Source organism: Gouania willdenowi, chromosome 14 (assembly GCF_900634775.1).
Source record: "Gouania willdenowi chromosome 14, fGouWil2.1, whole genome shotgun sequence".
NCBI classification, from domain to species: domain Eukaryota; kingdom Metazoa; phylum Chordata; class Actinopteri; order Blenniiformes; family Gobiesocidae; genus Gouania; species Gouania willdenowi.
Window position 1 is genome coordinate 3,307,349 of NC_041057.1, and position 60,948 is coordinate 3,368,296.

General features: G+C 36.4%; 1 protein-coding gene across 2 annotated transcripts; it reads right to left on the minus strand.

The window, feature by feature from the left end:
• Positions 1-12,101: 12,101 nt before the first annotated feature.
• Positions 12,102-45,400, minus strand: LOC114475535 (voltage-gated potassium channel subunit beta-3). 2 transcript variants are annotated; one of them, XM_028466429.1, is made up of 15 exons: positions 45,119-45,400; positions 44,035-44,951; positions 25,343-25,386; positions 24,994-25,031; positions 24,802-24,881; positions 23,044-23,088; positions 21,079-21,123; positions 20,956-20,999; positions 18,912-18,998; positions 18,712-18,797; positions 16,744-16,864; positions 15,068-15,162; positions 14,865-14,985; positions 13,672-13,760; positions 12,102-13,576 (listed from the first exon to the last, which is right to left on the minus strand). In XM_028466429.1, the coding sequence occupies exons 2-15, from the start codon at positions 44,346-44,348 to the stop codon at positions 13,487-13,489; spliced, it is 1,299 nt and encodes a 432-aa protein (XP_028322230.1). In that variant the 5' UTR covers positions 44,349-44,951; positions 45,119-45,400; the 3' UTR covers positions 12,102-13,486. The 2 variants fall into 2 exon arrangements, with proteins under 2 accessions (XP_028322230.1, XP_028322229.1); XM_028466428.1 differs by lacking the exon at positions 45,119-45,400 and having other exon boundaries at positions 44,035-45,031.
• Between the last annotated feature and the right edge of the window lie 15,548 nt (positions 45,401-60,948).

A 60,948-nucleotide genomic window follows, 5' to 3' on the forward strand; every position in this document is an offset into this window, starting at 1 on the left:
GACAATGAAAAATAAAAGGAAAATGGTACAGTATTTTGTAGTTTTTTCCCCCAAAAAATAAAGTAATATTTTTCAATCATTATTTGTCTACAGTCCCATTTTGTAAAATAAATCGTGAGAGAATCATATCGTGAACCCAGTATCGTGAATCGAATCGTATCGGGAGTTGAGTGAATCATTACAACCCTAGGTCCAACAGATACCGCGTCGGGGAGATATTCGCTCCACAAACAAACAAACACGCACGCATACATGCACGCAGACCTTTCTTGCATTGTAGTATAGATGCTGACATGAATGTTGATCATATGACCATCTCCCTCTGATCAAACAAACAAATTTTTTTTTTGGCCCCGCTGTGACAAAAGTTGCCTACCTCTGTCTTAAACCATATAACTGTTGTTCAGTAACGCGCTGTTTCACTAGAGTCGATATTGACCTCAACCTGTTCAATTATCCATCTGGAAAACTGCGGATTCTGTGTCATGCTGTGCATGGAAGCTAAGCTCTGACCACTCAGTTCGAAGGTAAAAAAATATTTTTGTTTTTTAAAAAAAGACAGCCGAATTGTACATAATACTTTAATTTACTTACTCACTCATGTAGTTTGGAGCTTTACGTTTTGTTTTGTGCAGTTTGGTTGTTTTTCTGATTGGTGCTACAATGTCTATGGAGTTTGGTTATCAGCGTCTCAAACGCATACGTATTTATTTATTTAAATATACTAAAACAGAAAGATACACAAATACACATATTGACTCCAAAAAACATACATTACAGAAAAATACACCAAACAAAAAAACATGAAAGTGAGTTAAACAACAACAACAAACACATTTATCATGTTCATATCCCATAGAATTAAACCGGGGAAATCGCACACGCTGTTTTATTTTGCACCCGCAAATAAACCCCTTAATAACACTATAGAGCACAGAGTGTGTACACCTCTTTGTACATCCATTTTAATATTTATTATTTTATTATAGTTACTGGATTCTCATTATATGTTATTGCTATTATTTTTTTATAACCATTACTATTACTACTTTCACTATTAATATTATATCTCTATCTAATTGTACTATTACTGTATTGTTATTGTTATTCTTAAATTATTCTTTTTTTTATTTTATCTTATAGTTACTGGTATTCTCATTGTATTATTATTAATATTGCTATTACCTTATTATTTTATGTTTATTATTGTTTTTATTATTGTATTACAGTTACTGGATTCTCTGCTGTTTTTTTTATTGCCATTATTATTATTATATAATTTTACTACTGTATTAATGTTATTGGCATTATTATAATGATCATTAGATTTTTAAACTCCTTTTTAATTATTAATATTTTATATTATAGTTACTGGTATTCTCATTGTATTATTAGCATTGCTATATTATCATATTTTTTATTATCATTGTATTATTAGCATTGCTATATTATCATATTTTTTTTATCATTGTATTATTAGCATTGCTATATTATCATCATATTACCATATCGTTATTTAATATTTTTTATTGTTTTTTATATTATTGTTACTAGATTCTTATTATATTACTTTGTTATTGCTATTATTACTATTATTATTATTATAACCATTATTATTATTACTATTTTCGCTAATACTATTTTTTGTATATTATCAGGGCTCTACACAAACTTATCCAGTGGTGGCACTGGTGTGACCAACTTTCTCTGTACAGTATAGCCATGCATGCTGATGAATAGTTGACTTAACTGGCGTACTGTAGTTTTGTATGAAGTAAAGATTGACAGTGACTCGAGATATATTTGCTAAATGTTTTAGCGTCAATGTTAAGTTTTTCTGTAACAAGCAGTGGCTGAAGTAATTATAATAATAATAATACTAATGGGTCCACACCACGGCTCCACTATGATTTTGTTCTGCGCAAGGGTGAGTTTTTCTTATATTATTCTATGTGCTAAGAAAGATGCTAGCGGCTACAATGTAAACACACACACACACACGGCTGAAGCACGTTCGTGCACTACACCGGGATGAAAATACTGAACTCACACAGAGCCGTTTAGAGAGTTGGTGTTGCAAATTTAAATTAAAAAAAAAAAAAAACAGCAAACATTTATGCACAAAAAGACAACAGAAAGATACACAAATACACATGGCTCCAAAAAACATACGTTACAGAAAAATACACCATACAAAAAAATATAAAAGTGATGAAGTCATGCACATGACCCATAGAATTAAACCAGGAAAATTGCACCCACATTTTGCACCCGCAAATATACCCCTTATGCTCCCACATGAATACATACTTCCGACAGGCACTGCACTAGTTATTTTAATTACATTTGTATTTTTGACATACATTTTTGGTTAATTACGGTTTTCTTTGTTATTCCTATTTATTTTGTTTCCTCACAGGAGTTAAAAACTAGTATTTTCAGAAAAAAATGATAAATGTATGAATTTTTTTAAAGCAAAATTTTCTAATATGAATGTGGAAAACAGGATTTGGAAAAAAATTAAATGTATTTTATAGGGCCCTATATAGTCCTTCCTAACCTCTTATTTTATCCCCCTGTTCCACATGAGCTTTCATTTAAAACCTGTGTCAAACTCAAGGCCCGAGGGCCAAATCCGGCCCTTTAGAGCATCCAATTTGGCCCGCATGAAAAAAATAAAAATGACAGAAAAAATATTATTTATTGTGTAAATTACCAAATAATCCAGTTGTAGATATCTCATATTTCACCAATTTGATGAAACTCTACAATATTTTTAGGGGCTTTTGTTTTTCTTTTGTTTATGTCACGTGAATTCAGTCATTGTTAATTGCAAATTGTGGAAATAACTCAACTTTTTCACAAGTCTTGCAATTTCCCACATACAATTTCACAAAATTCCTCTAAATTACACAAAAATGGGTAAAATCAAGAATATTCTGAAGTGAATTAAACTGATATTGAAAACTAGGGCACAATGATGATAAAATTGTTATTTTTTTCCCGCCTAAAATCTGTGGCCCACTAGAGGTCAAACTGCTCTGTATTTGGCCCCTGAACTAAAATGAGTTTGACACTCCTGATATAAATGATAAAAGCTTTCATGCAAAAGAATGAGACCTTTTAATTGTAGCTTACACATTGTTTTAAGTTATATTTTAATTTTTTTTTTTTGTTTAATTATGGTTTTCTTTTATTTTTTTATTTCCTCACTGGAGTAAAAAACTAATATTTACTGAAAAAATTTAATCTAGAAAAAATCTAATTGATCCATAGGGCCCTATATGTTCTACATGAGCTGTGATCTAAAAAGATGAAAGCCACTTCCTGCTGCTGTTCCAAAACATCAAAGCCACTTTATCTTCTAAAAGTCTTCAATGTGACTTTGATCATCAGTCTGAGCTGTGATATTCATTGAGGACAGAAGTGTTTTCAGAGACAGTATTTACAACTTAAACAGGTTAGTGGAAATCCAAAGAGGAAGATGGAGGATTCTGTGGAATGTTTTGACAGCGTTGAGAACAGGATCAACTCTTTGAGAGATTTAGTGTCTCAATACATAATGTGTAAGACTGAGGAGGAGAACCAGAAGTCTCCACTGTCTGAGAAGATGAAGAACCTGGAGGAGGAGAACCAGAGGCTGATGGAGGAGAACAAAGAACTGGTAGAAAAAGAGGTCTACCGGTCACTCAGAGCTCAGATGAACACAGACTGGATGAAGCAGGTCTGCTCTCAGCTGGAGATGAAAGAGCAGGAGATCATCTCTTTAACGGCAGCTTTCGAACAAGTCAACGCTGAAGTGGAGCGCCTGGAGAGTGAACGCTGTGACTTCAACAGCATGAAGATAAAGATGACCACAGAGCTGGAGAAAAAAGACGAGGACTTGGTAGCGTTAAAGGAAGAGCACCATAAGGTGAACACTGACATGCAGCACATGGAGCATAAACTGCGTCTGAAGGAGAGCTACCATAAGGACAATGTGGCTCAGATGGAAGCAGAATGGGAGATGATGAAGGAGACTCCGACCACGTACCATGAGAGCACGCTGAGCGACGTCTGCTCACAGTTACAGGCTCTACACAAAGATGTGGAGCTCCATGAGAGGAACGCTGCTGAGGCTACCAAACAGCTCCAGGAAAAGGATGCTACCATCCACGCCATGGAGACCATGTTTGGAGATCTGCAGGAGAAACATCTCAGTCTGACCAAGGACCTGGAGAACCAGCAACTGCAAATTAATCTTCTGGTGAAGGAGAACGCTGAATTGAAGGAGCTCATCCTCATGACAGACAAACAGAAGGCCAAGAAACAGAAGGAGCAGAACAAAGCAGAGAAGAAGAACAAGAAGAAGGATGGAAAACTACGTTTCCCGAGAAAGTTCTTCAGCTGTTTTGCTTGTTGCAAAGTGTGAGAAAGAATGGATCCTTCAAAGTGTGGAAGGTTCCATCTCACTTAGTTTTATTTCATTCTCCTGTTTAATGTGTTTTTCTGTATTTTTTTGTTTAAGTTTAAAAAAACAACTGTAAAAAAATCATTGTCCTTAAAGCAAAACAAGGCAGATGTATTTGTGTCGAGAACTCAATGTGATTTACATGATTTAAAAAGAATAAAAATGATTATGATAATAATAATGCATTGGATTTTATATATTGCTTTTTTCATAGACACTCAAAGTGCTTTACATTGATGTGCATTATTTTTTCACTCCACACACAGTGGTGGTAAGCTACTAATGTAGCCACAGCAGCCCTAGGGCAGAGTGACAGAGGTGAGGCTGCCATGGTGAACCATCGGCTCCTCCCACCACCACCAACACTCACTCACACACTACATTCATACTAGGCAATGTGGGTAAAGTGCCTTGCCCAAGGACACAACGACAATAACTTGACTAGAGCAGGATTTGAAACCCCAACCCTTCAGTTATTAGACGATTATAATAATTATATATACTTAATTGTATCTCACACATCTATACTATAATTCAAGGGAGGTCTGTGTGTGTGTGTGGATGTGAGTGTGTGTGTGGAGCAAATATCTCCCCGACGCGGTGCCAGTTCGACCTGAAATTCGCTCGACGGGTTCCAAATACCCCGAGTGTGTGTATCTGTTATTTTGGAGTAATTTGGTCATTTCCAAATGTTTATTTTAATTTTATTTCACTTCTGGACGGCCCCGAAATGAAACCTATTCAACTTTTGACCTCAGGGTGTGAGGGGGCGCTAGCGCACCATCTGTATCTATTTCCTCACACGAGCAAGAGTCACGTGTGCACACAGCCAAGCAGACACGGACTGTAAACACGAGTGAGAGAGAAGAAGATAGTTTTATACCGGAGAGGAACGTGTTTGCACTGATAAACGAGCAAAGCTCTCAAGTCTCACTTATTGGGCCTGATGTTAGTCACTGATGTTCGTGTGTGTGAGCCACGGCAGACTCCACTTCCTCCTGTGTCATGCTATCGTTAGCTTCTCAAACACGGGAGCTCTCTGAATAGATGATTTGAAACCGCCAGCCACTGGTGAGTCTTCTGCAGACACGTTTCCCATTGTTTAATCTTTTAATGACAACGTGCTAATCCACTACAGAGACATAAAAGGCCTCACACTGTTAACAGGAGCCACATGTTGAGCTACTTAGAGCTACTGATCATTGTTGTGATCACGTCGGTGACAGTAAACGCTTCAGCGTGTGTTTTTATCCCGTGTGGGGGAGGAGTGCAGATATCAAATGTGCTCATCAGACAGCCGGCCATTTCCTTTGCTCTCTGTTGTTTTTCTCACCTTGTCCAACTTGTTTTCTTCACACAAAGGATGAATCATGTAGAAATAAAAAACCTGTTTCTCTACAGAAGTGTCTGAGGCGCCGCAGTAAATATTTCCCAGTGCATATGTTTCATCTGTCACTCTGACGACTCTGGGAAGCCATTAGCATTAAGAAAAGGTAGTTCACACACAGTGATGGAGCCATTACTGTACCATCCGTCTCAATAACACAAGTTCACAGACATTTGACTCAATATATGACAGGAGTCTGATTAATTATCATAGGTAGACATTTAAATGTGGGGAAAAATTAAAAAAACAAGCATTAAAAGCATATTATTAACATATTTTGTTTTGGCCCCTATTTTGACGATTGAATTTGCAGACTAACAAGCAATTTTAGGCAAAATTTGGACAAACTGAGCCTCAAGCTGAGTGTAGGAAGATTTTAAAAAATGTGGCATTCTTGTATGCATTTTATATCAGTCGAGTACGGCCAACAACACATCAACAAAACAAAAAATGGGGGATTATTTTCAAAATAAAATACTCGTCGGATTGACAGAGGTTTCCCTGGTAGAGGAAAACACCGACATTCCGGAGCGTCCAGCTGACCCATTTCAGAACCTAGCCAGCAGATGATTATGTCGGACAAAAAATAGCAAAAAAAAAAATAAAATGTAGGAGTTGATGGATTTAATACGTTTTTACAGTTTTTGATAAAAACAGTGATAGACGTCATAATTTACAAAAGGTTTAAATCAACAAAAGTATTGCAGCTGCATTTTGGTGAAAGTTGTGAATATGTAGCACATGTGGTTGATTTTTGAATATTTTTAACTTTAAATGTTTGTTGTAGCTCCAGCTTTAAGAAGATTGGTCTGTTTTTGCAGCTGAGGAAATCTGGGTTGGGATTGGAACATTATGCAAAATGTGGTGATGATTCACACATGGGAAGTAGGATTTCACCAGCAGAAGGAAAAGAAGAATATGCAGGATAACAATAGGTAGCCCCGCCCCTTAATAAATATTATTTTCTGTGCTGTATCCCTGGTGCAGATAGAGCTTTCTCCTTTTATCAGATCTCATCATGTTACTATTAAATATTTAATGACTCTAATTGCCTTTTTAAGACCGCTCAGGTCGTCTCTAATTATAAAATGTTCGGTATAAAAACATCCTGCGGACGCATTAGCAGGTTGAGGAGACATCAGAGCCCACTGACCAAATATGACAGTCGATCAGCTGTTCCCTTTGAACACATTGAAATAATAATATGCTTTGATCTATGCACAAAATAATCAGTTTATTCCAAATATGGACATCAAAGGGCAGCTTTAATCTGGAGTGAGTTTTGAACAGAACAGCTTTGGAACACAAAGTTCTTTGCAGCTTAAATGATTGTGTCGTGAAATACAAAAAAACATGAAGTGAATTTCAAGGAGTTGTCGTCATAAATCAACATGTGTTGACGTTTCTCTGGGCTCGATTCCAATGTTAGCATGGCGCTAAGTAACGCTCTGCTGCAGCGCTTTCTGCATCACTCACACACACACACACACACACACACACACACACGCACGCACGCACGCACGCACACACACACACACACACACACACACACACACACACACACACACACACACACACACACACACACACACACACACACACACACACACACACACACACACACACACACACACACACACACACACACACACACAATGTCAAGCCGTTTTAACATTTAACTTAGTAGTTGCAATTTTAGTTTTCACTAGAGGGAATTACATTGTAGATATCTGGAAAACAATTTTCACATTAACAAATCACACGTAGGTAGAAATAATATTATGACTAGTTAAAACTATTATTTACAGATATATCAGTAATTTCCTTTTTCACATGTAAGAATAGCAATTACAAATATCTACAATTCAATTTCCACAAACTATTGTAACTATTGAAAATGTATTTTCCCATTTTAAATATCAACTATTGCATTCTGGATATGTTATTTTAACTAGTGGAAAGTCTCTTTTTGATATTTATATATATATATAATTAAATACTGACTAGTTATAAAATAAATTGTAGATATCTAAAATAAAGTTGTTACTCATACAAATTATATTGTACATATCTGAAATTACATTCTTACAAACCCAAGATGACATCTCAGTGATTTAATTCTGACTAATCAAATCTTTATATCTGAAATGTAAGAACAATTGTCGATATCTACAATTAACATTGTGACTTGTGAGAATTGAACTGTCGATATCTGCAATTAATAGTTTTAACTCGTGAGAATAGAATTATAGATATCAATAATTAGAAGTGCAACTAGTCAAAATTATGTTATAGATACGTGGAATTGTAACCTGTCAGATGTGAATTATAGATATCTACACAGGGTTCGCGCCAGCACCCCCGATGTTGTAATTTTGCTCCCCTACGGAACGATGGCGCCCCCTACGTTCAGTTTTTACCAACGTTGGAGGGATTTTCTGTTTTTCCTTTTTTAATCAGTAATCGTAATAATTGTTGCACACTTGGACACAAAAGGGACTTCCAGGCGTGCACGGGTTGTTTTAACGCTCTTTTTAATCTGCATAACCCAGAAACACACATCAACCGCAACGTCTATTTAATACAGGAGATTTGCGGATCTTCCCGCCTTTACCTGAACCCTGAGGACCCCTGTAGCCACTTAGCTGCCCCTGATGCTGCCTGTCTGCATCCTCTGCTTGGTAACTATAATCACCATCCAATATAAACAGTGTTCTTTAGTGTGAGTACCATCTGAATGAAACGTGTTTGGGCCTAAAGAGCTTTATTTGAGGCGGACTGGTTTGGGCCGTATCTTCTTTTTTCAGTCTGATTAAAGCTCTTCTTTGTGAACCCTCCGCGCGTGTTTGTTCCAGTATTACTGCAGATCCAACATAAAACCTCATTTAAATCTGAAAAGTGCGTCTTAGAATCAGTCTGTTGAATAAAATGTTATTTCTTGTCTCTACAGTGTGTGTGAGTATTTATTATTATTCAACAAATAACTTTTAGCTTTAAAGTGATTAAAAAAAAAAAAAAAAACTTTAGCTTTACTTCACTAAATTTGGCCCTCGGACAGTTATACATTTCTAAAGTTTCCACGGTGGTGACGCTCGCTCACGCGCCACAAGATCCCCCTACGCTGTGAAAAATTCCCAGTCAGACCCCTGCTATAAATACAAGTACTGCTACTTATTAAATGTTAAAACGGCTTACCATACACACTTCACACATGTGCTTTCTGAGCTAAAGAAATGGTAACATTCAATAAAAGTGACTTCATCTCTGTTTTTGGTATCTGTTTTGTTAAAATAAGATATGCTAGAACAGGTTATATACTGTATATATGTATATATATTATTTCCAGGTTCGGAAGCTATGCTTAGTTGAACTTCATGGAGTCACAAAGGGAGAGAAAATGTTCAGGGGCTGTTTTAGGAAAACCTTTATGATTCAGAAAGGAAAACCTTCTTTTTCATGTTATGTCACTGCCATACAGGTAGGGTAAGCTATTTACAGTACAATGTGCCAGCTGGAACCAATGTATCAAAATCTCCTCCTCCTCGATGAGTGGGAACACACACACACACACGCGCACACACACACACACACGCACGTATCAGAAAGAATGCAAATCAATAGAAAATTAAAGGGAGGTCCATGAAAAGCACAGTATATAAAATCAGTTTGTGCAGAATGTAAGAAGAAAGGGAACGCACAAAAACACAGAACGTCCAGAGAAATAACCTTTAGACTTTAAGAAAATAAAGAAATAAAGATAAAATACATAATTAGCTCAATCTCCCCCATGTCACAGTAAATAAACGCAGACTTTTCATTCAAAGCTGCTGGAGACAAAGATGTTTTAATCAGATAAAGACAACGTGTCGGCCTCATGAATCGATAAATCCATGATAGTTTGCTTGAAAATAAAAAAAGATTTAAAAGGTTGAAAATGCTGCTTGAAAGTTTCTTTTGATTTCCAATGTAAACACTTGTTTCTTGGAGTCCTGTAAACAGATGCATAGAAGTGTAATTAATTCACAATTATTAGTTTGCCTTTTGACTAAATTTTAACCAAAGATACACCTTAGGCCATTGGGGTCACCTGAAATGTCTATTAATGAATAAAAAAAAATAATAATTACTGAATAAAATCAATAATTGCTATTCTTGTTCAAATTAAAATACCACACACACAATCTCAAACAACTGCGTTCTATACTTTCACTTTCTGTCAATTATATTTCAAATAAAATGTTGTATAAAAATATATGCATTTGCGCGTATGGTCACTTTGTTCACCAATCCTGGCTACTCTGTATTTGTAACACACTATACAACAAACGTCACCAGGGGTCACAACCCAAAAAAGGTTAGGATCCCCTACTTAAAGATTCCATTAAGTTTTGAAGGGATCAATATAGTGATTCTGGCTGAGTTTAAAAGATTGAAAAATTGTCAAAATTCTCTTACCCTAATCTACCAAGCGTTTGTTGATTTAATAAATACCAGTAATACAACATATGCACTTGAAATACAACTCGCTACAACTTTAGAAGGAAGGGCGAAGTTGAACAGAACTCTGCAATGTTGAATTTTAGAGTTTTTTTTTGTCTGTCAAAGCTGAAAATCCACGTTCACACAAGTACGTGGTAGCTGAGGGCATCGATGATGTTTGGCTAGCGCAAAGCAATGTAGCTTTCGTCAGATTAGCGCTTTTTTGGTGAGATTATTTCACTGTCACCACAAGAGGGCAGACTTATAGAAGACAATGTGTAATTTGTGGCAATGCATGGAGGCTTCTGACTTCTACTTTATTTGCGTACCCCACTTTGGGAACCAAGGGTTTACAGGACTCCACCTCCCACAATGCAATGCACCAAACTTTTTCAACACTGTCAACCTCTTGTGGCTTTTTCAACCTTTTTTCAAGTGAATAATATTTCATTTATTGATCCGTGAGGACTTCAGGTCTTTACGTGATAAAAATGATCGTCTCGTCTTTTTGAAATGTACAAGTTCTCCACAGACAGCCAGACTTTTAACGCTGGGTTCCTATTCGTCCGACTCTCGACACCCTTTGAATTCAAGCACAAAGACTTTCTTCTTCATACAAAAGGCGTGGTTAGAAGTGACGCCGGCCTGGTCCGACGCAGGTGATGATGATCCCGTTATCAGGCGTGAGACGAACGCAGCACTGTGCTCCATCAAACTGTCCGACCAAGTAGAATTTTAACAATGGCTTACGAGGGCGCTGCAGAATCTACATAAGCCAGTAAAGCCATGCCACATTGACGCCCTGATAGGGCTGTTCTCTCTTAAAGGGACATGCGCACAGTTTACAAACAGGAGGCGGAGCAGCAGGGTTGGGAAAGTTACTTTTAAAATGTTCTGCCTCTTTTAAATCAAACTGTTACACCCCGTCATTTGTTTCTTTATTCAAAGATTAAATATACACATGGGTAATCCTTAGTGTTGCATTTTTTGTCGATAAAGCACATCATTTGATGTTTTTTTTTTCCTTTGTAACACCAGACTGGATTCAGCTTTTTTTTTTTTTTTAACAGCCAGAAAAAACAACCAAATAATAAAAATCAGCCTACAAGTAACCCATTGTTCCCAACCCTTTTAAAGTTGTGAGCGTGTCAGTCCAGTCACATGCACACTATGAGAAATGTCACGCTAGACACACGAGGAGTACCGACCTTTGGCTTTTCTGACTGCTGCTGGGTAATAAACAGTTTACAGATAACAGGCCTCTGCAACGGCAAGAGGCTCACATGACTATTGCAGTAGTTCTCAACCTTTTCAGCCCACAACCCCCAAAATAAAGCTTCCAGAGAGCAGGGACCCCCACTGTAGCTGAAGGTGGTTGAACACAGACATGAACATTGAAGAACAGTCATGTGGAGACAGGACCATCTATAAGGGGGAATAAAGGGGAGAGATTTTTGGGGTCCATCCATAAAGTCAGTAAAATGATGGTCCATTGTTCTATGGATCTGTGATAACCACATTTATTTATTCATCTGAATAATATCCACTGTTATCCAGGAACGTTTACTATTATTTGCTTCATAGTATATAGTCATCTTAAATCTGTAAATCCTTGTTTTAATCAGAAATAAAATGAGGTAAAAGTGGTAAAAAAGGTGGTGAAATTAGATTTTAAAAACCACAGAAAATGGTTAAAAGTTGAGAAAAAAGTGGTAAAAAAAAAAAGGGTTCAAAGTGTCAATATTGGCCTAAAAGTAGGAACAGTTAGTCTAAACTGGCAAATGGTGGGCATGAAAAATTGTGAATGTGGTTAAATTGGCAAAAATAAGCATGGAATATGGTGAAAAGGGGTTAAAAGTGACAATAATGGGTCAACGTTAAGTGGGAAAAATGGTGGAAAGGGTTATAAGGGGAAACTGTGCTGAAAAGATATTGAAATTTGATGGAGAAGTGTCAGAAATGGGCGTAATGTTGCAAAAATGCATTAAAAGGAACAAAAATATGGCAAGAAAAAATGATGAAAATTTGTTAAAAACTGGTAAGTTTGGTGTAGTTGCAAAAAAAGGGTGAAAATGAGCAAAATGGGCTTAAATTGTTTTAAAAATGTTCTTAGTTTTTTAAAAGGCATCAGGCTCCCAGTGTCTAGCGACCCCAAAAGGGGTCCTGACCCCAAGGTTGAGAACCCCTGGTCTAACGAAAGCTCGGCTTACACGCTAGCGTGTTTTAGCACAGAGGTGTGTGTGTCTTTTTAAATACTTTGATTGAAAGCAGTTCAGTCTGCTTCTACAACAGTTAAACAGTATCTTATGATGCCCCAGCTTTAGCCTCTAGCCTTTAGCCTCGAGCCTTTAGCCTCGAGCCTTTAGCCTCTAGCCTTTAACCTCTAGCCCCTAGCCTTTAGTCTTTAGCCTCTAGTCTTTAGTCTCTAGCCTATAGTCTCTAGTCTTTACCTTCTCACCTTTAGTCTTTAGTCTCTAGTCTTTAGCCTCTAGCCTTTAGGCTCGAGCCTTTAGCCTCTAGCCTTTAACCTCTAGCCTTTAGTCTTTAGCCTCTAGTCTTTAACCTCTAGCCTTTAGCCTCTAGTCTTTAGCCTCTAGCCTTTAGCCTCTAGTCTTTAGCCTCTAGCCTCTAGCCTTTAGCCTCTAGCCTTTAGCCTCTAGCCTTTAGCCTCTAGCCTTTAGCCTCTAGCCTTTAGCCTCTAGTCTTTAACCTCTAGTCTTTAACCTCGAGCCTTTAGCCTCTAGCCTTTAGCCTCTAGTCTTTAGCCTCTAGCCTTTAGCCTCTAGTCTTTAGCCTCTAGCCTTTAGCCTCTAGTCTTTAACCTCTAGCCTCTAGTCTTTAGCCTCGAGCCTTTAGCCTCTAGCCTTTAGCCTCTAGCCTCTAGCCTCTAGCCTTTAGCCTTTAGCCTCTAGCCTTTAGCCTTTAGCCTCTAGTCACGTAAAAAACCAGTCCATGAGCAATCGACAATGAACAACACGTAGCTGCGACGTGTTGAATAGATCTGTCTCCTATTTAAATTATAATACAATGTAGCGCGCAACATGATATGCGCTCATATTGGAAGCATGTTTGTTTTTCTGAGGGCATGCAAGTTGTTGAGTATACGGCGGAGGAGTTTTTGTCTTCATCTCCTTTAGAAATATCTTCTGTCACTGAAAATGGCTTCGTCATCAAGCCCGCGACTCTTTCTTTGAGTGAGGCTTATTTCCCAGCAGGGCGTCCATTTCTGTAATGGTCTGAGGGGTCATTTGGGATAAAATCTGAAAAGATGAAGAGCAAAAAGGCAGTGTTGAATCTGTTTACTTGTAGTTGGATTTTTGATCAAACAAACAAACAGAAGAGCATATTTTTTTACCCGTAGAGCACCCAGGTTCTCCAGTAACTGGTCTGTGTTGGAAACTCCCAGTAACACTGAGCTGACTCCCTCACTGCGCAGACACCACGCTGGAAAAAAGCAGGAAACCAGGATGGAGGGATTTAAGTGAATGTGGAACGTCAACGTTAACTTTTATGTGATATAATGACAAAGTTTTCTAATCAAAATATTACGTCCAGAGATGGACAACTTTTATCACATAAATGTGATTGTATCTGATCTGTGGATCACATGATTAACAATAGAATAATGACCAAGTCTGAGCATTAACAGTAAACAAAAAAAATACACAGAATAATTTCTGTTATTCTCCTACCTTTTTGGTTTCATTTTGTGTTTGTGATTTTCTTTAGTTTTTGTTGTTGTTTTGTCTTTTTCTGTCATTTTTAATATATTTTTGCTGTCATTTTATGGAATTGTGTTGTTTTTTGTGTGTTTTTCTGTCATTCTTGTACATTTTTTGTCATTTTGTGTATGTTTGTTGTTTTTTTGTATATTTTTGTTGTCGTTTTTTTTTATATTTTTCTGACATTCTGTATATCTTGTGTGTATGTTATCTTATTTTGTTTGTTTTTAGTGTCTTTTGGAGCATTTTTGTTGTTGTTTTCCAGTTATTTGCTTGTAGAGACGTCTTGTGTGTTTTTGGAGTCAGTTTATGTAACTTTGTTGTCCTTTTTGTATTTTTTTTTTTTCTGTAATACATGTTTTACTGTAGTAATTATTTGTAGATGTAGTTGCAGTTTTTGTGTATTTCAACTTTTTGTACATTCTGTTTTGTGTCTGTTTTGAATCATTCCGTGCATATTTGCTATTTTTCTGTATAATTTTCAATTATTCTTTTGCATATTTGTAGTCAAGTCATCTGTCATTTTGTATTTTTCTGGGGTCATTTTGTGTTTTTTGTGTGTGTGTTTTTCCTGCAGTCATTTTATGATCTTTTGGAGTCATTTTGTGCTTTTACTTTGAAGGCCGCACAAAATTAGATCAATGGCTGCCTGTGCTACAGGAGGGTGACAGTCAGTTACCAGGGAAAAGAACAATAGATGGACTGATAAACATCCCTCAGTGTTTACATGATGAATCCAACAATTTTTGTAGGTAAATGTAAATCAATCATATCTCAATCCAGTCTTAAACCAACAGAAATAAGCATGACTCAGCAGGAAACCTACCAATGGCCAACTGCGCAGCCGTGCAGCCCAGTCTGTCTGCCAGTAGATGGAGCTCTTTGATTTTAGCGAGCTGCCTGCGGCCTTCCTCGCTGTTCACTCGCTCCTTCAGCCACTGGTATCCCTTCATCAGGAGAAAAATATGTAACGATTCGTTCACACGGTTCACGTTTCAGACTAAAGTGTCACTCAAACGCACCACTGACCTTCATCGCCGCTCTGGAGCACTCAGGCACTCCGTCGCTGTACTTCCCTGTGATTAGTCCACACGCCAGTGGAGACCAAGTCATCGCCCCCACACCTGGAGAGAGAAGCATGAGGCAGGGACAGCTTCTATAGCAGACGTTGACAACTGGTGGCCCGGGGGCCAAATGTGGCCGGTGGTCAAATTGTGCACATTCCCCAAAGCAAATCCCCAAAAATTGTATTTCAAGTTGGACCCCAAAATAATACACAAAATAACTCCCAAAACTCTAAAATCAACAGCAAAAATAGTGTACACCAAAAATAAATAATAAAATACACAAAATTACAACAAAGACACACACACCAACCACTTAAAAAAAACAAAATGACTGACAATACAAAAAACAACACATTACTGAGTAGCTCCAAAGATGCACAAACTGTCAACAAAATAACATAAATGAGAGGAAAATACAGAAAACAACAAAAAATACAGAAAGTGACCCAAAAAAATGCATAAATGGACAACATAAATGCAGAAAAATACACAAACTTACAACAAAAAAATAACAAACACACAAAATGACTAAAAAAAACACATGTATTGACTCCAAAAACTGCCAAAACAAAAAATACCTTAGACAAAGACCAAAACCCTTTTGGCCCCCAAAAATTGTATTTCAAGAAGTTGGAAGGAATATGAAGCCCTAAACATAATACAAAAAATAACTCCCTAAAACCCACAAATCGATCGCAAAATAGACTACACATAAAAATTCTAAAATGCACAAAATGACAACAAAGACAGACATACCAACCATTTAAAGAAACAAAATGACTATGAAACACAAAAAACTACACATTACTGAGTAGCTCCAAAGACACACAAAATGACAAGAAAATACAGAAAACAACAACAAAAATACTGAGAGTGACCCCAAAAAATGCACAAATCACAAACAATACAGAAAAAAACAAAAAATTACAACAAGAACACAAAAGATAACAAAAATACACATTATGCCTCCAAGAACACACAAAAGGACTATAAACGGCCAAAACAACAAAAACACAGACAAAGACAAAAACCCTTTTGGCCCCCAAAACAAATGCCCAATAATTGTATTTCAAGAAGTTGGAAGGAATATAAAATCCTTAACAAAATACACAAAATAACTCCCCAAAACCCAAAAGTCCACAGCAAAAAAATCCTACCATGCAAAAAATGACAACAAAGACAGACATACCAACCATTTAACGAAACAAAATGACTATGAAACACAAAAAACTACACATTACTGATTAGCTCCAAAGACACACAAACTGTCAACAAAATGACAGGAAAATAGAGAAAACAACAAAAATACAAAAAGTGCCTCAAAAAAACACAGAAATCGACAACATATGTGCAGACAAATACACTAATTTACAAGAAGAACACAAAAAATAACAAAAACACATAATGACTAAAAACTGCCAAGACAACAAAACCTCAGACAAAGACAAAAACCCTTCAACCCTGTATTAATGCTCAGATCAGTCATTATTCTAATGCTGATATAAATGTTGATCATGTGGCCCCTCGGATTAGAAACAGTCACATTTTTGTGGCCCCCGCTGTCATAGAGCCGTTCATCTCTGATCTATAGCTACTGTACATCAGATGTTAGTAAACGGAGTCAGAAACAAATCTCACCAATTTTGTGGTAAAGTTCAGGAAGCTGCACTTCCACTTTATCCCTCTGGAAGTAGTGATACTCAGCCTGCTCACACACTGGAGGGATGAGGTTGAACTGTCGAGCCACTGAGTAGGCCTCCTGAATGGAGAGCAGGGTAAATAAAGCACCGTGGGGTTAGTAGGGGGACCACATTTACCTTGTTACGGCAAAATACAACAGGATAAATCAATAAGTTGTTATTGTCCATAAGGTTTAAACAATTATTTTCTCTCTTTATCACAAAAACTTTTTTTTTTTTTTTACTCAAATCAATCACCTTTATTGTGTATTATATCAATATGTTCTTGAAAAATCTTCTTAAAATATTCAATCATTGGAACTATGACATTAAACATCTCCTTCTAGAATTTCAAAAAGAAAGAAAAAAACTCAAGGCTTACGGAACAGTAAATAATCATGAAATAAACACTTTAATAAATAACTGTAAAGTATGCGGTGTCATCGTCCCATGCTGACTTTCTATGGGCTAAGTTTCAAATCCCTCTCTGAACCTCATGGAGGTTTTTATCATCCAGGCGGATCTTCCTGCTGCTATGTTTAAATGAAATGAAATGAAATTGAAATAAAATAAATTCACAGGTATTTGGTCTCTTTCAATCCATCTTGGGCTTTAGTCTCTCTTCTCTTTTCCTCGTGTGTGACGATTTCATCAAAACAAAGCGGTATCTTTATTGATTCCATCACATGTGAGTAAAATTACGTAATTAACCACGTTGGCTGTAAAGAGCAACTCACTAGCTTTCAGAAACTGGAGGAATTTCTCTGCAAATATTAGCGGAGTTACGTTCATTTAAAGGTCCCATGTTACGTTAAATTGACTTTTCTGTGCTTTAAACATCATAAAGTGTTATTATGGCTTCATACACATGTTTAAAGTGTTTTTATCATTGATTCATCAATCGTTAGTTAGAGGGTGATTTACTCCTTTCTTACTGCAGGGTGAGCACAAACACCTCGCTATAATTTGATGACGCGTTCCCACTTTGATGACAAGTTTGACGCGGCACTGAGCTGGAGAAGCCACGCCTCCAGGAAGCTCTCTGCTGTGATTGACATGTAAACAGACACACCCACGAAGGCTGAGCATTTAAGCGTCCTTCACGCAGTGCTATGTATGTATTTTCTACAGTCTATGTATGTACCGGTGAACGCCCCGCCCCCACGCTCTGTCTGGTGTTTATAAAGCAGCATGAGCCCGGCTACGGAGTGGGTGGGAGGAGGGGGGCCGTCCTCTGGTCCTACGTCACCGTGTGGGGAGGAGGAAGTCAGTGTCCCGTTCATAGACACGCCCACTCATGAATATGTATAAGTAGGACGCAAATCAGCCTGTTTGTGTAGAGTTGTTCAGAAAGTGACTTTTCAGAGGCTAAAACTCTGGAAAACAGGCGAGTTTGGGAAAATAAACCTCAAATACTATGTTTTTGTGGTTCTTAGAACAAATGGAGATGGTGAAAAATAGCATGATATGGGACCTTTAAATGAATGCATTCCCCGAGATGGCCGGACAGTCCGGACAAGACGTGAAGAGAAGACATGTCCAGGTAAATCTGGACGTATGGTCACCCTAATGGTTAGACGTTGGCGCAGGGTCCCCACGGTCATGAAGTTCCTGGAAAAGTTATGGAATTTGAAAAACCCGATGTTCCCGTCTTGAAAAGTCATGGAATAGTTTTGGAAATATAGCCTATTTTTGTTTTTTCACTGTTTAAAATATGTTAAACCCCAAAGATGAAATGCTGCATACTTCAGCTGGCGTACGCCAAAACCAGGAAACGCGTACTCTAGCGCTTCAGAACTAAGTCATGGAAATTTGGTTTAATGTTTTGGGAAAGTTTTGAAAAATCATTGTGAGAAAAGGTGTGGAAACCCTGTTGGCATTTACATTAAATAAAGCTGACAGTGTTAGCGTTAGCATTAGCATTCACCATGATCTCCATCGCACTCCAGCGGGACGTTCCCCAGTACATGGCCATACCCTGGTTTATTACAAACGTCATGGCCCGCACGATCTCTGCAAACAACAGGAAAAACACACATTATTACTATAATTATTATCATAATTATGAATATTATTACTTATTGTAATACCAGTCACAAATATATAAATATAAGTGGTGAAACTGACCTTCCATGGGACTGTTGACGTCATTTCTGTTGGCAAACACGATGTCCACATAATCTAACTGGAGTCTAGATAAAGAACCTCTTAAACCTGAGCAACAAAAAGGACATTAATGAAGATTAAACATCAAAAATATAGCAAATCATTCCAATCAGGAGGTGATAAATGACAAACTAAATAATATATAACTTTTTGTTTTGGTCTGTGACTATTATTAAAGCTTTTGGTTAAAAAAAATATTTAAATTTCACTGATTTTCCCGTTCCTTTTTTTTTTTTTAAGGTTTTTTTTCTTAAAAAATGTAAGATACATTTCAGGGAATTTTGCTGAATGTGTCACATAGTTGATCTATTATTGATAAATCTATGGAGTATTCTGTTCACTCACAATCCAGCGTTCATCATATCACTCGTTCTAGTGTTAGTTTAGAATCAAAATTCTAGTCTTTTCACCTAAATTCACAAAGATTTTTTGTAACTAATTTTTTAGGCCCAAGATGAGCAACTTTTATCACATCAAAGTCCACATCATCAACACTCATCTCAGCATTTAGAATCTAATCTAATCTCAACATTATTATGGTCATTTTTGTTCATTTTTTGTATAATTTTGTGTATTTTTGACGTGTTTTTCACTATTTTTTTTTTTTTTTGTCACTATTTCGGGTGCTTTTGTTGTTGTGTGTGTTCTTGGTGTCATTTTGTGTATTTTTGTTGCTTGTGTGTTTTGTCACAATTTTGTACTTTTTTCTCTTATTTTGTGTTTTTGTTGTCTGCAGTTGTTTAGTATTATATGGTCTTTTCTCTCTATTTTGTGTGTTTTTGCAGTCATTTTGGGTTCTTTCGTAGTTGTTTTGTATATTTTTCTCTCATTTTGTGTGTTTCTGTTGTCGTTATTTGATCGATCGAACCTCACGGGTCTGTCGAGTCAGTCTCGGGTTCGGTTGGAGTTCAGACACAGTAAAAATGTGTTTCACAAAATACATTTACAAGATGATTTAGTTTATTAAAAGACGAATTACGATAACATTAAATTGTCATTTTAAATATCAATGAATAAACTTGGTCTAGGCTTTTGTGTGTGTCCAAATAAAATATGTATCTATGTTTTGAAGAAATTATTTATTTTTCTAATTAGGGTTCAGTGAATGCACTGATGGAGATTTGTGGGTTCAGAACCTCCATTAAGGTTAAGAATCACTGATTTAGTATATTCTCGTAGTTTGAGTGGTTTGTTTGTCATTTTGTATACTTTTTGTTGTTATTTTGTGTGTCTTTGGTGTCATTTTGGGTATTTGTCTCTTATTTTACGTGTTTTGTGTATATTTTTCATGTTTTTGTACTTTTTTTCTGTTATTTTCTTGTATTTTTCTGTCATTTTTGGGCTGCACAAATTAAGCCGAGGGCCTCATATGGCCCCCGGGCCGCCAGCTGCCCATGTTTCCTGTGAAATATAATTCTAGCTATTTCCATTAATTATGGCATCATCCTCCTGCCAACAATGGAGAGCCTTAAGGCTTCTTGTCAAACTTCCCACACAGACTCTTTTTTTGCTTCAAGTCATTCATTTATCATTTATAATTTATCCCGTGGGTTTGCTTCAGTGCCAAAATAAACACAATCGCACACACGTTCACAATTACAGGACGTTAAAAAGCCTCTTAATTAAGCCAACATGCATGTTCTTGGACTGTGGTAGGTAAGCTGAAATTAGTACTGAGAGATTATGAAAACTCTACACAAACTTCCCTCTGGGAGTCATTCCCAGATAGAATGGACACAAATGACTCATTAATCTATTTCTTGTTTAGGTTATTGAATTAATTCACCTCGAGCAACTTTATTTACACAGTAACATTAGCGAGGACTGCAATAACTAACACTTTTGACCCCAAATTGGTCTCTAAACTACATGTTTGGCTCTGTGGAAACACCTTTTCCTTTTTACACTCGAGTATTAGAAGAACATCTATTAATACTGGAGCCTAATCCCTAGAATTAGAAGTCTTTATAGTAAAAGACTGGTTAGAAAAACGGTTAAAATGTACCTTCAATAATGTGCTTTCTTGATAGGCCGCGCTCCGTTTCTGCTCTGAAAAGTAAACATAAAAAAAGTTTTTTAGATTTAAGAAGTAGAATAAACATTAAGTAGCTTATAGATGTCCACTTACTGTCCTCCCCAGTAGATTTTTGTCGTAATAACAAAACTGGAACGCCTGGAAAGAACAGATTTACACATTTTGTGAACACACAGTTAAATAAACACAACAGGTTAAAGGTCCCATGTTACACTAAATTGACTTTTCTGTGCTTTAAACATCATAAAGTGCTATTATGGCTTCATACACATGTTTAAAGTGTTTTTATCATTGATTCCTCAATCGTTAGTTAGAGGGTGATTTACTCCTTTGTTACTACAGGGTGAGCCCAAACACCTCGCTACAATTTGATGACGTGTTCCCACTTTGATGACAAATTTGACACAGCACTGAGCTGGAGAAGCCACGCCTCCAGGAAGCTCTCTGCCGTGATTGACATGTGTACTGACACGCCCACAAAGGTGAGCATTTCAGCGTCCTTCGCTCAGTGCTACCTTTGTATTTTCTACAGTCTATGTATGTAGTGGGTGGGAGGAGGGCGGGCTGTACTCTGGCCCTATGTCACCATGCGGGAAGGAGGAAGTCAGTCTCTTGTCTATAGACACGCCCACTCATGAATATTCATATGTAGGCCTCAAATCAGCCTGTTTGTGTAGAGTTGATCAGAAAGTGACTTTTCAGAGGCTAAAACTCTGGAAAACTGGCGAGTTTGAGAAAATAAACCTCAAATACTGTTTTTGGGGTTCTTAGAACAATTGGAGATGGGTGAGAAATAGCTTGATATGGGACCTTTAATAAGGGCAGGTTAGATTGCTGTATTTATTATACTCTTATTAAAGCTTCTGTTAGTGGTTAAGAGTCATTCCATGTCATTTCAATAAGTTTTAAGGACATCCCATGCAAAATTCTGAGTTTTTTACCATTTCTTCCTCAATTTTTCAACAGGCACACTGTAAATTTTTAGTTTGATGATTAATTTTTGAGATATGACCAATTTAGTGAGGGGGGTATGTGTCGATTTTCGTGCGTCCTTATTTTTCTTCCATTTTCAGCTTCTAATATTTCAGGAACTACATCACATAGGAAATTGTAATGTGGTATAGTAATGCAGCTCTACCTACTCTGAGAATATATAAAAATATTTGTTACACATCCTATCTAGTGGACATGACAGACCCTCAAAATTGGAAAACAGAGAGTGTGTGTTTAGGTCTGGAACATGTTTGGGCCTTCGGTAAACAACTTAGCTTATGCCTCAGCAAACTGTAATGTGATCAGCTTAGAGCTATGAACATAGACTGTTCACATCACTATGATTAGTCACATATATGTTTTGGTTCTTGAATGACACGCCCTTGAAATCCAAAAAAACACTTTTCTTTTAACTATTTTCAGTGGCCCATAACTACATGTGAGAATGTAAAAAGAAATAAATCTGATTTCTCTTTTAATTTATAGTAATTAAAAAGAAAAATGTTGCTTTTGAGTGGAATATTTTATAGCACCATGAAGCAAAAACTGTTAGCTGAGGAACACATCCAGGTTAAGGTGTTAATTGTCCAAATCTTTAAGGATAACAAACATTATTTTTACAACACAGGTAAGGACATAGTATTGGTCTCATAAATTAATACATTTTGGATGAAATACAGAACAAAAGAAGTAGTAATTTATCATCACCAGCAGGTTTAATAACATAACTGAGCATCCTTTAGAGTCCTTTTATTGAACAAACCTTCATAATACTTAGGAGGAGGTTCAACTGTAATGATGTGTGTGTTTGGTTTGAATAATTCAGCCCCTGAGTAACGTAACCCAGAACTTCATCTTCACATTAAGCCATTTTTATCCTTTTATGGCCAATCTGAGGTTAAAGCGCTACATATTTGTAAAATGATGAATTCCCTTTGAGATCGTTCCATGCTGCACTTTTTTTTTCCTCCAAAAAGCACTACAGTGGATTTTTTGTGAAGGAGATTATTATAGTCATAACACGAGGCTTGTTACATGCATGTGGGTAAAGAGAGGAAACATCACCTCCAGCTTTTCTTCTTAATAATGTTCCCGAGAGTGATCTCAGCTCTGTGGAGACAAAGCGTCATTTAAGATTCCTGCACAGCTAAAGATTGAACAGATTCAGGGATCCTCCACTGTTTTTTCAAATTTGACCTAAAACCTTTAAAATGTCCTCATTAGTAGATCTATGTCCAACAAACTCATTATTTTTCACCATGTTCGTTTTATTAACTTTTAAAAATGGGACTACTTTACAGTTTTAGAGCCTGTGTTCTTCCATCTTGAAATCACGTGACTGATGATGTCACACGGCCCCACTTCCTGTAAACATCCCATTGTTTTCTATTGGAGTGAAACATTCAGCCTGATTTTTAGAACATTTAACAGCTTTTTCAGTCAAAATGAGAACTTGTGCTGCTTTTTGTTGCTCTAAATCAGTGTTTCTGAAACTTGTTTGACTCAAGTACCCCTTCTCTTATTTCTGAATCCAAGTACCCACTTTGTCCGACTACAACATGTTGCTTAGAATATTATGAAAAAACAACTATAGAACATTACGATGGAATGAATGAGTGATAAAACATATTTCAAAGGACTGAACTTTGTAAAAAAATGGAATAAAACAGTAATTAGTGCCTCCTGAATAGATTTATTTCCATAGTTTTTGTCATTTCCCATCATCTTCCACCTTGTTTGGGACCAAGACTTTTCAGTTCATGTTCTAATCAAGATCATTTCCATTATCATTTTTAACTAAAAATAAACACTTCAAAACCCCATATTTCTAATCCTTTCAAGTACCTCCTGTAGGGCCATCACATACCCCTAGGGGTACATGTACCCCCATTTGAGAAACACTACTCTAATTAATCAGGAAAAATTAAAGATGTCGTTGAAAACCTTTTGTTTACAAAAAGAGGATAAAAAAAAGCAGATTTTTCAGTCAAAATGACAACTTTTTCTGCTTTTTGTTGCTCTAAAAAAAACAGGAAAAGTTAAAGATTATGATGTAGCCCTCTTTTATTTACCGAAACAGGATAAAAACAGTTGTGAACCCAAATGATCTATGGTTCCAAATCTGCAGTTTGGTAGTAGACAATGAAGCAGAGAAGAAGAGCTCTCCTAAAGGACCTTTACTCTGCCTTAAACAGTGCACGGCTGACGCTCTGGTGGCTGAAGTTAGCGAGTAAATCACGGACTTCAAAAGTTTACCGTTATTTGCTTAACTTCTGCCACCAGTGTCAGCTGGTCACTGTTTAAGGGAGTGTTAAGGTCCCTTAGGAGAGCTCTTCTTCTCTGCTTCATTGTCTACTATGAAACCACAGAGTTGGAACAGTTGCCTCCTGCGGTCATAGATTACTTTTTTGGGCCACAATTGTTTTTTATCCTTTTTTGGTAAATAAAAGAGGATTCTATCGACATGTTTAACTTTTTCTGGTTTTTTAGAGCAACAAAAAGCAGCACAAGGTTCATTTTGACTGAAAAAGCTACTAAATGATCTAAAATGAGACTGAGTGTTTCACTCCAATAGAAAACAATGGGATGTTTACAGGCAGTGGGGCCGTGTGACATCATCAGTCACGTGATTTCAAGATGGAGGAACACAGGCTCTGAAACTGTAAGTAGTCCCATTTTTAAAAGTTAATAAAACAAATATGGTGCATAATAATGTGTTTTGTTACATATTTCAAAGGTTTTAGGCCACATTTCTAAAAACAGTGAAGAATCCCTTAAAGAGAAGGTCAAAGGATGCAAAACAGGAAACGACTGATGTCCGACCTTCCTGAGGCGTAAACCTCCGCCGTGTCAAACAAGTTGACGCCGTTCTCGTATGCTATGGTCATCAGGTTCTCAGCCATCTGAGGCAGAACAGAAATCAGGTGAGAGAGAGGGAGGGAATGATGAATGGATGAATCACAGATTTCACACATCAACGTCATGGAGGAAACGGTGAGAAAAGAGAGGTTTTACCTCGTCTGATATCTGAGATCCAAACGTCACCCAGGTACCTGAACACACACGCACACACACACACACACACACACACACACACACACACACACACACACACACACACACACACACACACACACACACACACACACACACACACACACACACACACACACACAGGTATAACACCAGTTTAGAATCATACCATGTGCAAGTTTTGAAATATTGAACAAACAGGTTCACAACAGCACATTTCTCATTGGTTACATTAAAAAAAAGGAAAGACAAGCAGCATATGAACAGTATTTATTCATCAATATCGCATATAATACAGATATATTATTGTAAAAGCTTTATTCAGACTCACCTAAGCCGAGGCAGGAAACGCGTAGGCCTGACTTTCCCAGGTTTCTGTGAAATAAACCAAAATCACTTTAACTACAGAAACAAATCTGACATATAATGTTTAGCACTTATTGTTAAGGCAACAGTAAATACATAAAATAATAACAATAATAAATAAACATTTCTGCCCTCTTATTGTTAGAGTCTAATGAATAATCGTAGGTTTTTCTGTCATTTTGTCATTCTTAAAGTAATCTTGTGTGTTTTAATTGTCATTTCGTGTAATATCTGTCATTTTTGTGTGCTTTTGTTGTCGTATGCACATTTTGCTATCATTTTGTCTATTTTTAGTTGTCATTTTGAGTATTTTTCTATCATTTTGCATGTTTTGTTGTTGTCATTTTGTGTTTTTTATTGTCATTTTGTTTAATATCTGTCACTTTGTGTGCTTTTGTTTTCATTTTTGTGTCGTTTTGTAAATTTTGCTATCATTTTGAGTATTTTGTTGTTGTTTTTTTTTTGTCATTTTACGTGTTTTGTTATCACTTTGTGTGTTTTTGGAGTTATTTTGTGCATTTTCTTTGAGAGCTGCACAACATTAGACGTCCTTTCTTGTACGTTAGTTAATGAAAACATCTGGTTTTCAATACAGAAACGTTATCATCGATGATCCAATGTCCTGCTGTGACCCTAAAGAAGGTTTAGACTCAGGTTGGATAGATGGAAACAACATAGAATGTAAACATGGGTGTGTGTGTGTGTGTGTGTTCTCCACTGCCTGTGGTTAAAACCACAAACGGCCTGTGTCTAATTATCCCACAACGTTTGACCTTTTCATTGTTCTAATGTTGCCAGTTGAAGTTTTACACTTAGTCAGTGAAACAGCCACGAGCGACGGTGCTCGCCACATTCCAGTGCAGACAAAAGCTTCTCGGGTCAATAGGATAAATCTTTCCCCAAAATGTTTCACAAAGCTGAACGGGAGTCCATTACCCAGCATGCCACATCTGATTATCCAGACAGCTGCGTTCTGAAGGACGGGGAGCTGCATTACTGTTCTGACCATGGAAGCATGCACAGCTGAAAATGATGTGGCTGCTTCACACTCCTCCTCCTCCTCTTCCTCCCCCATGTATACGCTCTCCCCCCATTCTAATGAGCCATGAATCTAGCTGGAGAAGAGGCAGTAGCTACAGAGCTTTTAGCTCCTCTGCTCGTCTGCAAACGGCCAAATGCAGAAAGACAAACTGTCAGAATGTTTCCACTCAGCACAACAATGCTTGCTTTTTATTGTCCTGCTCTATTTTTAATGACCAACCTGCAGCTATTTTTAGATTCCCTGCATATGTGTTCATCTGTGTGTGTGTGTGTGTGTGTGCGTGTGTGTGTGTGTGTGTGCGTGTGTGTGTGTGTGTGTGGGTGTGAAACGTTCATGGTTTGATTCGTTGCATTAAATTATGTCATAACAGCACATGTGGAAGGTCAGAGACTCGTGTAGAGTCTGGGGTGGTGAACTTCACGCCAGATTACATGCAGAGGTGAAAGTAATGGATTACAAGTACTTATGTTACTGTAAATTAGTTGCTTTTATGGGTACTTTTTCAGTATATTTCTAAATCAGTCATTTTACTTGTACTTAAGTAAGTTTTAAAAGAAATAACGTAATTTGGTTCGTTTCTACACCTGTTACTGAGTAAATTATTATTTTTTTGTTTTAAAATTTTTTCTGTTAATTTGAGTATTTTTGTTGTCATATATGTTTTTGGGGCAATTTTGTCATTTTGTGTGTTTTTGTTGTCAATTTGTAAATTGCTCTTTCATTATATGTGATTTCGATGTCCTATTGTGTATTTTTGTTGTTTTTGTACATTTCACTATCATTTTATATATTTTTTGTTGTCATATTGACTATTTCTCCATCATTTTGTGTGTTTTTGTTGTCAATTTGTACATTGCTCTTTCATTACATGTGATTTTGTTTTCCTTTTGTTTATTTTTGTTATTATTTTGTGTGTTTTTGTTGTCCTCTTGTCTATTTTTGTTGTCGTTTTGTACATTTCACAATCATTTTGCATAGTTTCTGTTGTCATATTGAGTATTTTTCTGTAATTTTGTGGGTTTTTGTTGTCAATTTGTATGTTCCTCTATCATTATATGTGATTTTGAGGTCCTTTTGTGTATTTTTCTGTCAATTCCTGTGTTTTTGGAGCCAAAATAACAAACACAATTTTGTTGTTTAAGCTTTTTCATTGATTCAGTCAAATATGCATTTAAATTGAAAAACGTTGCTTCTCATTGTTTTATTATTATTATATTGTTATGCAATTAATTTAATCAAGAATAAATAACTAGAAAGTCTCTGATTAATTAGATGTTTTTTTTATTGAGTCCCACTACTAATAAATACAGGAAATAAACAAATCAGATGCAATGTTTGATGTTTTTTTTTTTAATCTCTTTTGATCGCTCTCCTTGTGCCATTCGTCTAAAAAAATCTCCTTTTGCTTTTTAGGGAATTAAATCATTATTTTAACATGAATCATTAGACAGGGTTGAGCCATTAATAGCTTCACAAATATTATTCCTGCTGCAGAGCGAGAAATGTATTAAAATAGACATGTTTGATATTTCATTTTGTTTTTAGACGCTACACACAAACTTGTGTTGTTTGAGTATTTTTATCCACTTTCTATTCTTATCCAAGCAGAGCTTTAAAAAAAAGGCACCGTTGTACAAAGTGAACAGAAGCTGCTGTTGAGCCCGAGGCTGCTGCGTGTGCACCGATGATAAAACATGCAAATGAACGGCTCCAAGAAAGAAAGGTTGTGTTTTCCACATGAATTCCGCACAAGAGCACAGTCGTAAATATAAAGATCAGCAGTAGAAAAAAGCAGCCTCGTCTGCAGAACATGACTCAGCATTAGGTGAATGTCAGGAATCGAGAGGCGTCCTCTGTTGCTGTGCAGATGTTCCACTCTCACTTTCCAGCATTTTATTATTAGCTTATTATTAGGCCGGGCTACCGGACTCATAACACTACTCGCTTTCTTCTTCTTCTTCTTCTTCTTCTTGTTCTTCTTGTTCTTCTTCTTGTTCTTGTTCTTGTTCTTGTTCTTCTTCTTGTTCTTGTTCTTCTTCTTCTTCTTCTTCTTCTTCTTCTTCTTCTTCTTCTTCTTCTTCTTCTTCTTCTTCTTCTTCTTGTTCTTGTTCTTGTTCTTGTTCTTGTTCTTGTTCTTGTTGTTCTTGTTCTTGTTCTTGTTCTTCTTCTCCTCCTTCTTGTTCTTGTTCTTCTTCTCCTCGTTCTTCCTCTTCTTGTTCTTGTTGTTCTTCTTCTTGTTCTTGTTGTTGTTGTTGTTCTTGTTGTTCTTCTTCTTGTTCTTCTTGTTCTTCTTGTTCTTCTTGTTCTTGTTCTTCTTGTTCTTCTTGTTCTTCTTGTTCTTCTTGTTCTTCTTGTTGTTCTTGTTGTTCTTGTTGTTCTTGTTGTTCTTGTTGTTCTTGTTGTTCTTGTTCTTCTTGTTCTTCTTGTTCTTGTTCTTCTTGTTCTTCTTGTTCTTCTTGTTCTTGTTCTTCTTGTTCTTCTTGTTCTTCTTCTTGTCCTTCTTGTTCTTGTTCTTCTTGTTCTTGTTCTTGTTCTTCTTCTTGTACTTGTTCTTGTTCTTCTTCTTGTACTTGTTCTTGTACTTGTTCTTGTTCTTCTTCTTGTACTTGTTCTTGTTCTTCTTGTTCTTCTTCTTCTTCTTCTTCTTCTTCTTCTTCTTCTTCTTCTTCTCCTCCTTGTTCTTCCTCTTCTTCTCCTTGTTCTTCCTCTTCTTGTTCTTGTTGTTGTTCTTTTTCTTGTTCTTGTTGTTCTTGTTGTTCTTCTTCTTCTTGTTCTTGTTGTTTTTCTTGTGTACACTAGTTAATATCACTACTCCTCTGTTATTCGTGAATGGATCAGGCTGATGTTTGGTAGCTATAATCTATGAATGTTTACGCATCGACGGTCTGAGCCCGATTTTCAAATTGGGGCCCAGGGGAACCCCAAGGGTCACCAAAAGAAGAAAAAAGTGAAAGTTGATTTCTCATTTATTTGCGAGTTAATTATTACGATGGTCGGTGGTACAGAATCATTGGCACATACCGAGATATAAATGGGGCATTTTACCCCGTACGTATCTTTCAAATGACTACTCCTCCGTTAGTTCTCGTGAGATCAGAATGCATTTTGGTATAAATGACCTATGAAAAAATATGATGAGATGCTCAGAGCCCTTTTTTGAAATGGGGCCCGCAGGCCCACCCCCATTTCCGGTAATTTCCAAAATTTATGGGAACACATTCGTGTGATATATTGTTTTAAAGGTAATTAAACGTAGATTACGATTATGCCCCGGTTTTTTTTTTGGCAATTTCCATTAAAGTCGTTTTCTCATTTATTTGTGAGATATTTTGTGAACCGAGTCATTTGACTGAATTCTCAGAAACGTGGTCCGTGCTATTTGGCACAGAGACGTTCCACGAGCCCGGTCGTAGTTCATCCGAACTCGTTTTTAAAAAGAGGAAAACAAGTGCTATAGCTAGCGCTGTGTCGCTAGGTCAAATAGCAACAGACATAAACCAGCATGCAGTGATGAAAATATCTATCATTTTATATTATTATTGAATGTTTGGGCTTGAGAAAAACTGTTTATATAAATGTTTTACTAGTACTCACATCTGGATTACATCTACTCAATTTTGGTTAACTACTACACGACTACTAGTGAAGCAAAAACATCACTAGTATTCATAGTTAGCGTTATATACAAATAAGGGGGAGGGGAAATGCAAATACAGGCTTCCCATTGGTTTTTGAAAATATCCCAACCAATCAGGGAGCTGGATTTGGTTATAATCCCTCCTACTTTATTTGCATTAGCTCTACTATTAGTACTAGTGAGATTTTCATGTTATTTTAGATTTTCACCTGTTTTTTTTTTAGATTTTCACATGATTTTTTTTAAGATTTTCACACATTTGTCAGATTTTCACGTGTTATTTTAGATTTTCACATGTTTTTATTTTAGATTTTCACACATTTGTCAGATTTTCATGTTCTTTTTTAGATTTTCACATTTTTCAGTAACGTCATCAACACAAATTACGTATTGGAAAAATACATGGGAAAATTGTGGATATACTGTATTTGAGACAAAACTCACACACCTCACCCCCCACCCTCCCAGATCTGGACTCCAGCCTCACTGCAGTGCTGCATTCTGCTGCTAAAATACTATCAGAGAGTCTGACACATGCTCTCTATTTCCTCACACTATCTCCTCCATGACACGTCTCCACTGTCTGCTACACACACACACACACACACACACACACACACACACACAAGCATAAATAATAAAAAACAGAACATCTATACTGCATCAGTGAGGCTGCCTGTGAATATTCACACTTGATAGTAATACAGTGGAGCACATGCACATCTACATCCCACTGTGCATGAACGCTCACATGCACAGATGCTGCTGTTTCTCTGTAAAAAATATAATTCATTTAAAAAAAACTCAGGCTTTTCCGTCCATTTCCTCTTCCCATTAATCACCTTTTTTCCCCCCAAACACTGATTAGAGGAACTTCCTCCACATGTTATTAATGGCAGGTGAGACGGGAGGAGCACAGATGCTCCGTCATGATGGAGTCAGCAGTTTAACCCGCGCTGACATTTACACTGAGCTTTCACACTGCGTACAGATGTTAGATGGAGCTTCTGTCACTAAAGGCCACACACACACGCTGAGTCGGCGCTTCTCTAGAGGGAAGCACACCTACTCATGTCAGTGTGTGTGTGTTTACAGTAAAAAGTAGCTGAATTAAATAGTACTCAAAGTAAAAGTTGCTTTCACCACCTCCACGTATATTTCTAGTAATAAATCTTGCCACGGATCCCTTACATACAGTAAACATCTCATGTAGAAACTTAAAAAGGAAGAAACCACATCTACCACAATTGGAACTTAATTTATTTTCCACCAAAGGTTTGTCAAAATGTAGAATTCTTTTTTAAAAATAAAATAGCACCAATGAATTCAATTCAAAATTAAGTTAAGCTATAAGTATAGCTGCATTTATGAACTTTTAAAATGTTGGGTAACAACATAATAGGTAGAAACCAGTGGGCGTGCACTGTAGCTGTTCACACTCAACATTCTTGAAGCTAAAATACGGCGCTTAGGGACGCTTTTATTGTGAAAATTTGTCGTCATTTGGAGCCAGAGTCTGCGCAGTAGAGTCCGGCGGGAGGAGCCCTGGTAACACGCCCCGCCCAGTTAGTGTACTGCCCTGATGACTTACGCAAGCCCAGCTACGCCACAAACAAGACATTCCACCAATGTCTTGTTCAGATTATAGAGGTTAGTACAAAGCACCATATATTTACACTACATTTTTTAGTAAAAATGGCGACTCAGCTTTCCTTCACGACTTAACTGATGTTCACAAAGAGAGCTACGCAAGATCCGCGGCTGTCAATCATCGTCATATATGATGTAAAATCCCATTTTTCAACCTCAAATAACTTATTTAAAACAAACTTAACAGAAAAATGAGCACTTGAACACGATGTAGGGTGATAATAACTAATGATCACAGCAGACTTTAGCTTTGAAAAACTAATTATCTGACAAGTATTTTAACTTTACAGTTTGACCCACATCCCATCTGTTATCATTGAGGAGGCGGGATTTATGACCTATACTACAGCCAGTCAGCAGGGGGAGCTCTAAAAATAAAAGCTTCACTCCACCGGGGAGTTTGTCCTGTAGAAACCACAAGCTGAACTACAGAAAGTGACTGGGAACTGATCATAAATGGCTCGACAAAGAACATATGGATTATGTTCAATATAAAAAATAATCACAAAAAATGATTATTTACTTAGTAAAGGGTCGGATGTAGAAATGTAATGAATTACTTCTTTTAAAACATACTTAAGTACAAGTAAAATTTCTGATTTATAAATTCACTGAAAAAAACTACAAAGTACCCATAAAAGCAACTCAGTTACAGTAACTTGAGTATTTTTAATCCATTACTTTCACCTCTGCGTACTACTCATACTAAGTCAGACGTCAAAGTTAGTATGTAGTGCGTTTAAGTGTGCACGGTGCGCACACTAGTCATACTCAACCATCCCATGATGCATTGCGAGTAGAATGTAAAATGGTCCTGGGAACGGTGTCATGTACTGAGTGCAGCATCGTACTGAGATTGTATGTGCGTATATTTGCACATGTGCACAATTAATTTTTGTTTATTTTCGTTTTCAAATTGAACGGACACGTGTTTTATTTGTTTATTGGATTATGTTAGGGTTATAATCTCAGTACGGAGGTAAACTCAGTACGTGACACTGGCTTCAAGCTAAAAATCAAACCTCTCCCTTTCAAAATAAAAGCATCTATTCTTGTCTTCCATTAGTTTTTTAACGCTTTTGTAAATAAGGCTCTTATTTTGAAGTTAGCTGTAAGTTTTGTCAGTAGCACAATGGAGTGTCTCTGAAAAATCTCAGAAATATAGAAATTAAATGTGTGAGTTTTATGGATCAAATGAGCACATGTTGATATTCTACCTGGTCACTTTCTCACTTCAAATGTTTTCAGAACTTTCAAAGTAAAGGTGGAGAATCAACAGAGATATTTAGCCTCAGTGTGAACAAGGTTTTTATTGTTGTAGGAAACTTGAAAGTATGCTAATGCTAACGCTAAATGTTTGAATTTTTTTGAGTCATTGTGTGTGTATTTCTGTTGGTTTTTTTTTTTTTTTTTTTTGTTTGTGTGTGTGTGTGTGTGTTTTTCTCGAGTAATTTTTTATATTTTTGTTGTTATTTTGTGTAATATTGTTGTTTTGTGTGTTTTTGGAGTTTGGGAAATACATGATGTATATTTTGGTTGCATTTTTAGTCATTTTATGTGTTTATTTTTGTTTATATTACATGTATTTTATGCATTTCTGTTGATGTTTTTGTTATTTTTGAGTCATTTTGTCTATTTTTCTTCTTGTGTGTGTGTTTTTAGAATTTTGAAAATACATGTGTATATTTTGGTTGCGTTGTGTATTTTTCTGTAATTTTGTGCATATATATTATATTATAATATTTTTGTTGTCTTTTTGTGTTTTGTTCTGTCATTTTGTCTAATTCTGTGTGTTTATTTTGGAGGCCACACAAAATTAGACCGAGGGCCTCCTTGTTTGATCTATTGCGAGTGCTCATGGGAACTAGACGACGACTAAAATAAATCATTTGCGTGACAAACGAAGCAGAATTATTACAACCAGAGCTCATAGTTCATCTCTTTCCATTAAAACAGGAGGATAAACTGCAGATTTCCCTTTATAATCTGAATTTTTATTAATGAAAATTGATCGTCATGGTAAAATGTAGCATTTATGTGAGGAAATCCCATGGTACACACACACACACACACACACACACACACACACACACACACACACACACACACACTGAGAGCTCTCTTATGCTGCAGAACAACTGCTAACATCATTAGCGGTCGTGACTCCTCTGTTAACTGAAAGTGTGTGTAATGAAGTGACAGGAAGAGCGAGAAGGAGCTGATTATGAAGTGATAAACGCTGTGTTCTGATTGGCTGCTGGGCCAGAGTTGGAGTGTGAGGACACGACCTCACGTCGACGCTGCACTGACGAGGAAATGTGATGTAAAGCAAAAACAGCCATAAAAGAATTTCCAAGCATTTTAAATTAAAGTTGATCTCGTCAGGCACAGAGCGTGAGCCACAAACATGTGATCGTATAATCCGAGGGTCACATGACCAACATTCATGTCAGCATTAGAATAATGACCATTCAGAGCTTCAACAAAGAGTTTGGGTGTTTTTGTCCTCCCCCTGGTTTTGTGTGTTTTTGTGAGGGTTTTTTTTTTTAATACATTTTGTCAAGTTTTATTGTAGTTGTGTGTGTTTTTAGTCATTTTGTATGTATTTCTGTTGTCATTTTAAATATTATTCGTTCATTTTGTGTATTTTTGTTCTTACAATGTCTGTTTTTGCAGTAAATCTGTGTTTTTTGGTTGTCGTTTTGTATATTTCTTTTAATCATTTTGTGTATTTTGTTCTCATATTGTCTGTTTTTGCAGTAATTATGTGTAATCTTGTTGTTTTGTAAATTATTTTCTCATTTTCCATATGTTTTGTATATCTTTCTCTCATTTTGTGAATTTTTGTGGTCTTTTAATGTTTCTTGCGAGTAACTTGTGTTTTTTTGTTTTCATAATGTCTGTTTTTGCACTGGTTTTGTTCATTTTTTGGTTGTTTTATATATTTTTTAATCATTTTGTGTATTTTGTTTTCATAATGTCCATTTTTTGCACTAATTCTGTGTATTCTTGTTGTCGTTTAATGTTTCTTGCGAGTAACTTGTGTATTTCTGTTCTAATAATGCCTGTTTTTGGAGTAATTCTGCGTATTTTTGTTGTCGTTTTGTATATTTTTCTGTCATTTTGTGTATATTTGTGGTCGTCTTGTGTTTCTCACGAGTAACTTGTGTATTTTTGTTGTCATTTAAAAAAATATAGTCTGAGAAGGGCATGTCCACTGTAGATTATTATCATTTTAAGTTTGTTTTTTACTGTATCTGTGTTTCCTTTTGGAATAACTTTATAGGAACACAAAGTGTTACATAATTAAGGATAATTTTATACAGTTTTATCTGATAATAAGTTGATTTCTCTAAGTCACACGTTGAGTCTTCACTGAACTAGAAACACTTCACATTTCTCTGCTGAGGGAGAAAATCCACTGTGTGCTCACAGAAAAGGTCATTTTAAAAGGCAAAGACACAGAAACTGCATTTGTTACATCAAAAACCAAGCTTTCAGCTCAACTTTGTCCTAAAGTCAACTCTGTCAGAAGAACATGTGAAAGTCCGCTGTGAGAACAAAAGGCTTCCACGTTACTGCTGCTGTTTCAGTCAGCTGTGAAACATTATCCATCATGTTTTTTACACAACGATCCACATCCAAAACCTCAGTTTTACTGATTTCTGTGTCAGAAAACGAAACGCTCCTTCAGTGTACCATTTGTAGTACATGTACTTAGTTTGGGTTTACTAGTGTGCTACACAATTTTAGTTGACTAGTCGTACTACTAAACTCAACATCTCACTATTAGTAGATGTTTTTAGTTTAGCAAACTCACTCAATTACTTACTTAAAGCTCATATCCGGAGTTTCTGAGAAATCTATGTTTATGTATCATTCTTTTGAAATGCGAATAAAAGTCCCTAACTAGTTTTTTTATTATGGTCTACTGTCGGTGGTCATTCATTTATATTAATGTATATAAGTCCCGCCTTCGTCCTATAGACCCCTATACAAATGGAAACGATCGCCGAGTGCGTGAAAAAAAATAAATATAAATAAAAATGATCCTGTCACTTTTAAAACCTTAGAAAATGACGTCACAACGTAAATAATAACATAATACATAATTATAATGAATTATAATACATAATATCAAACATCCCTACTGTTACATGTTACTATTGTTGGAACTAGTGCATACTGTTACTGACTGCTGGTGTGTGTGTGTGTGTGTGTGTGTGTGTGTGTGTGTGTGCAGTCACTTATTGACGAACGGAATCCTCGTCAAACAGCACTAACATGATGTTACACACTGCGTGCACTTTCTTAGACCTGTTTTAATGCTCTTAAAGGTGTTTGCGCTGTCAATGACTTACATATATTTGATTTAAAAAAACTATTTTACTATTTACTGTTGTTAAGGATTCACAGATACATTTTTGTGTTAACTTATATCTTACGAAAAGATAAGTACCTTTAAAATGTGTACATTTGTGTAATAATATCATAATAATAATTGAATTTTATATATGTATATAATCATTAATAATTGATATTATTAACTGTAATTATTACTAAAGTAAATCTACTCATTTGATGATTGCACACGGTTCAGCCAATAATGCGTTTTGTGTTATTTTGGAGTAATTGTGTGTATTTTGTTCTCATTTTCTGTGTTTGCTATTGTCGTTCTGTGTTCTTGGAGTCATTTTTGTGTAATTTTTGTTGTCATTTTTGTGTATTTTTCTTTCATTTTTACTGTTTATTTATTTTTTCTTCTGCCATTTTGTGTATTTTCTGTTTTTTTTTTTAGTGTTTATTGTTGATGCGTGCTCATCTTGTGTGTGTTTGGAGTGAAGTTGTGTACGTAGTTTTTATTTCATGTGTGTTTTTACAGCTATTATGTGTATTTTTATTGTCATATTGTGTGTTTCTGGAGTCATTATGTGTGTTCTTTGTGTTGTTTTGTATATTTTTATGTATATTTGTGGTCAGTTGAGCTCTTCTTGCTAAACTGAAATCTCACATTTGTCGAACCAACACAATGTGGATCTTGTTCTTATCGCTCCATTGTTTTTGTGTCAGACTGAATGAAGTCAAACTCAGTGAGTCGGTGATCTATTGAGTCATTTGAAGGTGTGGTGTCGTGCCACAGCGGCGAGGATTTGTTGCCAATGAATATTAACAGGGATTACAATCAGGTCAAAGCACTTGATTAGCCTTTAATTAGTAACCAGTAACGACTCCGTGCAGTGTGTTACTGTGGGACTGGATCAGAGCTCATCCTGTGGCTTTTATGAAATGGAAACTGTTTTCTCATGGAGTTTTATGAGCGATGCACATGAACAAACAGAGTCATCCATGACGGAGCTGCTGTGATGATGATTACAAGCATTAAAAAAATACTAAAGATCTGTTTCCAACATTGGAAACGTATCGCTTTACATTTGATGAATTTAAAATTAGATCTACGACAGCACGGACCACATTATTAACATTCATATCAGCATTTTTAATGTCCTTTTGTATGTTTTTTTTTTAATCTTGTGTGTGTTTGTTGTTATTTTGTACATTTAAGAGTCATTCAGGGTGTTTTGTTGTTGTTTTTGTGTTATTTCGGTGTCCGTTTGTCACTTTATCTGTCATTTTGTAAATGTTTCTGTTTTTAATAACATTTTTAATATTTTCTTGCCTTTTGCCTATTTTTACTTCATGGTGTGATTTTTGTGTTGTGATTTTTTACAGTTTCCCTCATTTTGTGTGTTTTTTTGTTGTCGTAATCTTAATTTATTTCATTTATTTCCTTTTTCATTTGGGAGGGACGGCACATGTTGTGTATTTGTGTACTCATCGTGTGTGTGTTTTGTGAGTTATTTTGTGCATATTTGTTCAAATGTTTCTGTCATTTTGTGTTTTTTTGTTGTCATAATGTGTGTGATCAAAAGCTTGATCATTATTTATTATTTATTATTATCTTGGGGTGCCGGTTATTATTTTAAGATGTTTGTATGTCTATTTGTACTTCTAGTTTTAATATCTCTCCTGATCACATCTGCTGTGTTTTTAGTGTATTTTTGTTCTCACTTTGTATTTTTTTTTTTTTTTTTGTGTATTTTCAGTAAGATTTTGTGTATTTCTATTGTTGTTTTTATATATTTTATGCCTTTTTGTTGTGTGTATTTCAGTGTGATTTTTCGAGTCATTTTGTGTATTTTTGTTCTATTCTTGCGTGTTGTCTTTGATTGATTTTTTGCTGTTTTTTTAAATTTTTCTGTTGTCCATTTTTCTGTAGTTTTGTTTGGGTTTTGTTAGGTCATTTTGTGCATGTATTTTAGAGGTCGGACATAGGTCACCAATATATGATCTAGATTAATGACAAAGGAACTCTACTAATTAATTGTCTCACTTTCACAAAGTCTAAAGTGTGGATTTCAGCCTCAAATTTCAAAATGTCATTAAATATATACATTTTTTAATTAAATATCTAATAAACCAGAGCCTCCAATATAAAAACATAAATAATTTAACAAATCACCCAATAATTTAGTTGTAGATATCTCAGCGAGGGCTGCCCCGATTTAACTGTTTCACTTCTGATATGATACCGATATCACAGCCTTGAGTAAAGCCCGATACCGATATCGATCCAATACGATATCAGGAGAAATCCTACACACATTTATGACTTATTTTGTAATGTAGATATGTTAGAAAAAGCTTGATCAAGTCACTCAAACCGACCCATTTATTATTAACCAATGGGTTATATATACATTTTAACCTTAAACATAAGAATATTCTACAAGTAAATAAAAATTAATAAGTAAATATTTTTTATAAATATATAGAAAATTTTGAATAATTTATTTAAAAAAACACATTGTTGTTTTTTAACATATTTTTTGATATTGTAATATTTTTTTAATAACTATATATATATATATATATATATATATATATATATATATAATTTCTTTATGAAAACAACACAGTGTTGTTTTTATTTGCATTTTTAAAGTATAATGTTTTTTAAATTGTAGTACTTCAGAGTTTTTTTGTTTGTTTTTTACATATTTTTTGATATTATAATATTTTTTAATAACTATATAATATATATTTAAATTTTTTCATGAAACCAACACAGTGTTGTTTTTATTTGCATTATTAATGTATGATGTTTTTGAAATTGTAATACCTTTGAGGTTTTTTTAAAACAGATTTTTTGATATTTATTTAATATTTTTTTACAATTATACTATACATATATATTTAATAATCTTTTTATTTGCAATTTTTTTCTAATTAAGATGCACTCATTAACTACACACACACACACACACACACACAAACACAATAGGAGGCAGAAAGGCTAGCACATAATGCCCTCCACACGCTACGCTACGTGCTACGCTAGCACTTCTGTCAACAAGGTGGATACAGTGAAAAATAACTTTGAAATAAATCATTACAAGCAGTAACTTTTGTTGTTGAAATGGAGGCGGGGCTACAGCCAGGCTAGCTCATTAGAAAAGCAGACAACAAAAACTAAAAGGCAAAGCCTGAGGTGTTGCCATTGGCAACTGGAGTGGTCCATATGCTGTACAGACTTGCTGCTGCTGCTCACAAATTAGTGACACTTTCCTCCAAACAGCAGAGAAAACTAAATACATCTCAGAATTAAAGAGAAACACGCATCAGTGGGACAGTCTGAATATATAAGCTTTTACTGAAATAAAAACTAAATAAATCAAAGGACGATCGCAGAACAATAAACAGGAGATTAAAACTCTTCTTTAGTTTTTTTTATACATCGTTTATCGCATTAAGGCCACACAAGATCAGCATTCATGTCAGCATTTAGAATAAATAATCATTTGTGAGTCAATTTGTGTATTTTTGTTGTCCTTTGTGTGTTATTTTATGTATTTGTGGTTGGTTTATGGAGTCATGTTTGTTGTTTTGCATTTTTGGTATTTTTTGCATGTATTTTATATTGTCTTTTTTAGTCTTATTTAGAATCTTTTTGTGTGTTTTTAGTAGTGTTGTGGTGGTCAAGACTGGTCTTGGTCTCGAGACCAAATTTTAAAGGTCTCGGTCTTGTCCCGGACTCGGGATTTTCCGTCAAGACCGTTCGAGACCAGCACTAATTCCTGCTATTTTTAAACTTTTTTATAATGTGATAACACGGAGAAGAACGGGATAAAACAATCCTTTATTCATTATTTAATCCACCCTGTATAATGACCACAACCTTCCTTAATGTGACTGAGTGACGTGTGTGACACTCATATGTGTGTGGCTACGGTGTCAGTTTGGACCGCGGAGCGCAAGGGAGATATGAACTAATCACTGGTAAAAATCCCAGTAAAACTCCAGAAAACAATCACCAGTAATAAATATTATCTCCCTGGTAAAGACAGTAGCTCTAACAACTGGTAAAATGATAAACTGATGATATTACAGCCTGTGAAGGCTGGATAGGGGACGCACTTACTCTGCTTCTGGGTCCTAGTGCCAGCCGAGCGGTGAAGCCTGTTCCGTTTACCGTGTTTACTGAGGTCCGTATGTGTTTAATAAGTCTGTGTGTGTTTAATAAGTCTGTGTGTGTTTAATAAGTCTGTGTGTGTTTAATAAGTCTGTGTGTGTTTAATAAGTCTGTGTGTGTTTAATAAGTCCGTGTGTGTTTAATAAGTCTGTGTGTGTTTAATAAGTCTGTGTGTGTTTAATAAGTCTGTGTGTGTCAGTGTGAAAGTCTGCATGTTTATGCCTCTGTCCATCCACTCTTTTCATTATATCCATGTCTTTTAAGGCTTTATTACATATTGTCGGCTGTAGTCCGGGCCGCCGCCATCTCGGTTTATGTCGTCACCAGCGCGTCATCGCCGCAGAGTTGCACAAGCCAGAATGAGTCAAATAACTGTAAAGAGGTCTTATATTAGTCTATTATCTTTTTAAAGTGGTGTTTTTTTGGTGTCTTTAGACTCCAATTACATGTATGTATATAATATGTTCCCCACAATATAAACAGGTTCACAATATAATTATTTTTTATAGTTTCTGTTTCCACTGTATCCAGAATAATAATAATTCTCAACAATAACTATTGATTAATTTGTCACATGACTGTTCCAGGGTTTGAGTTTGTTTTATTTAGTTTCACATCTACCTGTAGCTCTTTGTTTTTTACACTGATGACAACTTGTTTGTAGTTTTATTTCAGAAAGTTTCACTTTTACAGTTACAGCTGGAAACCTTTGTTAATTTAATATCCTAGTTATATTACAGCAACCAAATTAAACTATATCAACTAAGTGAATTAATAAAAATAACCTGTGTAAAGGCTTTTTCAAATTAAAAAAATAACTTGTGAACTCTGTGACCTGTTGACCTGAACCACTGAAAGAATCAGAATCAAGAATCATTATTTCTTGGCAGAAATGCTTTTAAACACTTGCTGTACATTCAGCTGACATAAAAATCTTGTTTTCAAATATGTAGAATAATTGTGAATTTATTAGTAGCAGTAGTAGTTTTAATATTTTAGTTAATTTTTTGCAGGCACCTTTTTTGTCCGTCAAATGTATTTAAAATAAACTAAAATTAAAGAGAGAATGTTATTTAACTGTTGAACCTTGCCATAATTTTATTCATTTATATATTTTTTTAAATTAAAAAAAAAAATGTTTATGGTCTCGGTCTTGGCCTCGGTCTCGGCTCCCGAAAGTCTTGGTCTTGTCTTGGTCTCGGTGCATTCTGGTCTCGGGCAAGTCTTGGTCTCGGATAGTGCGGTCTTGAACACAACACTAGTTTTTAGAGTCAATTTTGTGCATAGTATTTTAATGTATTCTTATATTCATTTTTCATTGAGTTTTATATTATTTTGTGTGTTTTTTGAGTCAATTTCTGTATTGTTTTGTTGTCCTTTGTGGGTTATTTTATGTATTTGGGGTTGGTTGAGGGAGTTATGTTTGTTGTTTTGGATTTTTCATGTATTTATACTTATTTAATGTCATTTTGTTTGTTTTGTTTTTAGTAATTTTTGTGCTTTTCTGTTGGAGTATCTTACAGTATTCACATTTTCCTTTTTCATTAATTTTTATGTTCTTTTTGTGTGTTTTTATTGTCTTTTGTGTATTTTTGTTGTTTTGTGTTGTTGAAGTTTTTTTTAATGTATTTTTCTGTAATTTTGTGTATTTACTTAAGGAACTGCAATTGAATTGTAATTGAGTTAAGACACACAACATATACCAAACACACAAAATGACAACAAAATTAAACACAAAACTGAAAACAAAGATACACATGATCGTAAATTACAACAAATTTGTACAAAATTACTCCAAAAACACACAAAATTACACAATTTAACACAAATTGAGAACAAAAATGCACATAATGATGACATCAAATGACAAAAAAAGACACAAAATGACAATGAATTCATATAAACGTACTCCCAGAACACACAAAATGAAAAGAAAAATACAGAACATAAACAAAATGACAAATGGCAACAAAATGACACAAAATGACTAAAAAAAAAAAAAAAAAAAAAAAAACTAAAGTCAACAAGAAAATCAATCAAAAATAAAATAAAAAATATACAAAAAAAAACACACAAAACCTTTGTTCCTTTCTGTGTTAATTCATTACTTCTTTTTATCATCTTCATCCAAACTGTGAACTTTTTAAATGCTGCAATTGGCTTTTGCCCCTTTCTGATCAATATGGATGTAATAAATGATGTTTAGTTCTTTACAGAGCAATATGTGGATTAGATATGAGATATACAGTCACTGCACCAACAGCAAACAGATACTAAAATCCATCAAGGTGAAGCACGTCACTAATCCTCTCGTCCTGACATTCCTCACACTTTTTTCCTCTTCGTACGAGTTTTGCTGCTGGATTTTTGAGTAACAATGAAAAAGCTGTTAAAGGCTATTATTGCAGCTTGCTTATTAGTGTGTGTGTGTGTGTGTGTGTGTGTGTGTGTGTGCGTGTGTGTGTGTGTGTGTGTGTGTGTGTGTGTGTGTGTGTGTGTGTGTGTGTGTGTGTGTGTGTGTGTGTGTGTGTGTGTGTGTGTGTGTGTGTGTGTGTGTGTGTGTGTGGCTGCTGCTGCATGCACACTGTCTGCTGTGCACTGATAAGGTTTACAGTGGATTAAGCAGGACATTTATTTATTACTATTATTTATTTATTTTTACATCCATCAGCATAAGTGATTTGAAGAGCAAATGTCACATCTTTTCTAATGTCAGAGCAATCAGTGGTGGAGGTGTCCTTTATGGAGGCGTTGGTCTGACTAATGGATGTGTAGGCACCAAACATCTCAACAACACTGACAAACAAAAAGGAGACTCCACCACCTGCCCATGGTATGAAATGCATGGTTACCAGTGTCAAACTCAAGGGCCGGGGGCCAAATCTGGCCCTTTAGAGCAGAGGTTGGCAACTTTTATCACAGCGGGGCCACAAAAATGTGTTTGTTTGATCCGAGGGTCACATGATCAACATTCATGTCAGCATTTAGAATAATGAGTGATCTGAGCATTAATACAGGAAAGAACAAAGCATTTTATAGTCGTTTTACATATTGGTGGGTGGTTTTTATTTATTAAGTCATTTAGAGTATTTTTGTTGTGGTTTTGGGTTTTTATGTATTTACTTTAGGGGCTGCGAGTGGCCCTTGAGCCACCGTTGCCAATGTCTGATCAATACGAAGGAAATCAATGATTGAAAGTTCTCTACAGAGCACTAAGTGCATTAGGTCTGTGATATAAAAACATACAGATTTATGATCTAATTATCTATATCGCCAAAATGGAAAACATTCATATATCTTGAAACTCGATATTTAACCCCGACCTATGTGGAAATGGGGGTCCTGCTCTGGTAACTGGGGGACTAGCATGGGGTCCTGGTCTGGTATCTGGGGGACTATTGTGGGGGTCCTGGTCTGGTATCTGGGGGACTAACGTGGGGGTCCTGGTCTGGTATCTGGGGGACTAACGTGGGGGTCCTGGTCTGGTATCTGGGGGACTAGCATGGGGGTCCTGGTCTGGTATCTGGGGGACTAACGTGGGGGTCCTGGTCTGGTATCTGGGGGACTAGCATGGGGGTCCTGGTCTGGTATCTGGGGGAGTAACGTGGGGGTCCTGGTGTGATATCTGAGGAACTAACGTTGGAGTACTGCTCTGGTATCTGGGGGACTATTGTGGGGGTCCTGCTGTGACACTTGGGGGATTAACATGGGGGTCCTGCTCTGGTACTTGGGGGCATAACGTGGGGCTCCTGCTGGCGTCCTCCTCCTCCTCCACCATCATCATCATCACTTACGCACCTGTACTTCATACTGGTGTGGCGTCCAATGGCCTCCTTCATGTGTGCGTGGCCCTGAGAGGTCTGCCTAGACCCGGGCCCCTCCCTGATCTTCACCGAGCCTTGGGAGACGTAGTTGCCATTGCTGCCTTGTCCTCCTCCTCCTCCTCCTCCTCCTCCACTCCCACCTCCTCCTCCTCCTCCTCCGCTCCCTCCACCTCCCCCCCCCACTCCTCCAGAGCTCCCTCCTGGAGGTGGAGCAGTGCGGAGGCCACAGAGCCGGTCTTCACTGCGACTTTTCAGGTTGTGCTCAGTGCATGCGAAGGACACCTGCATCCTGAAGGCGTGTGAATGTCAGAGATTGGAGGAAAAAGAAAAGGTCCACGGCCTCTCTAACTGTTTGTTGGACAGTGTTGATGTTGATGATGATGCTCCTACTAAGCACTCAGACAGGGCAGGTCACTGATTCTGGCTCGGGGTGGACGTCCAGCCTCCAACATGACACACACACACTCACACACACACACACACTCACACGCACACACGCAGAGTCACCGTCTGCTCATGTCTGCTGATGCAAATGTGGCAAAAGGAGTTTTCACACTCACACGATGCATCAGGGCTGTCCTCCAGAACTCCTCAGGAGGCGTGTAAGCTCACAGCGGTCCAAAGATGATTTTAGGGAACCTACACACACACATGCACACACACACAGAGGCTCCAGCAGTGGCTTATGTTGAGTGATCATCAAGCACTTGCCGGCGCACTGTTTCCTCTTCAGCTGAGGTGAGTTGAGAATGTGTTATTAATGCGAGGGGATCCAAAGAGTACCGCAGCAGTGATCCTTTGGCATCCTCGCTCCACGCCTCACAATCACGCATCTTTTCCCATGAATCACCAGGGGTGGCTCAGCAAAAACAACAACGAGCCACTCCAAATCTACATTGAAGATGGAAGATTTCATACACAGCGGATTTATGAAACCTCCGATTCAGCTTCACGCAGCAAAGAAGAGAGACAGAGAGGAGGAGGAGGAGAAGGAGGAGGAGGAGGAGGAGGAGGAGGATGGATCCAGGGGCTAGTATTAAAACACAGTGTTCCCTCACCGGTTTTCCCGTTAAACACGCCACTTGCTTCTCAGCAGAGCTGTGACGGAGCGGCTCTCCATCCTCCCTTTTCCACAGCCTCCAAAAATGTTCACGACACACATGCACAACAGTGTGTGTGTGGGGGTTTACTGGGCTCCAGCTCCGGCTCCGGCTCCGGCTCTGACTCTGACTCTGGCTCTCTCTCCAACACTCGCTCTCTCCGGGGTGTGATCTGTATATTTTTTTTATCACACATTTCTCCTCACCGTCACATCAGGCTCAACGAATGGAGCTCCTACTATCTAGGTCCCTACTGGGTGCACCAAACTATAAATAGACACACACTAGGAATCCAAGGCAAAATGCACAATTCTCTACATTAGGATGCTGTTTATCCTTTATTCTGTCCACCACACCCATGTCTACACGAAAAAGAAAAATGCATTTTACCCTAAAAATCATCTGTATGTGCTGTTATAATCACAATCATAATATAGAACATTCCTGTTACTGCCAGATGATTACACACAGCCTATTTCTGAGTCACCACACGTCAAAGCGAAGCATGCTATATGATGTGGTACACATACTGTATCTCAGCAAAATTCATCCCACAACAGTGATAATGTCAAATTTAAGGCCCGGGGGCCAAATCACATCCTTTAGAGTATTTACTTCATGACTCATTGCGTAAATTATACCACATAATTCAGTTGTAGATATCTAAGGTGCTTCTTGCAGACATTTTTGCTGGAAAAACGCTAAAATCCTGTACATTTTCCCCAAATGACTGCACAAAATTTCCCATTGAAATTAAATAAAAAATAGTTAACAAAATCAAGGAAATTGGATTTAGTCAGTGCTTTACATTAAAAAAAATGAATAAATAAATCTGTAATCTGTAATTTTCTGTCATTTTGCGTAATTTTGTTGACAGTGTGTCTTTGTAGCTATTCTATAATGTGTTGTTTTTTGTCTTTTTATAGTCATTTTGTTTGTTTTAAGTGTTTGTTGTGTCTGTCGTCGTTGTTGTTATTTTGTGTTTTATGAGTCATTTTGTGTATTTTTTTGGACTGTTTTGTGTGTATTTTGGGAGTTATATTGTGTATTATGTTGGGCTTTAAATTCCCTCCAACGTCTTGAAACACAATTCTTCGGATTTGTTTTGGGGGCCACACAAAATTGGACCGAGGGCCACATCTGGCCCCCGAGCCGCCAGATGCCTATGTCTGCTGTAGCGTATCAGTGCCTATATTGAAAAATACAGATGTAAAAGACATATCTTTCAACTTGTTCCTATGTCACACACCTTCAGTCGAGAACAATGCAAGGTTGAAATAAATCTATCTTTTTTATGCTAACTGTTACACTGCTGATATAAGGCTAACACTAGAACAATAAACAAAGAACACACGCCAGGTGTTGTTCTGGCATTAAGAGACAGACAAAAATGTCACGGAATACATTTTTTAAAGCACCTATTGCTAACTAAATGGATCGATAATATCACGTTAACACAAACAACCGATTCACTTAAGTGTTTAGTAAAAGAATGATGACTCAGCATTAAAGAAGCACAGACAATCGCCCGTTACGGAGCTGTTAAATCTGTTGTGTTTCAGAACCAAGGACAGCGCACAATCAGCGCTAATTTAGCCACAAAGGTCTCTAAAGTTTCAGAACACAAAAACCCACAAATACAAAATATTCACAAACTTTTACATTCATAACGTAAGGCCATAATTCCTCTAATGAATCAGCAGCACATCAGAAAATAAAAATACGTGTGCTTACCTGTTATTTGTCAAAACAGCCATAAAAAAACAAAACAGTCACGGAGAATTTTGTATCCTCGCATTTTTTTTTTTACATATTTCACAGCCGAGGTCTGACTTGTCTTTCATAAACCTAGAGCAGCAGCTCATCTTAGCTTTGAACTGAGACAGTTCTGGATAGTTCTCCTCCTGTGTCCTGTCTGTTGGAGGCAGGTTCTATTGCATTAGTATCGTCACGACAGATAATGCTAGTCGCTACGCTAACTGCTGTTGCTGCTCATTTCCACGATTTCCACAGAAACAACTTTTACCTCAGGCTTACCTTCACTTATTGGCTTAAAAACTCTTTAAATGCATCTGATTTTTTTTTTTTTAGCCATTTTCTACCGTCTTCCAAACATTTTTGCGCAAAATCACTCTTTAGACGTAGCGTGGGGGCGTGGCTTGACATTCCCCTCTCTTCCTCACTCATGCTTAGTTTTTACATTTAGTTTTGTTTACAATGACATTTTCTGTATTTTTGACTCAATAACAGACACAGCTGTCCAAATATAATAGTTCCACATTTAATGAAAACACCTAAAAGCAAATGAGATGCTGATGATGCCCAAGTTAAGCTCTGAGAACATGCAAACTCGACACAAAGTGATGCTGATCAACAACATTCCTGTTGAGAGCGACCGTTGCTCTAAAGACGATGTGATTAAATGCAGTTTTCCATGTTTCCCTGACCTCCAAAATCCCTCCCATGATCAAACATAATAATTTCCATCACTTTGCACTCAGATCAAATCATATAAACGACTGCACAGTAATCACAGTAATTTAGTGCTTTTTTTAGGATCAGAAAGTTTCCTGTGGTTTAGTAAACCATCCACTCACATATATTTCAGTACCAAGCAACAGAAAAACACATTTCTAATTTAGTTCCATTCAATCCTGTCATTTTAATCTTGATCACAGTGGATTTAACGTTCACCTTGACACAAAAACATTGTCCATCGCTGACTCCATCTGTCCACTGCTCAGGAACCACAGACATTCACATATATACATGTATTCAAATCAACAGAAAGGCTGTGAATGAGAGGCCGTGGACTCCTCCTATAGAGAGAAATTATACAACACATTGTATAATAAGAGCCCTTGAAATAAGCAGCAGATTTATGCAGCCTGGACTCGCCTTTTTCTCACTGTGAACCCTTTTAAAAACGGCTGAATCTCCATCTGGGATGAGACGTTCCAGCATATTAACATAATACACACACACACACACACACACACATTTCCTAATGCACACAACGACACATTCTAATGTCCGCTAACATCTCTGGTGACAGTTTGAAATGAGATCTGGTCAAAAGTAAAGCCTGCGCAAATGATTTCATGCACTCAATTAAAGGGAAAGACAGAAATCCATTTCACCACATGTTTCGTTTGCTTTGGGCTGAACGCGCTGAATTTAATTAGTAGAAGAAGAAGAAGAAGGAGAAAAGAAGAAGAAGCAGAAGAAGAAATAGAAATGAAGAAGAGGAAGAAAAAGTAAATAGAAAAAGAAGACGAAGAATAAGAGAAAAAGAAACATTAAGAGAAAAAAAGACGTAAAAGAAGAAGAAAAGATGAAAAAAACAGGAAAAAATTGAAAAAAATAAAGAAAAAGAGAAAAAAAAATAAAAAAAAAGAAAAAAGAAAAAGAAAAGACAAAGTTAAGAGCTCTACTAGTACATTACATTTACTAATGCACTCGTACACTTTACTAGTGAAGCATAACGTGTCACTAGTGCTAATAGTTAGCATTATATGCTAATAAGGGGGCGGGGGAAGTACATTCAGGCTTGCCATGCCACAAAATCTATCTCCATTGTAATGGTAATTGCATTGTAATTGAGTAAAGATACACAACATAGATACTGAACACACAATGACAACAAAATTAAACACAAAACCAACACAAAAATACACATGACAGAAAATGACAACAAATGTGTACAAGATTACTCCAAAAACACACAAAATGACAACATTTAACATAAGGTGAGAACAAAAAGCACATAATGATGACATCAAATGACAAAAAAATGACACAAACGTACTCCCAGAACACACAAAATGAAAAGAAAAATACAGAAAATAAAGAAAATGGCAACAACTTTTACTGAAAAAAAAAAAAAAGAACTCAAACCAACAAGAAAAAATATACAAAACAACAACAAAAAAACATACAAATGGTTTGATTCTTTCTGTGTTAATTCATTACTTCTTTTTATAATCTTCATCCAAACTGTGAACTTTTTAAATGTTGTTTTCTCACTCAGCGTTCGTCCTCTGGCTTTGAATGGTGTTAAAGACAATAACAATGAAAGGTGGTCCTCGCTGTAAATGTAGAGCTTGAACTCGTTTTGATGAAATAAAGATGATTATCTGTGATGTCTGCTACCGTTGTTAAGGACGTTGAGTTTGATGCAGTGATATCTAAAGGGAGATCAGATTCAGATGTGATTCATTCTATAAATGTAAACCAAGAGTGTGTAAGAAGGTGCTGCTGTGCTGGATTAGACGCTGATAAATCCTCTTAGCAAGAGTCCACAAATGTAACCATTAGAGCAGATTCTGAGCTTTAATAGTGGCTGATTTCTAAAGCTGCAAATGTCACTTCCCTCTGGGCTGCAGATGTGTGTGTGTGCGTGTGTGTTTGTGTGTGTTTGTGTGTGTGTGTGTGCATAAATCAAGTGGATTTGTCAAAGAAATTGATTATATAACAAGAAACGAGACAAAAATTGTACAGTACGACAAAATGACTTCAAACATACATAAAATGACAGAAAAATTTCACAAAATGATATAAAATTTTTACAAAACGACCCAATGACACACAAAACAACAAGAGGAAAAAACACAAAAATACAAAAAACGACTAAGTACAGAGAAAATGACAAAACATTTTTACACAAAAACAAACAAAATGATGACATTTTTTTACAAAATGACTCCAAAAATACTCAAAATGAAAACAAATTAAACAAAATGACACAAAATTTTACAAAATTACCCCCAAAATGCACAAAATGAAAAAGAAAAATACAGAAAATAAACAAAATTACAGATGGTAACAAAATTACACAAAATGAACAAAAAACCCTCTCGAGCCAACAAGAAAAATAAACAAAAATGAAAGAAAAATACACAAAAAACCCAACAAAAACACACAAACCCTTTGTTCCTTTCTGTATTAATGCTCAGATTGGTCATTATTCTAAATGCTGATATGAATGTTGATCATGTGACCCTTAGAATCAGATACAATCAGTTTTTTCTTTTATCAGTGAATGTTCTCAGTCCTGCAGGTCATGTGATTCAGCGTAGTCGAGGCCAATAGACTTTAAAGTTGCTTCAGTGTCTGAATTTCTCTCTTTTTCTCGTTTTAATGAAATGGAAACCAGGATGAATAATGAGCTCAAACCACAGTGAGTGTCTAAGCTGTGCAGCACTGTGTGACCTGCTCCCTGTTGTCTGTTTACAGTGGGACTGATGATGATGATGATGATGATGATGGAGAACAAAGTGCATCTATCTATAGTCCAGCCACGTTCTTTATGCTGCTCTCATCACAAGCCTCAACGTAACTTTTTTTATTTCTACTTCAGTGCTTTAAGAAGAAAAAAAAAATCAAAAATCTTTCTGATTGATGTGATCACTCACTGTCCTCCTCACACGCTCGGCTACACTCATGCATTAGTGATGTATTAGAGCAGCATTAATAATGTTATTTGAACCAATGATGAAGATAGTTTCACATTTTCTTTGAAAAGATCCAAAGGAGGAGTTTTACATCTGCATGTGAGATCTGTACATTTCTCTTATTATCCTCAAATATTAACAACACATTTGACCCTCGGGGTCAATCTGACCCCAAGGGATATTTGCCTCCAGAAAATGAGAAAATTCTGAAAATTGTTGACCAAGTTTTTGTGTCAGACACTTTGTTTATTTGTTAAATGTTCTTAAAAAACCACCATCAGGCCAAACTTTTGAATTAGAATTCATTTATCTTGAATAGTTCTCATTCAAATCTTCTCAAATTTACATATATATATGTGTGTGTGTGTGTGTGTGTGTGTGTGTGTGTGTGTGTGTGTGTGTGTGTGTGTGTGTGTGTGTGTGTGTGTGTGTGTGTGTGTGTGTGTGTGTGTAACAGGTAGAACTCACCTTTTATATAAATATACAGCATGTAATCAATTTATGTATTTATTTATGGCACTCAACATTACTCATGCATCAACACATGACATCTTTAAAGTCTATTATGTAGAAATAGTCATGTGACCACACTCAGCCAATAGTAACACCAGGAACAGCTTGGGGTCAAATTGACCCCTAAAGGGACACCAATGCGTGCAATATGTGTCCAATACAAAAAATATCATCATAATTTTATGCTTAATCAAGTGAACACATCAAGGTAGGAAAAGTTATGACAATTAAACAATAGTTTTTTTAATTATAAACATTGAATGGTGTCAAATTGACCCCAAGGAAAATAGGAAGGTTAATGAATTGTACCTATCCAATAAGGAAAAGTCATGAAATATGAAATATTAAAGTTAACTATTATTTTTTGAATGATGAACATTGAAAGGGGTCAAATTGACCCCAAGGGTAATAGGACGGTTAAATAATCTAAATAAATGACCTATAAAGCTTGATTTGCAGGTGTTTTCTGTACGTTCTGATGCTGTGACTCACCTGTATGTCATGAGAGAGCGGTCAGCCTCACACTCGGCCAGGGACAGGCCACACTCCCTCAGGTAGAGCTCTAGGCGCCGTCTCTCCACCAGCCTGTGAGCCGCCTCTAGGATCTGAGAGGCCAAGGCCTCGGACTCGCTCCTCTGCTCCGAGCCCTTGTTAGCGCGGCTCCCAGCTTTGGTGACGATGCTCCCCGACGAGGACGACGCTTTGGGTTTCTTGCTGATCCCGTAGAGATCCTCCACTGAGTACTTCCCTCCTTTCCCTCCTCCGGTTCCTCCACGGCTGGCAAACATGGTCGCCGAGTGGAGTATCAGGTGCAGCGACTGATGAAAACCTTGGTGTTTTTTTTTGGTTTTGTTCTCTTTTCACCTGCTACATCTACCTGAGGCAAAAAAGCTGCTTCTGAAGGAAGAACAGAAAACAAGGCAGTGCTATTTTCATAGAGATGTGGATGTCTCTGACATCAGGAAACAACTTCAAATATGAAAAAGTGAAGTCTGAGTCCAAAATAAAACAGACAGTGCTGCTGGTGGGAGGTGCTTCTTTGAATGGGAAAAGCAATCAGCATCTTTCTGTCCTTATCTCTCAAAGGAAGGACATGAAGGGATTTGTGCTGAAGCTCCACATGCAGCTTACATTGGTCCAGATTAAGAGAGAGCCCGGATGAATTATCACAGAATCATCAACAGATGCAGAGAGAGATCATCTGCCTGATCTTTTCCTCACATCTGATCAATGACTGACTTTCCTCTAGGGCTGAACGATATCGACCAAAACGCATATCTCGATATTTTTTCTCCAAATTGCGATATTTGATATAAATCTTTTCGTTTTGTATATTTCTTTTAATTATTTTGTGTATTCTTGTTCTCATAGTGTCTGTTTTTGCAGTAATTTTGTGTATTCTTGTTGTTTTATATATTTTTCCATAATTTTGTGTATTTTTGTTTTTACAATGTCTGTTTTTGCAGTAATTGTGTATTTTGGTTGTCGTTTTGTAAATTCTTCTCTCATTTTGCATATGTTTTGTACATCTTTCTCTGATTTTGTGAATTTTTGTGGTCTTTTAATGTTTCTTGCGAGTAACTTGTGTGTTTTTTGTTCTCATAATGTCTTTTTTTGCACTGATTTTGTTCATTTTTGTTGTTGTTTTATATATTTTTTATCATTTTGTGTATTTTATTTTCATAATGTCCATTTTTTGCACTAATTCTGTGTATTCTTGTTGTCGTTTAATGTTTCTTTTGCGAGTAACTTGCGTATTTTCTTCTAATAATGTCTGTTTTTGGATTCATTCTGTGTATTTTGGTTGTCGTTTTGTATATTTCTATTTAATCATTTTGTGTATTTTGTTCTCATATTGTCTGTTTTTGCAGTAATTATGTGTATTCTTGTTGTTTTGTAAATTCTTTTCTCATTTTCCATATGTTTTGTATATCTTTCTCTCATTTTGTGAATTTTTGTGGTCTTTTAATGTTTTTTTACGAGTAACTTGTGTATTTTTGTTTTCATAATGTCTGTTTTTGCACTGATTTTGTTCATTTTTGATATTTGATATAAATCTTAATATTTTTAACTCTATAAAGTCTTAACAGAAAGACAATTTTGGGTTACATTTTCTGATGAAAAATGCCCCACAGGCACATTTATTAACAAATAAATTTCCCTTATAAGGGACAGTTGTAAAAACAGTAACTCCTAACAGGTGTATTTGAATACAAAATAAGCTATAAAAAAGGCAATATTGCAATTTTCTTTATCACCAAAACAGAAATCTTGATTAACTTTCCCCCTCCTCCAGATAATTGTAGAGGTGAAATTAACTGATTATAAGTACTCACATTATTGTAGGCGAGTTGCTTTTATAGGTACTTGTACTTTTTTTTAATTATATTTATAAATCAGTCATTTTACTTGTGCGTAAGTACATTTTAAAATAAGTAAATTGTTACATTTCTACACCCAACTGTTTCTGTCTATATTATGAGTTTTTTTTTTTTTCTTTTTTTTTTTGGTTGTTTTATTATTAACAGACATTGTTAAAAAAAAAAAAAAAAAAAAAAAAAAAAAAATGAAATAACCAGACAACAATTAAATGCATCACATCATCAAAGCCGACCAATCAGATTAAACGTATTAATGCACCGCTCCAAAAGGTTTTTTTTCTCTCAGTTTGAGTTCATAAAGGTAGCTATACTTTAGAGCCGGAGAATTTCTATTTTACTTATTTTTAATTAAATTCATTGGCAATATTTAAAAAAAAAAAAAAAAAAAGAATTGTACATTTTGACAAAATTATACACAGATGCTTTTATTGTGAAAAATTGCACTAGATTGTGTCTCTTCCTTTTTAAGTTTACACATCAGATGTTTACTGTATGCAAGGGAACCATGGCAAGATTTATTACCAAAAATAGTAACTTTTACTTTGAGTACTATTTAATTCAGATACTTTTTACTTATACTTGAGTACAATTTCAATCAACAGTACTGGTACTTGAGTACAGGATATATTAGTACTCCATTTAAAAACCCAACTCTTTCTGTTTTCCACAGGTTTACAGTCACTACTAATGTCCACTCCATTTAAAAAGAGGACAGGATGTCCTGAGTGGAGATGATGGAGATGAAGAGGATTACTTTACGCAAAGAAATCCACCTTCTAATCTCCTTCAATGCATATCTAATGATGAGTTCCATCCAAAAAGCCAAAATGATATTTATCATAAACTTCTGTGACGTTAAACAACTTGGAAATAATTTCAGTGATAGAGAAACATTTTCATCATCTGTCCAGCAGTGATTCTAGCCTACTGTGAGTAAAGCTGACGGACAACTGATGGAGCCGAGGTAAACGCACAAAATGTCACAAAATGACTCTAAAATAACACACAACAGACAAAACAACAAAAATGTACAAAACCACACAAAACAATTACAAAGACAACAATATACACAAATATTTACTACAAAAAAAACCCAGCAAAAATAACACAAAACAACAACAGAGATAGAAAAATGACATGAAAACAAGAACAAATAAGCAGAAAAAAACAAAAATGTACAAATCAATGACAAAAATACAGAAAAACACACTAAACATGAAGAAAAATGTACACAAAATGACAACAAAAGTCAACAAAACAAAAATAACATAAAAAAAAACAAGGTGACAACAAAAGACATCGAAAAATGACATAACAGAAAATGACAACAAAAATATTCAAAAATGATATTAAAAATCATAATTAAAAAATTACATTAAAATGAAAAATAATTAAAAAGTCCAGGGTGTACCCCCTCCTAGTGCCTAGTGTGAGTCGGCACCCCCAGACCCCTGAAATATAGGACGAAGGGGGTCTGAAAACGGATGGAATATTGAAATGCATAAAATGACAACAGAAATATACATAAATTACAGAAAAACACACAAAACAACAAAAACATACATGAATAAAGCAATATGACTCAAAAAACACACAAAATAAAAACAAAACAAAAATGTACAAAACTACAGTATACACAAATAAATAAACCAACAAAAATGACAGGAAAAAACTAACAAACAACAACAAAAACATAGATATATGACATAAAAACACACAAAGCCTTTGTTCCTTCCTCCTCTTAATGCTCTGATTGGTCATTATGATAAATGCTGACATAAATATTGATCATGTGACCCAATAATCACATATAATCACGTATGTGTGGCTCTGCTGTAGATCAAAGTTGCTCTAAATAGTTAAACACAAAATACGTTTTTGACTTAATGGAAAAATGAGGAAAAATCATAAAACTTAGAGGCTGAATATCATTGTTAAATCACACAAACATTCATTCATGTGTTCAGTCACTGCTCCTCCATCACCCATTCACTCATTCACTCATTCACTCCTTCACCCATTCACTCATTCACCCATTCACCCATTCACTCCTTCACCCATTCACTCATTCACCCATTCACCCATTCACCCATTCACCCATTCACTCCTTCACCCATTCACTCATTCGCTCTTTCGCTCATTCACTCATTCACCCGTTCGCTCATTCACTCCTTCACCCATTCACTCATTTGCTCTTTCGCTCATTCACTCATTCGCTCATTCACTCATTCACCCATTCACCCATTCGCTCGTTCACTCGTTCACTCGTTCACTCATTCACTCATTCACTCATTCACTCATTCGCTCATTCGCTCATTCACTCATTCGCTCTTTTGCTCATTCACTCGTTCACCCGTTCACTCATTCACTCATTCGCCCGTTCACCCGTTCGCTCATTCACTCATTCGCTCTTTTGCTCATTCACTCGTTCACCCGTTCACTCGTTCACTCATTCGCTCGTTCGCTCGTTCGCCAGTTCGCTCGTTCGCCAGTTCGCTCGTTCACTCGTTCACTCATTCACTCCTTCGCTCATTCGCTCTTTCGCTCATTCACTCATTCACTCATTCGCTCTTTTGCTCATTCACTCGTTCACTCATTCACTCATTCACTCATTCACCCGTTCGCTCATTCACCCGTTCGCTCATTCGCTCTTTCGCTCATTCACTCATTCACCCGTTCGCTCATTCGCTCTTTCGCTCATTCGCTCTTTCGCTCATTCACCCATTCACTCTTTCACTCTTTCACTCTTTCGCTCATTCGCTCATTCGCTCATTCACCCATTCACTCATTCACTCTTTCGCTCATTCGCTCATTCGCTCATTCGCTCATTCACCCATTCACTCATTCACTCATTCACCCATTCACTCATTCATTCCTTCACTCAACATCTCTGATCTCATGCTGTTTACTCTTCACCCATTCACCCCTTCACTCATTCACTCCTTCACCCATTCACTCCTTCACTCCCTCACTCCTTTACCAATTAATTCCTTCATTCCTTCATTCCTTCACTCCTTCACCCCTTCACTCATTCACCAATTCACTCATTCATTCCTTCACTCTTCACTCATTTACTCCTTCGCCCATTTACTCATTCACTCATTCACTCAGCATCTCTGATCTCCTGCTTTTTATAACTTTGCTGCAGTGGCTTTATGAGAAGGTGATCCTCTGGAGTTAAGCTTCTATAATGATTTTCTCTACAGTCACACTGTGTGTGTGTGTGTGTGCGTGTGTGTGTGTGTGTGTGCGCGCGTGCGTGTGTGTGCTGCAGTGAGGAGAATGGACACATGACATCCTCCTCCATCAGCTCTAAAGGTATTATTATGGTGTGTAAAAGAAACGGCTAATGAGAATCTACCAGAGTGAAGCTAAATCTATCACTAGTAGGGCTGGGCGATATGGACCAAAACTCATATCCTGATATTTTTTCTTAAAATGGCGATATACGATATAACTCTAAGTCTAAGTCTGACCAGAAAGACAATTCAGGGTTAAATTTGCTGATGAAAAAAGCCATACAGGCGCATTTATTAACAAACAGCTGCACAATATGTACCATTTTTGGCCGTTTCTCCTTTAAGGGACAGCACATGTGAGTGAGTCCTGTAGTGTCTAGGTTAGAACACACTCAGAAATCCATCTAACTGAGCTTTTCATGCTGTTTCTGAGAAGTAACAAAAACAGCAACTCCTAAAAAAAAAAGTATTTTAATACAAAATAACCTATAAAAATTATATATCTCAGAAATATGGAAAGATTGTAAAGCAGGACACTATTTGACTGTACTCTATGATTAATATTAAATACTTCTATGGTGTGATTTGTACTGTGTGATTGTATAAATAAAAACAAGTTTCAAAAATATAGATATATCTCGATATAGGCAGAGGCATCTGCTCATCACTTTGATGTGTCCTTATGAGTTCTTTCCCAGCGGAGGAGCCAAGGTCCACGCCCACCAGACGGCCTGAGCCGTGCAGCCAGCGGGCACCCGCCGGTGGGCCCAGAGCCAGCAGGGACAGGACCCCAGGCCAGAAGGAGACACTGCAAGTCACCCCACCGGACCCCAGGCACACCAGCCAAGCCCCCCAAAGCGCCCCAGATCACCCTTCATTGAACCCCCATCCCAGCCCACGAACCGGCCACCATCCAGCAGGACCGCACAGCCCCAGACGGAGCAAGGACAGCAGCCCGGCCCCGCCGCCCACCGGCTCTCTATTCACCATTATCTCAGTCCAACCTACTCCTCACAGATTGTAGAGTCCACAGGTGGTAGTTTTCATAAAAGGGGCGTGGCTAACAATGACGCACAATGGTCCAATGACGTCACAGAATCTTGTCCTCAGCCAATAGTAAAAATCATATTGTAATATCTGGTTTTAACCCATAGAGGGCAGTCACTCTGACATTTTACAACAAAATACAACAAATTGAAATACTTTTGACTAAAATGTTGAGATTTGGAAGAGGATCAATAAACAGCACTACGTCATACAAACAAATACATTTGTTTTCAGCAGAATCAAGTGATTTTGGGGTTTAGTTATTCTTTATTAATGGTTGATATTACATTAATGCTCAAACAGGTTTCCAACTTTTCTTTAATGAATTATAAACATTTTATTTTAAAGAGATATGAATGATCCTGTGTCTACATTTGTAAATATATGTAATGTAATACATTGATTTAGTCTGATTCTGAAGGTTATCTTTCTATATGATGATTATAAGCATTCATCCTCCCTTTTTAAGTTGTTTTTAGAAAGAAAGTCAGGTTTTTAATGTGTTAACAGCTTAAAAAAAAATCTATCTTTTAGTATCGTGCATCAGCTTTACTCTGGAGTCTGTTTAGTATAAACGAGACAAATAAATATGTGTCTCTGACTCTTTTTTGATGTTCAGTGAGTGGTTGGATAAGTGTCTGGTTTACACTTTGCTTTATTTTTTTCTTACTTCTCCAGATCACTTAAAATCCTCTTTTTTTTATTCTTTTATTTTTCGTACTTTAAATATTTTTGGTATTTCAATGATTTTACAGCCCTTATTCTGATTATAAAAACTGTAACAGTCATTTCCTGCCACTAGGGGGCAACAAAACCACATGTATTCTGATTTTAAAGGTTACAACACAAACACTGTAAAAGAGCGTCCAAAAATAGTTATATATGTCAAAAAATGTTCTTCATTATTTACTTAAGGTCAGTTTAAATGTGTGATAAATGCTGAGTGTCATCATTAATGAACAAATACATCATCCTCTCTCACACATTTATGTAGAGGTGAAATAAAGTACATACTGTGACCACTAGAGGGAGCTCATGGGACAACAAAACGGCAGTAAGAAAAGGTATTAACTCATCATAGATATATATGAATAATCACACATACTCATATAGAATAGAGAGCCAATAAATAAATAAATATATGTCATAAATATGTGCCATAAATGCTTATTTATTTATTCATCTCTCCATTTTTTTTAAAATATTTTTAATTGTGGTAGACTTGGTCCTCTACAATATTAAGTCTATGTAAAGACATTTGAGCATAAATGTGATGTTGACTATTGTTTAGTGCTCAACTATGGTTTAATAGTGCTCGAGTACACTTTAACAGTGAAGCAAAAAGTGTCACTAGTACTACTAGTTAGCATTATATGCTAATAAGGAGGCGAGAAATCACCAAATTCAGGCTTATCATTGGCTTTCAAAAACATTTATCCAACCAATCAGGGAGCTGGATTTGGTTCTAATCCCTCCTACTTCATTTAATTGGGTCTACTAGTTCTACTAGGGTATGTTTAGGCTTTACTACTAGTACTACACAGTATGTGAGCATTTTTAAATCAAAGTTAAAGGCTCTTTTTCTTTACTGTATATAACTTTTGATCATGTTTTTGTTGATGTAATGCATTTGTTACTGATTTTAAATGTTTTTTGCTGCTGATTTTAGATGTTTTTGCTGCTGAATTTAATGTTCTTATTGTTGTACTTTTTGATCATGTAAAGCACATTGAGTTGCTTTGTGTATAACATGCGCTATACAAATAAATGTTCCTTGCCTTGCCTTACTACTAGTGAGATTTTAAGTACGAATAAACAAAAATGTTACTCTACTTATAATGGCATTTGTTTACTGATGAAAAACTTTTTGACTACAACAGTGTGAAACAGTGTGTGGGAGTGTTTCGCTTCACAAATCTATTTTTAGTTTTCGTTTTTTTATCATTTCTTAACCATAAAAGTTTAAGCCAAATCAGCTTCAAACATTCTGTTCATGTTCCTCAGTGGTTTCGAAAGGATTCGCCAGACACAGACCCACATTGATGTGGAGAACTGGAGTTAGAGGAGGGGCTACACATCAATCTGGCTCTTGCCAGGTTATGTCTCAACCTCTACTTAGAACAAGCTTTTGTGCTCAAATGTGTTAAAATACGGCCACTCCACGCACACGTTGGCTCGTATCCAGACAAACGCGTGCTGAGAGTAGCTCACTCGCTATTTCAGCCACGTTGTTTTTTTTTTTGGTGCATCACTACAACCGACTACAACGACGCATCCTCGTTGTCCGCCATCTTGTAAACACTGCAGTTTCTCATCGCGTCGCTGAGCTTTTTAAAAACGTTTTTACTTGATTTGAATTTGTGCATCTTTAAATTTTAAATCAGTTTTTTTTTTATTGCGTGTTACATTCCTAACTTTACTAGTAAACTCAAAATCATATAATGCTTACTAGTAATACTAGTGACACGTTTTGCTTCAGTAGTACAGTGTACTCAAACACTAGTGTCCTTATCTGATATCGGTCCGATATCAGCCGGAAAACGAATATCGGATTTGATCAAACTGCATCTAAAGTCACCGATATAAGCGCTCCGATAAAACGTTCTGCTCCAGCACTTCTATCCATAGGTGACTGTGGTTCACACACAGTAACCTACTGTTGCTGACTATTATTCTCTGTTTGAGTACCATCACTTGATAAAGCCTTTTCTAACATTCCACACTACAAAATAAGTCATAAAAGTATGTTTGATTCGTGCTGTTATCGTATCGGATCAATATCGGTAATGTATGATACGCAAGGCTGCAATATCGGTATCATATCGGAAGTGAAACAGTTGTATCAGGACATCCCTACTACCTATGTAAGAACTAGTAGAGAATAAATATGGTTATTATCACATTTTTGCTCAAACAGTTTTCCATAAGGGTTGAGATTGGTATAGTAGTTAAATATAAATTATTGTTACATTGTCAGAAGTATTATTGTTCAGTTTTATAGAAACTGCCGCAAAAACATGTTTTTTCTATTTTTCTGTGAGCCGCCGACTCCATAGAACTGAAAAGAATAGATTGTATCTTGGAGGAAGAGAACATTCTATTTAGTTGGTGCGTCTGAGGTTACAGATGTTTACAGATGTTTGGCGAATATGGAG

Coding starts and splice junctions, on each gene's coding strand:
- LOC114475535 (XM_028466429.1), bottom strand. CDS start 44,348: ATGCAGGTGTCCTTCGCATGCACTGAGCACAACCTGAAAAGTCGCAGT. Junction 23,089..24,801: donor GAGGTTTACGCCTCAGGAAG/GTCGGACATCAG, acceptor TTGTCTCCACAG/AGCTGAGATCACTCTCGGGA. Junction 16,865..18,711: donor GGAGTGCGATGGAGATCATG/GTGAATGCTAAT, acceptor CTCTCCATTCAG/GAGGCCTACTCAGTGGCTCG.